At 38.0% G+C, this 65,052-nt stretch overlaps 6 protein-coding genes across 8 annotated transcripts; 3 read left to right on the forward strand and 3 right to left on the reverse strand.

Annotated features, from left to right (window-relative positions):
* The first annotated feature begins 7,981 nt into the window (after positions 1-7,981).
* LOC106649465 (zinc finger protein 28-like) lies at positions 7,982-10,264 on the forward strand. The gene is made up of 3 exons (XM_023457665.1): positions 7,982-8,148; positions 8,221-8,389; positions 8,454-10,264. Exons 1-3 carry the CDS (start codon positions 8,123-8,125, stop codon positions 10,239-10,241), a joined length of 1,983 nt encoding a protein of 660 aa, XP_023313433.1. The 5' UTR covers positions 7,982-8,122; the 3' UTR covers positions 10,242-10,264.
* A 556-nt stretch (positions 10,265-10,820) lies between these two features.
* LOC106649550 (elongation factor Tu, mitochondrial-like) lies at positions 10,821-13,282 on the forward strand. The gene is made up of 6 exons (XM_014366997.2): positions 10,821-11,007; positions 11,225-11,277; positions 11,424-11,589; positions 11,672-11,979; positions 12,056-12,717; positions 12,787-13,282. Exons 1-6 carry the CDS (start codon positions 10,971-10,973, stop codon positions 12,974-12,976), a joined length of 1,416 nt encoding a protein of 471 aa, XP_014222483.1. The 5' UTR covers positions 10,821-10,970; the 3' UTR covers positions 12,977-13,282.
* A 244-nt stretch (positions 13,283-13,526) lies between these two features.
* On the reverse strand, positions 13,527-16,133 carry LOC106649551 (GTP-binding nuclear protein Ran). Its single transcript, XM_023457666.1, has 3 exons — positions 15,914-16,133; positions 14,165-14,724; positions 13,527-13,954 (listed from the first exon to the last, which is right to left on the reverse strand). Exons 2-3 carry the CDS (start codon positions 14,594-14,596, stop codon positions 13,739-13,741), a joined length of 648 nt encoding a protein of 215 aa, XP_023313434.1. The 5' UTR covers positions 14,597-14,724; positions 15,914-16,133; the 3' UTR covers positions 13,527-13,738.
* A 4,181-nt stretch (positions 16,134-20,314) lies between these two features.
* On the forward strand, positions 20,315-55,153 carry LOC106649640 (syntaxin-1A). Of its 3 annotated transcripts, XM_014367138.2 has the most exons (9): positions 20,315-20,446; positions 25,576-25,665; positions 27,502-27,601; positions 36,351-36,608; positions 36,895-36,968; positions 37,198-37,335; positions 37,488-37,598; positions 47,547-47,641; positions 47,714-55,153. In XM_014367138.2, exons 1-8 carry the CDS (start codon positions 20,414-20,416, stop codon positions 47,625-47,627), a joined length of 885 nt encoding a protein of 294 aa, XP_014222624.1. In that variant the 5' UTR covers positions 20,315-20,413; the 3' UTR covers positions 47,628-47,641; positions 47,714-55,153. The 3 variants fall into 3 exon arrangements, with proteins under 3 accessions (XP_014222624.1, XP_014222626.1, XP_023313435.1); XM_014367140.2 differs by lacking the exons at positions 47,547-47,641; positions 47,714-55,153 and adding an exon at positions 43,711-45,991; XM_023457667.1 differs by lacking the exons at positions 47,547-47,641; positions 47,714-55,153 and adding an exon at positions 41,107-43,683.
* Positions 55,154-55,438: 285 nt separating this feature from the next.
* LOC106649614 lies at positions 55,439-57,281 on the reverse strand. The gene is made up of 7 exons (XM_014367088.1): positions 57,136-57,281; positions 56,682-57,022; positions 56,497-56,619; positions 56,364-56,419; positions 56,211-56,289; positions 56,017-56,145; positions 55,439-55,951 (listed from the first exon to the last, which is right to left on the reverse strand). The coding sequence occupies exons 1-7, from the start codon at positions 57,224-57,226 to the stop codon at positions 55,748-55,750; spliced, it is 1,023 nt and encodes a 340-aa protein (XP_014222574.1). The 5' UTR covers positions 57,227-57,281; the 3' UTR covers positions 55,439-55,747.
* Positions 57,282-57,507: 226 nt separating this feature from the next.
* Positions 57,508-60,670, reverse strand: LOC106649582 (coronin-1A). Its single transcript, XM_014367042.1, has 5 exons — positions 60,249-60,670; positions 59,494-59,975; positions 59,037-59,415; positions 58,714-58,950; positions 57,508-58,621 (listed from the first exon to the last, which is right to left on the reverse strand). The coding sequence occupies exons 1-5, from the start codon at positions 60,444-60,446 to the stop codon at positions 58,439-58,441; spliced, it is 1,479 nt and encodes a 492-aa protein (XP_014222528.1). The 5' UTR covers positions 60,447-60,670; the 3' UTR covers positions 57,508-58,438.
* Between the last annotated feature and the right edge of the window lie 4,382 nt (positions 60,671-65,052).

Consider the following 65,052-nt stretch of genomic DNA (forward strand, 5'->3'; position numbering starts at 1 on the left):
TTTAAAGGGGAAAAAAAGGAAAATGAAAAATGAAATAAAACGCAAGTATAAGAAGGAGGAAGGAATTATATAATATATATTATATATTATATAGCCGTATGAACCGCTGCTTCCCCCCCGTTGGTCTTGGTCGTTAATTTCTTTCTCTCTCTCTCTACTCCCACACACCCACGCAGCGGCAGCAGCGCACGTTAAAGTACAAAAAAAAAAAACAATCCAAGTTCCGACGAATTCTTCATTCTTCTTCTTACTTACTTTTGCCCCGTTCGGTATGTACGCGCCGGTATACGCAATTCAACTGTACATTTAATATATCAGACTCATGCATACGCGCGTCGATCGTTTATTATAAAAAGTATACGAAAATTCCAAATAGACGAAGCGATTTTTAAGCTCTCTCTCTCTCTCTTGGACGACGAAGTTGCGTGTCGCGGATCCGCGATATATCCTTTATCTTTAATCGCGGCTGCAATGCGAGTGTATAACGAGATGAGGATTCCTGAACACGTTTTTTTTGTTTTTTACGCGTAACAAATGAAAAATTCAACGCACGACGACGAGTAGGCGCGAACGTGTTCTCTACCTATTATACGCACACGCATGTACGTACGGTACGCGTAAGGACATTTGTTTTAGGTATGTGCCCTTATCGTCGACCCGCATCGTACTCCTCGCTGTATAACAACACATACACTTGCGGCGCAACGACAACGACGAGTCGACTGTCAATCGAGGGCGTAAAGAATCTCTCTGGTATACAGCTGCGCTCGGTCGCGCGAATGCAGTTCGCCTTTTCCGTCTCTCTCGGCTAGCCGATCTGCGACGATCTGCCGCCGCTGCTGCTGCGGCTGCAGTGCTAATAAACAACCTGAAAATTTATATCACTCGGTTTCTCTCTCGCGCGCTGCCGCTGTCGGAATAACTTATGGCTCTGTCGCTCTGGAACCGGCATCGCGCACCGCGGTGACCATGAGAGAGACTTTTCTTCTCTGCGTGCCCTACGATCATATACGTGTAAGCGTATGAAACAACCGGGTAAACAATGTTTTTTTTGTTTCTCGAGTACAGAGACACAATTGGTAACCGGTGCAAATTTCTTGCCGATCGCAAATAGCAAAGCTGTACGAAATGTACTACTCACAAGAATAACGAGCAGAAGAACCGGCCTCGGTATAGCCTGGACCCTCGAGGACATTTTTTCTCCTATCCCTGGTTGGGGCACACACACACACACAGCTTCTAATTCTTTTTCACCCGGGTACCGGTTTTACTTTTCTAATGTTCTATTAAAACTTCACACGGTCGAACTAGGAAAAATCTCGTATGCATTCAACGCATGATTGGTAGATCTCACGAAACTACTGCTACGAAGTTATATTTTATCTTTCGTCAGTCCATGATCATCGTCGCACCGAGTAAAAAGGCACTTTATATAATAAAAGTAACGAGAGATAAGAGCTCGCGCACAACAAAAACTAAGAGATTGCGCGCGGGACTCTTTTCTTGTATTCTCGCACACGCGCTTTCGCCGACACAACTGTGCTGCGCGGCGCCAAAGCACGACTTGTAAACTAACGCGCGCAGCGCGCCTCCTCCAAGGTATATACCTGGTAGATACGGCGTTCCGCAGGTATATTCTTAGACGAGCAGCGGTGAGCGAGCATGGGGCGGCCCGCACCGCATATATATATAGGTACGAGAAGTCCTTTATACGGTCCCGCGCGCGCGTGCAACATCATCGCGCACACACATAGAAACGCCAAAAGGAGCGGGGGGGAGATGGAAAAAGAGGTGGAGAGAGAGAGCAAAGATAAAAGAACGAAGAGTAGAAGTAGAAGAAGAAGAAGAAAAGTGAGAAGAAGGGAGATAGCGCAAAAGAAAGGAGAGAGAGACTAGCTTGGCGCGCGGGACTCGCATAGTGTAGCTTCTCACGTACATACGTGTATAACTCTTTCTGTGTGCGCCTATATATATGCGCGCATGATGTAACTCTTATTCGCCGCGATGTATCTCTCTCTCTGCGAGGGTCAGGTGCTACATATGCACTACTAGCTAAGGTTTCATTCTAATGCGTGCCGCGGACGATCTACGACGTCCTAATCCTGCTCGTCTATGCTGATATTTTTTTTTGTTTATGCGCTTGGGCGAACGACGCCCCATATTATACGAGGGAAGATGCTGCGAAAGTTTCGGATTTCGAGTCGCTTTGAATCTCCTCTGTATAATTAAAAGCTATAAACGTTATATTGCCTGCGTTTTGGGCGTTGGGGGAGAAGTCGCTGGCAACTTTTTCGCTTTGATTTAGGGCACTATTCGATCGTGGCAAAAGATTCTGTTAACGTTTGGGATACGTCGTTTCGAGCTTTTGATTCTTATAATCCGTCGTATCCCATTTCAATGAATAAATCGTCATAATTGTTGGCGCGAGCTGTCTTCGCCATAAAGCAAACTGCACCTGCCATAATTCAATATATAATTACGTGTAATGGATCTGTGCAACGCGCGAAGATGATGATGATGATGATGATGGTAATGGTGATGGTGATGCTGGGACGATTGGACAAATGAACTTGCAAGCGAACCTTATCGTCGAGCAAATTATCAGCAATTAGGCAAGCCCATCCGACTACTACCACTACTAGTAACTACTAGCACTACTAGTCGACGTTTTATCGTGTTAAAATTTACATCGCTCACTTGTGCGCGCGATATAGCTTCGAGCAACTCATCTACCTTATAGCTGCCTTCATCTCTCTCTCTCTCTCTCTCTCTCTGGATGAAACTCGCCCTACTTATTACACATTCTCTCCTTTATGAAAGTATGTATATAACAATAAAAAATCTCTTTCTCGTCTCTCTCTTTTTCGCTTGTAAATAAGTACACGTGTTGTATTAAAAAGCATCATCATCATCATCCACGCGACTACGATGACTCGTATCATGCCCCGTTTATAATATGTATATAGAAGTGAAACTTGCGACTCGATAGCAGCGCATCATCATCATCATCAAGTATAACATATAACCTGGAAAATATCATAAAAAAAAAAAAACTTCCGTCGTTCGTTCGACTTTGATGAGAAGAAAAGTGCCAGAGGAAAGTGACATTACATCTGACTCCAGCGTTGTGCAAATGGATCGCGAAAGATAAAATTTTCACACCTTTTCGATAAATCTGAAATTCCTCTGGTACGTATACATGCAGTAAGTGGATTACACGAAAAAAGTAAATAAATAAAGCCAGTCGAGCCGTTGCACACATAACGAGTTAATCGAAAGCTCTCCTCGCTCTCAGGTATAAGGGAGTTTTACGGGTGTATAAGTACATCGGAGCTGCCGCGGAGCTGAGCAATCGAGCGCGAGCCCATATATACACATGCGTACTTACATATTTTGATAAGTATAAGTGCCGTATATTATCATCCAGTGTGCGCGAGGCACGCATGCGTTGCGTATTTTCTCGAAATGTATATATATATGCGATAAAGCGCGTACATATATACGTGTATAGCAGTACCTCGCGATCCTCTGCACCCGTACGGGAATGCGCACGTTATAATACACACACGCGTCGTGCCTCGCGCGATTTCCACAGGGCACACACACACACATACGTAAGAGAGAGATAGATAGAAGAAATGCAAGACTGAGTGAGCACAGAAGACGTTGAAGCTAGCTATAGAAGCTAGACTATATGCGCGCGGAGGCCGTTTGCATTGCGGTCGTATTATGGTGCACACATACACACGCGTACTTGGGTATATACATGCATGTATATAGAGCAGATGGTGTATGTAAGTGCGTTAGTACTGTTAGACGCTGCTACTACTACTACCACTACTACATACTGTCTATCTACTACTGTGCCCGCCGCGAACTATACCTGCTGTGTACGTAGTAGTAGTAAGGATAGCCGCCGCGAGTCTGGCGGAAACAGTTTGATGTGCATACGGATACATAATATAGAGGTACGGTAGGCTCTATACACGCGTACTCATATTTCCTACATGAGTACGTGTGTGTGTAGGTATGTGCACACACACACATTTACACACATTTAATACGCGCGCAATTCCAGCATTACGTGTACTTTCTTCTTCTGGCGCTTCTTCTTCTCCTTCTTCTTTATATGCAGCCGAGGCTTTCGATTAACCGATTCCTGTCGCGCGTCGCGTCGAGCTAGAGAGATCGGCTTTGCGCCGTGTATATGACACACGATCTTGTACGTATATAAATGTTATGTAGCAAATACCTACGCGTAAAAAATACACAAGTCGTACTTGTAAGTCGTGTCTCGGATCGTAAAGGATTTTATACATCGTTGTAAGTATAGTAAGGATCTAGCAAGCGACCGATGAATTCTTTATGTATAATGTACATACAATTGAATTAGTCACTAATTGACATTCGTTCGAGTTCAATGTCGCCGAATGGGTGAAACGAAGCAAAAAAAAATGTTCGAAGATGTGTCTATTAAAGAAAACGATCTATCCACCATCGCCGACAACGGTGTGTGCAAACTTCGACCGAGCTCCCCCGTGAGCCCGCGCGAACCGACACTTGCCGTTTGAAATCGTGAGAAAATACAAAATGGAAGTGTGTGTGTGTGTGTGTATGTATACACGAATCTGCACTACATATACACATAACTATCCGACTTTTCTTTATACCATTGTGTCTTTGCCGTTATTTTCTGTTACATACATAATTCAGCGTGCCGCCGTCCATGCGGTAAACATCATCGTGTGTACGTACGTGTTTGGAGTGTACGTACGTACAGTGAAGGATGATGATTTTGATCTCGTTTTGATGTGTACGGGTGAGAGGCTATATCCCGAAAATCCGACAATTTTTTGCAGTCAAATTGCTGAAACGTTAATTTAAAAATCTGAAGGAGTTTTTAAGTGTTGATTGGCGATGACAAGCGTTTGACAACGTAATTACGCGCGAACAAATAGAAATAAGAAATATGATTTCAATTAGATGAGTCGTTTAAAATCGCGTCGATCAATCATCCGTAATTAGAAAAATTAACGTCCGAATTAAAACAAACATCGTTCAAAATTGTATCGGTAATAGCTGCTACCGATCAATCCTTAATTTTCAAGCACAAGACAATCTTCAAAGTTATATTTGCAAGAGCAAGAATAGAAAAAAATATTAGAGCTAACAAACGCTTTAAACCGAGGTGCGGTGCTCGGCAAAGGAAATATGTATATAATGCGTGAATCATCGTTCTTCTATATACCCGCGACGAAGCCTACAGCTTGCCGAGCACGTAACGAGGAGCTCGCGTTCGAAAAAGTTCTCGCGAAACTTAATTTACGCTTTTCACTCGTCGGCGGCACGGTGTACGGAAGAGGAAAAAAAAAAGAAGAAGAGGATGAGTAGAGGAAGAGGAGCCTGTTGTACGAACGAGCTTATAACAAATTGCGCGCGATCGTTAACATTTGCATATATTGCGAGAGACGAGCGCACGCGGTGAATTCTACGGCGAGACGATCCGAATTTCGAGGCGTGGATGTGAAAAGTATTTCATTGTAATAATGAAAAAATGTGAGCTTGAATGTTAACAATCAAACTGATAATTAAAGTATGAAAAAAAGTCTGCTTTGGTGTTAAAAGTTTGAGAGTGTAAAATCGCGTTTTTATGAAAATGAACTCTCTAAATTAATGTTAATTTAAATATTTCAAAGTTTTTGTGAATTTTAAAATATTTATAAAATTAAACGATAATTAATAAAACAATATAGTACCTAAAAAATAGTTAAGGATGTATGAAAATCCTTAATAAACTTTTGCGAACAATGCTTTAATATCACATCTGCATCGTTGTGTTATAACGTCGAACGCTAGGGGGCGAGAGTCGATGAAATTGTAAACACACGATCGAAATAGATCAGTTTAATGCATAAAAAAGATATATTGAGCGATGCAACGACATTCAATTGTATTTTCTGATCGTCACGTAGGTGTGTGTGTGTGTGCGCGCATCACGTGTAAAAGCAGATTTTTCATACCTACATATACATCTGCATAAGCGAAGCGCGAACGAAATAACGATTTAACGGTTCGGATATCCCGTTCGGGTGAATCGTTTTTCTTTCTGCTCGCGCCTCTCTGCGCAAAGTGATGCATGTGTGTGATGTGCTACTGCTGCTGCTGCTCAGTGGCGAGAAAAGTCGAGAAAGAAAGAGAGAGAGAGAGACAGGATGAATGAATAAAATCGCGAGCCCGCAGCACGAGATAGAGCAGCTAGAAAATCATTGCGCAGGATGAAAATCCGACACGCGCCTTTGCCTGCCTGCGTGCTATATACGCTTGGCACGCTCCCCCGCGCGCGTACATAGAAAAAAAAATATATCTTGAAAACTTTTGATTCGCTTATATCTTAATCGAACGTAATCAAGGCGCTCGCGCACCGTTTCTTATATTATACGCGTTTATTACGTTCATTTCGCTTCGGAGCTTCTGAACAAAAGGAAGCGCGCGTATATGTATATTATTATTACAAAGGAAATCGGTTTAGCCGATCGTCGAAGTCAATTATCGGCGCGCGGAGATTTTTCGATGCGAGGAAAATATTATATATACGATTGAGAAAAAAAAAGTTTGCGTATGGATACGAGTGTGTATACGGAGCGAAGTAAAAGGCGACGTAATTTTACGACTGCAATTTATATGCAACTGCGCACTACAGTGCCCGAGGATTTAATGGAAATCGGGAGCCCGTTAATCTTGTGCGTGCGCTGGTACACATTGCAAATACGCCGTAAATATATACGACTTATATAGTTACATCTAAAGTGATAATTTCAATTTGCCCAACAATTTATAGAGGTAAAACTAATCCGAGAGAGAGATGATGCGCCTCCGCAACGGTGCCGTGCGAAATTTCGAATTATATATATCCTACTGCGATCGACTGTGCGGTAGCGATTCAATTGCCACCTGCGGGCTCACGATATAGATACATGTATAATATTATTATATGTTATGTTCACGCACGAAACGATGCGTTCCTGTTTGTATATTTGCACGCGCAATTTTGTAAAACTATCTTCTCTCCCTCGCGTCTCTCGCAAAATTAGAAAACAATATGTGGAAGAAGTTCAGTAGGTTATTCTTTGGGATTCAGCCGCGAGGTTGTTTCCCAAAGAGCAGCGAGTGCGTGTGCGTGTGCGTGTGCTGCGTACCGTGATACTTTTGGTGAAAAGTAGATGTTCCAGTTTTTCTTTCTTTTATTTTTTTCATTGTCGAAACTTTGGATCTCTTTTTCATTATTGTTGAGATCGAGCTGAAAGCGTGGGCATAATCGATCTGGTTGGATTTAATATTCGTTACACGGCCTATTATCTATCTCTCGCTACTGCAAGAGAGATAATAATAATGTAGAAAAATGGAAATTTGTAAATTTATTTCATCCGATATTAGTCGATTGTTTTTTAAAAAGATTACCTAGTTTTGTTATGCTTCAAGTAGGCTTTATATTTTTCTATGGAACGTTCGTCTTGAAACAAATACTATAATTAGCAGGTAGAAATCGATAATAATTGATTTTTAAAAATTTATAAATATTTAATGGTATTTTTTGTCAACTCCTTCAATAATTGGAGTCCTTATAAATTGTGATTTTAAATTTTATATTCACGAGAACTATCATTGCTGATATATCTTTCGCGAAAAAAATGAATCGAAAATTCTGATGAAAAAGTTGATGCTAAAACGACTCGAGATTAATTTTCTTCTATTCATTCATTGTAGCAGCGATAGTCTTCGTAGTCATCAAACAATAGATTTGTGAGCAGAAAAAAAAGTCACAGTTTCTCACCGCAATATATTTTTGAGCTGTGATTTATATCATGTAAACAAATACAGTTCATATGCGTATGGCAAGTGGACGGTAGAGGGCCGAGAGTACGAAAGTATCGTCAAGGAGTTACTTATAACAAACCCGAGATCATCTCGCTAATGTGTACGAGTAGTGCGTTCACTCGCTAACGACAAGCTAAATTTCTCACTGAACAAAATAAACGGGTTAAAAACAACATTCATAAAAAAGTAAGTAGGTCTATAATAAAAGTCGAGGCGTTTAACCTCGATTATACTAAAAGTTCTGGTGATGGAAAACAGCGGGGACATAGTTAGGTATAACATTTTTGTGCAGTCCATGATATTTTCTCTTGAACGATCGCTTCATTAAACTTAATTATTTTCTAGAGTGAAGGAAGAATCGAGCGATAATTGGTCAGATGAAGACGACGATAAAAATTTCGATTCTAGGGTGAAGGAAGAGTCGAGCGATAGTTCGTCAGATGAAGAAGACGACAAAAATTTCCTTGCTGAGGTTTCTTGTAAAGCCGAAAGTTTCACGTTTTATGAATCATCGGTGAGTTCAATGATTCTAATGATGAAAAATTTTAATATCAGGCAAATCACATTGGGCTTTGCAGTTACAGGAAAGATTAATTAAACAATTTGTTCACGATTTTGTATGTGAGGATGTTAAACCAGATCTAAAATCCTTATTGGCAACCGAGCACCAAAGTTATCAACCCGCTGTGAAGGTGGTAAACAAAAGTCAGACCAATGAGATCGATGAAATAGGATTCATTGATTACGAGTGCAGAGATATTAAACCTGAACCAAAGTTTCTATCAAGAGACTTCTGTAAAATTGAATACCAAAATGATCAACCCATTGTGAAAATAGAAAACCAAAACCAAATCAATGAAATAAAGGAAAAAGTCTTCATCAATTTGGAGTGCGAAGATGTTGAAGCTGATCTGAACCCTTTATCAACAATTGAATGCAATATGGAGAATTCAATTGATCAATCGGTTGATTCATCCAGAATAGAAAACAAAAATCAGTCTAATTATTTGAATGATAAAATCGAGTGCGAAGATGTTGAAGCTGATCTGAACTCTTTATCAACAATTGTATGCAATATTGAGAATCCAATTGATGAATCGGTTGATTCATCCAGAATAGAAAACAAAAATCAGGCTAATTATTCGAATGATAAAAATCTGATAATATTGATAAAGAAACATTTTGATTATGACAATAACTGTCAATTTCAAACAAATTTCAAAATGAAGATTAAAACCCATAAGGATGCAAAAATACTTGAAAATGTTGAACCTGATCCAAAGCCTTTAACGACAATTGTCTGCAGTACTGAGAATCCAAGTCATCAATCCAGTGATTCATCCAAAATAGAAAACAAGAACCAGACTAATTATTTCAATGATAAAAATTTGATAATTTTGATAAAGAAACAATTTGATTACGACAATAACTGTCAATTTCAAGTAAATTCTCAAATGAAGATTGAAGAACATAACGATGCAGAAATACTAAGAAAAACATCTGAAACCAAATTATCTAACAAGGGTAAAAAAAAGAGAAAGTCTTTTAAAAGAAAATTCAGCCTTATAAGAGCTGCACAATTGGGCAAGAAACCATATGAATGTTACAAGTGTCACAAGTTTTTTTCACAAAAAGGGTATCTGAAAAGACACATAAATTTAGTAAATGATTGTACCCAACATTTGGATTGTCAAATTTGTTTCAAATCATTTTCACTTAGAGGTGATCTCAATAGACACGTAAATGCTGTACACTATAGTAAAAAATCCTACGAATGTGACATTTGTCACAATTTCTTTGCGCAGCGGTACAACCTGAAAAATCACATAATTGCTGTACATATGGGTAGAAGATCCTTCGAGTGTGCGACTTGTCTCAAATTATTCAAACTAAAAACTACCCTCGCAAGTCATATAAAAGCAGTACATAATCGGATCAAACCCTTCCAATGTAACATTTGTCACAGATCATTTGAATACCAACGTGATCTCGAAAAGCACACAAACACAGCACATGATCGTAGCAGACCCTACGAATGTAACGATTGTCACTGCACATTTACTCGTCCAGATCACCTCAGAACTCACATAAGAGCAATACATATTCGCAGCAAACCCTTCGAATGTACCATCTGTCACAAAGCATTTGGAAACAAAGATTACCTCAAAATTCACGCGGCGGTACATCGGGGCAAATCGTTCAAATGTGATATTTGTGGAAAATCATTCGCATACAAAAGTAGCATCAAAGATCACATGAACGAAGTACACAATGACATCAAACCCTATGAGTGCGAGGTTTGTCACAAATCCTTTGGATACCAATATAAATTCCGACGGCACGTGAATACAGCGCATCCGCAGTGACTTATACCACAAATTATTTAAAATACCAGAATAATTTCATGTCCTGTGTAAATTTGACGAAGAAAAATAAAATGTTTCAAAATGTTGTTACTTAATTTTGTCGAGACTGTAAAAAAACCTTAATGCATACAATAAAATATCAAAAAGTTTTCTACTTCGATTCGTTCTTGTAACTCTGTCAAACCAGTTTTTTAACGTGACATTCGGAAAAATCAAAGAGAAAAGCTTCTCAGACATCTCAGATACTACTCTCCTATAGATGATTTGCATCTTAGAAGGCAGTAACAAAAAATATAAAATTAAAATTTTCGAACGTAACTTAAATTATAAAAATTAATTAAAATTAAAATCAATCAAAGTATTTTACTAAATAAAAAATTATCACTATACATCAATCTGGATTATATTCATTCGACAGCAGCAAAAAACACGAAAAATAACTTTTAGCAAAATATTGCGCTAAATCGAGCAATTTTGCATTGAAAAACGCGCTCGCGACGTGCTGCCATCAATGGTGTCTCGCGCGAACTCGTTTTCAGACTCCGCGAATGGTGATAATTCCGCCTCGTATACGTTTTTACGCACACATCGACATAACCGCGCACGCAAAACTCTTAAAGAAGCCGCAGCACTACTCGTTGTACGTTTCTGCTCCATTACAACTCGGCGAAAAAAAGAGTCACTCGAGATCTCGTCAGCTTTTGTCAGGGAATAAAGTCATCGTCGACAATGGCATTGAATGCATCGAGAATCGTTCTGTACCCCGGTAAGATTGACCCCTCGTGCTTTCCCCGATTGCACTCGCGAGAATGCGACCAAAGACAAATGCCGCGAATCGATGCTCTCTTGCTCCGTAATTTCACGTGTGTTCTTTTTTGTCGTGTCTCGTCGAATGTTACATAGCAGTCGGATATCGTGGATGGAGTATCTGATGCTAACTTTGAAGTAATGTTTACTAATCAAAATTGTTTAACAATTTTTAGCTCTGCGTCAGGGTGCCAGGCAACTCAACTTTGTCAGACAAATTACCAAATATGTAAGCATATCATACTTTTGCTAAATGATCTTTTTTTCCAAACTCTTTCTAAAAGTATTATTCAAGTAAATATAGTAATGTCATTGTTACATTATTTTGAATTAATACATTCAATGTGAGTAATCAATTGATCAATTTGAATCTAGCATCGAAGAAACCAAACATGCTCCAGGCTCTACTTACCTCAAGTAACAGCTCAAAGATTCTATGCTGAAAAAGTTGTCTACAGCAGAGACAAGCCCCATGTGAACATTGGAACAATTGGCCATGTTGATCATGGTAAAACTACTTTGACAGCCGCTATAACTAAAGGTAATGTTACATCATGTGAAGAAATTGACTGCAATGGCACAAGAGTCAAAATTTAATTTCATGGTAACATATCTCATTGCAGTACTGGCAGAGAAAGAATTGGCTAAGGCAAAGAACTACAATGAAATTGATAATGCTCCAGAAGAAAAAGCTCGTGGTATTACAATCAACGTTGCCCATATAGAGTACCAAACTGCCAACAGACATTATGGACATACTGACTGTCCAGGCCATGCTGATTACATCAAAAACATGATCACTGGTACAGCTCAAATGGATGGTGCTATTTTGGTTGTTGCTGCAACTGATGGTGTTATGCCACAAACTAAAGAGCATTTAATTCTTGCTAAACAAATTGGTATTGAGCATATTGTTATTTTTGTTAACAAGGTAATATAAATAATTATACTGCATTTTAATTTAATTTTTACAATTTTCTTGAACTAAATAAATTTCTTATAACTAGGTGGATGCTGCTGATGCTGAAATGGTGGAGCTTGTAGAAATGGAAATTAGAGAGCTTTTGACAGAAATGGGTTGGGATGGCGAAAATGTACCAATTGTCAAAGGCAGTGCTCTCAGTGCTTTGGAAGGCAAAAGTCCAGAAATTGGCAGCGATGCTATCATGCAATTATTGGATGCAGTAGACAAACATGTGCCTGTTCCAGAAAGAGATTTGGACAAGCCATTCCTATTACCAGTTGAAGGTACTTACTCTATTGCTGGCAGAGGTACAGTAGTCTCTGGTAGATTAGAGCGAGGAAAATTGAAGAAGGGCCAAGAAGTTGAGTTTATTGGATACAATAAACAAATGAAAAGTATGATCAACGGTATCGAAATGTTCCACAAAATCTTGGACACTGCAGAAGCTGGAGATCAATTGGGTGCTCTTGTAAAAGGAGTCAAGAGGGAAGATATCAGAAGAGGCATGGTTATGTGCAAACCTGGTTCAATCAAAGCTCACGATCATGTGGAAGCTCAGGTATACGTTTTAACACCTGAGGAAGGTGGCAGAAAAAAACCAATTCCAGACTACGTCCAATTGGTAATGTTCAGTAAAACATGGGATTGCCCAGCCCAAATTATGGTACCTGGCAAAAATATGGCCATGCCTGGTGAAGATGCCAAGTGAGTTTATTATCAAACAAATTTTAATACTAATTTCGATGTCTATTTCATTTTATGAATATTTTCAAGGTTTGAACTGAAGCTCTTCAAAAATATGGTGTGTGAAAAGGGACAGCGTTTCACTTTGAGAGATGGTAATACAACTGTTGGCACTGGCGTCATTACAAATATTTTGAAACCCTTGACTGAACAAGATAAAGTTGTTGTCCTTGAAGGCAAGAAGGGTTTGAAGAAATTGGAGAGAAAACAAAAAGCATAAGTTGGAGCTATGCGATACATTATCGACATCTATGTTAGAACCTGTATTATAGTTAACTTACTTTTAATTAAACAAAATCTTTGGTTAATAAAATTTTTAGCCAGGCTAGTTGATAATTATCTGAATAAGTCTGCATTAGCAGTGAGTTCACAACTTTGCTACCTTGTTTTTGTGAAAGTTTTGTAATATTTTAACTTTTTCATTTTGTTACATTAAATAGAATGTGGACCTAGTAGCAAACATAAATATCTTTGTTTCATTGTTATAAATCAAAAATTGAAAAAATAAAAAAATTTTACAAGCTGATACCATTTATTTGATTCAGACAAATATTACAATTAATACAGAGTATTCTTTTAAACGAATTCATGCTATTTCATAAGACACACTTCAATCACTTCAAACTTACATTCATTAAATTAAAATTTTTATCAACACATTACATAGAAAATTTAAATTCTCACATATACTCGTGTCATGATTCTTTACTTTCAAAGCTTATTATTCTGAAACTACTTGCATTGTAAATTTACTCTTTAAGAAAAAAGACTGAGTTGTACAAAAACCTTTTATTTTCATAATTTAAAGTGTTCAAATTTACATTTATTTTAAGCTTACTCTCAATTTGAATCAGAGTTGCAGTATATGAACAAGTTAATTGTAAATCCAAACAATAATAATAAAAAAATAAAGATGTCCTAGGTGGCTAGGCGAAACGCAAGTTTGTGTGTATTTGAGCACTCATACTTGTACATAAAGTAACTACAAATCTTCATCGTCTTCGGGTAAAGCTGTTTCTTGAGCTTCTTTGAGATCTTTTTCGATCTGTTGCTGCCATTGTGGGTCCATTGTGACTTCTGGGGGAAGGAGAGCAGGCATAGCAACAAACTCCAGATTGGGATCACCGATAAGTTTTCGTGCAAGCCACAGGAAGGGCTTCTCGAAATTGTAATTACTCTTTGCACTGATGTCGTAATACTGAAATAATAAAAATGATTCATGAATATAGATGAGCGAGAGAAGGCATGCGGATTGATCATAAAATGAATAATTTAAATAAATTCAGATTAGAGGGACAGTTGTTTGTCATCATAACACATAAGTACTCTGAATCATCATGATAAAATGCAGTCTGCGCTGACTCCGAGTAGAAAAAAAAAGAAAAACACGATAAAAAGCAATATGTACCTGAAGATTCTTCTTTCTGTGGAAAACGATGCTCTTGGCCTTGACCTTCCTGTCCTTAATGTCGACTTTGTTGCCGCAGAGCACAATGGGGATGTTCTCGCACACCCTCACGAGATCCCTGTGCCAGTTGGGCACGTTCTTGTACGTCACTCTGGACGTAACGTCGAACATGATGATGGCGCACTGGCCCTGAATGTAGTAGCCGTCGCGCAGCCCGCCGAACTTCTCCTGGCCGGCGGTGTCCCAGACGTTGAATCTGATGGCGCCTCTGTTGGTGTGGAAGACGAGGGGGTGCACCTCGACGCCGAGGGTGGCCACGTACTTCTTCTCGAACTCGCCGGTCAAGTGGCGCTTGACGAAGGTCGTCTTGCCGGTACCGCCGTCGCCGACCAGCACGCACTTGAATGTTGGCACATCGTTCTCTTGTGACATGATGACTGTCTTTGTTTATGTAAAGAAATTAAATGTCTCTTCTCTCCGGATGGTTGACACAAGACTTGCGTTCTTGTCTCTCTTCTCTCTCTCTCTTTCTCTCGCTCGCTCTCGAGGGTCTCTCTCACCTGCGTAGAACAAACACACAAGAGCAAAGGTAAGTATACGATGAAGGAAGAAAAAAAAAGCGGACGAAATGAGGTTATACGGCGCGCGTGTGTTGGCTGCGTGGTTGCGTTAAAAATTCCACGGCTCGCTAATGACGCGTGCACACGTACACGGCCAAGAGATATATGTATTCTCGAAGATTCGACTATGCTCGGCGGCACGGGCCTGGTGATGACTCGGCACTGAAGCACGAGGCAACAACAGTAGCAGCAGCAGAAAATTATTACCAAGTTAAAAAAAAAATTATGGAAAAACTCGTGGTCGAGGGCGCAAAGACGATGTAAAAAATTCCCGAAATTCGTAGGCGTTCTCCGTGTTTTACCTGCTCGATGTATCTCTCGGTCTGTCGGTTCACGAGGTTGTGCTCCGATGTCTCTCTTCTCACTCACTCACTCTTTATACTCTCTCTCACTCTCTCGATTAACCGAAACGCTTGGCGTTGTAGCACGACGCGGTGAATATATGCAACACGAGGCAAAAGTAATAAAAAAAGAAAAAAAAACTTACACGAACTCAAAACGACGACGACGACGCTGGAAGAGGAGCTGCTTGCTCTGCTGCTAGCCTACAATTATTATACTGTACCAGAGTCGAACGAACGAGCGACTTAATGTAGCCGACACTAATGCCGTCGTGTTGTAACGATGATCATCAGCATATAGTACGAATACGTGTGTAACGGAATGCGCGCGCGCGTATGGCGGTTGCGCGGCGCGGCGAGTAAGTCCCGGAGAGCCCGCGTTCGGTTAAAAAGCCATATACGGGCCTTTGTAACACACGAGTGTTACATGTCTATTGTGGGGTAAAATAATAATGATAATGTATAGGTTTCAACCGCGCGGGGTTGAAACAACGGAGATCCTACACGGGGTGTGTGGTTAAAGTAGAAGTAGTCGTCGTCGTCGTCGTCGTCTTGGACACCGGCTGAACGTCGCCGATAACCACCCTGATCTCTTTTAATAATAACAATCGAAATTGTCTACATGAGCGAGCGAACATAACCGCTCACAAAAGCCGGCTTGTGTGCCGCTGCTGCTGCTGCTACCGCCGCCGACGCGCGATATAATTTTATCACATACATGTACTCTACTTTTTTCTTCTCTCTCTCTTGCACATTCGCACGCTAAACGAGATTCATGATAAACTTACGTGTGATAACGACAGGTCCAGTTGGTCAATTAAAAAAAAACACACAACAAGCGAGAGCGCAGTTTTTTTTTTCTCGAGATGTATTATACGCGCGCACAAGCTATGATACGGAGAGTTGGTTACGGACTCCGCTTCGAGGGACGTTTCACGATTCGCTGTGCGTGCGGTGCTGCTGCTGCAGGGCGGCTCGGCAGTCGTTTCTAATATGTCTATCTCTCTCTCTTTCTCTCGCTCGCAGTCTCGATGCAAAATTTCGCGGGAATTCAGCGGCAGCACGTGAACATGGACGTGTGTTGTGTGAGTGCGAGAGAGGCGCTGCGCGCGCAGACAGCGCCACCGGCCGTTGGCGAATTATTCTCTGGCTGGACACTGCTGCTGCGACAGAATTTGAATTCGCAAAGTTCTTCCAGCGAACCATGGTGAGCAAAAGTCAGAGTGCAGATCTGTTGCATACGACGAAAAGAGTTTTCTGTGAATTTTTACAGTCGTCATAAATTTCATTTTGTAGTCGAGAGATTCTTTCGAAGTGAGTACTATAAATTCCGTTGCGAATTCGTTGGCGCGACTCTTGGCGCCATTCGCGAGTAGGCGGCGAGCTCCAAACTCGTGCGATCGTCGGTATACAGGTAATCTTTTTACAGTTTACTATTTGATCCGTATGTTTCTCCTTGAATTATTTGTGGGAAAATTCAACAACGTTGATACATTTTTATAATTCTGCATAGAATACGCGCCTCGTCAAGGACATAATCAGGCATCGAGTGTTTCAAATTCCACGGGGGAGGCTTCGTAACGGTTTTTTCATTTCTTGAAAAGGACACGCGTACGAAAGCTTCTCGAGCTTTGTAAAATGGAAGTAAAGAAAAAGCTTCAAAACGAGCCATCGGGTAAGTAAAAATAACTGCGCTTGCGCTCGCATCCAAACTTCGTTACTGTACAAAATTGAATTTGGATTTTAGGAGCCGAGGCGCCGCGCCGACTTTTAATTAGCTGCTGCTGCTGCGGAGGCGGGCTCGTTCTCGTGCATTGTAATGCGGAGGATAAACAACGCACGGACACGACTACTATATTAACGTCGCTCGTTTTATATAAATAGCAGCAGCGGCATTCGGCAAAAAGCTCCGAAAGATTTGTTGATACGACGTCGTCGTATCCATTATAATGTGATATACCTTATATTTATAGGTGAGTTACGCTGCCGTTGTTGAGTCACCGGATCCGCGGGAAACGGGCTTTACCCACGACACACGCACTCCTCGACTCTTTAATGTTATATCGCATGGATGCGAAGAAGGAAAGAGAAAAGAAAGGGAGTCTCGAAGGGAAGAAACGCGAAGTCGTCCAAGTTACAACAACGGGGTGGAAGGTTGGAGGAGAACCCGCCCGCCTTTATCAAGTATCACATAAGACGCAGACTGCACAGCTCGTCTATATATCTCTCTGCTATTATATTATAATAAGACGTCTATATCAATGCTTCTATAACTACCTGCAGGTATATCGTTATCATCCGTTTGGAGCATACAGGGAGAGACACACACACGTGACACACAGCAGCAGCGCATATAAAGGCCAAAAAGGAGTTTACTCGCTGCCTATAATAACGAGGCGGTTTTGCGAATCAGCAGCAGCAGCAGCAGCAGCTTGAGGCAAATCCGCAGTATATACAGTAATAGCGTTTCAACGTTATACCTAACATGAAGCATGGCGCTGTATGTTCACTCTCTTCTCTCTCTCTCTCTCTCTCTCTCTCTCTCTCTCTCTCTCTGTCGGGTATCGATTTTACGATCCCGACGACGACGACGACGCGGAGTAGAGAGAGAGAGAGCCTCTGAACGTGTGTAGCGTATAAGGTACTATACCACTGCTATATAGTACTACAACACTGGCAGAGTGGCGAGTGTCACGCGCGAGAGCCGAGAGCCGTACCGAGAGCCACCGTCGTCGTCGTCGTCGTCGTCGACGGTTGCCTCATATATATTTTGTATCGCGCGCACACACACACACATACACATGCACACACAGCTGTGTGTACCTATACATATATGCGTTAGTCGCGCTAATCATCGCGTGCTGAAGAGAGACAGCTGCGGGACACGAGCTGCCCGCACACACACACACCCTCTCGTTTATAATACACAGTGCTCCGGAGAGACTGTACATGTACTCATTTATGCCGTAAGGGTCGTCGTGTGAGTGAATGCGCGATTGTGTGTGACTCAGAGGAGGAGTACGGGGGCTGACCGTCAACGCGCGCGCGCTCCGAAATATTATATATAAGACAGCCCTCTCTATCCACTGTATTGTGTACCTATATCTGTATGCAACCTTAGAGAGAGAGAGAGAAAAGTCGGTTTTCGCGCGCGCGCATCCATCCAGCAGAACACAGAACGGAACACGTATATCAGCAGGCCAGTAGTAGCAGTAGCAACTGGCAACTGTATACATGCATATAAAGAAACCACACACACACACACACGCACGTGCTATAACGTATTATAATATAATACACATGCCAAAAGCAGCAGCAGCAGCAGTCGGTCGTCGGTGGTGCTAAAAAATCTGCTCAGTCAGCAGCGGAGGAGCATCTGCCGCACCGTTGTTAAAATCAACTCGTCGACACGCCGCGCTGCGCCGACGTCGTCGTCGAGTCCACACACACACACACACACACACACAGACACGCGCCCGTGACGTGTGCTCGGGACCCCCGAAGGAAATTTGGCGCTCGTTGACCGTAACATAGCATTACACACACACACGCACGCATACCTACATATATATAGATAGCAGTACAGCTGCCCGTATAGTCTGCAAGAGAGCGTCTGCAGACGGCACAGCAGCAGCGAGGCCAGGCGCGCGCGCGCGACTCGACTCCGACTCCGACTCCTATTTGGGACTCTCCGCTGTATAATACGCAACCGTACATACACGTACACAGACACTGACAGACCAGAGTGTCAGAACGTAAAGTTGTATACATATACATATATACCCGTGATTGTTTGTGTGTGTGTGTGCGTGCATACATCATCGGTTTATATACACATAATAGTGGTGTCCGTAGTCGTTGTTGTATATGCCTGCCTTCGTCTCGGTGCCCGTGTGTCAGTGTGCGGTGTGCGTGTGTGCACCGTTGGCCCACCAGTCACCAGTCAGCAGCAGCAGCAGCAGCAGCAGCACGCTGCCACCGCCCGATATCGGAAACGGACTACGGTCGTCTCAGCAGCAGCAGCAGCGCAACGATTCTCGTCGCTATTAGCGAGAGAGAGTCGAGCGAGTGAGTAGTCGCCGTCGCGCGAGCAAAGCGTAAACAACAACCCGCAGAAAGTGCCCAGCACTCGGAGCAGCAGCGCAGCGCAGCACACGCACCTTTATATTATATATATATAAACGTAACATTTATATATATAAAAATACTGGCGCCTGTGTGTGTGTGTGTGTACAAGATTCGGTACTACTACTACGCTACGTCTCTACCTGCGCCCAGTGTCTGTGTGTGTGTTAATTTATCGTCGAGCGACATGAGACTTACAACGGACTCGGCGAGTGAAAAAAGCAGCTAGTGCGTGTGTGTCTGCTGTGCGTGTGTTTGTGTGTCAGTGTAGTACGCGCGCCCGTTTTCAGTCCGTTTGCCTGTCTGTGTGTGCGTGTGTCTAGTGTGCTGCATATGTGCAACCTATGCAACGACAACGACGACGACGATCGCCGATGTGTGACAGCAGAAGCAGCAGAAGCACCAGAAGCTGAAAGTAGAACGAAAAACAGCAGCAGCAGCAGCAGCAGCAACGTCGACGACGACGACGTCAAGCTGTTCTTCGTTACTACTACAACTCGTTGTCGTTGTTGAAGCTAGTGTATACAACGCAGCGGCGGAGAACCCCCTCGCGCGCGCGAGTCTCTCGTCATCGTTGCCGAATGATAATACAATAATAATTTTGTTATTACTCAGGCAAAAGACAAGGAGATACACAGTACAAAAATAAATCGACTACAGAGAGAGAGAGACTCTAGCAGCACTGTGAAGAGTTCTTTGAATCAGTCCTCGCGTCAGCTCCTCGTTGTTGTTATTGTTGAGATATTAGTATATACCCAGCAGCAGCAACAATCGTTGCTGAATTGTTATTATTGTTGTTGTTTCTTCTGTCAGTGTACCAGTGAGTGTGTTTCTCCTCCTCTTGGATCTCTACATGAGGTTGTGCGTGTTGGCCTGGTGTTGGCGATATCATCATATAGCACAGTGATCAGGTGCATCATTTCATCCGTGTGCACAGTGTCGCGGTGCAACCGTGCTGCGAGCGAGTGATAGAAGAAGAAAAAAGAAACAAGGAGTGCGTGCGTGTGTGTCGTCAGTAATAATACCGGCTTCTTCGTCGTCGTCGTCGCTCATCGGAGCAAGCAGCAGCAAAGCTTAGCTCGCGAGTCGAGCGAAGGAGAGGAGAGAGAGGCTGATTCGTTCGACTTTTTTTTTGTAGTTGAAGAGGAATACAAAACATCACCATGACGAAGGACAGATTAGCAGCGCTCGTCGCCGTAAGTTTTTCTCTGTTTCATTGTTATCGTGTGCATTTTCATACGTCGCCTATACGAGCTTAGGGTTTCGTTGAAGTTTGACTTTTACTTTTGACGTATAATGACACAGGTGCATCGTCGTTGTGTACCTGATCTTTCAACTCTATCTCCGCTGCCCTCCGGTCTTTCTCGTTCGCCTTAAAGCCGATAAAATTACATAATATTTTTCTCATCTTTCTGCATACGCACGCTTGATTTGTGCACCTTCGTAGATAATAATGAGAGAAGAGAGAAAGAGCCACGCGAGACAGCAGCACACCGGGCAATGCTACTGGCTACATATACACACATGCAACATTGATGGCTCATATAGCAGTGTTATACACACACGTTTATATACCGACACACATACACACCGACATTCAACCTCTGACGCGAGCATGTGCACGTATACACAATCTAAAATGTTTGCACGTATAGGTGTGTGTGTGTAGGTGCGCGCGCGCCAACTATGTGTGCAAAAAGCGAGAGAGAGAGAGCGAAAGATCGAGCGCGTGCGCGTGTATGTATTGTATACATGTAGTTAGGTCACAAAAGTAGCAGCAGCAGCAGCAGTGTGGCGCGCGTTCGATAAGCGAGGAAGCCTCCTTTATTTGGTGGTTCATCCTCGGCGCCGTCACCGCCACAGCTGCACTACTAGCCTCTCTAGCAGAGCCGCGCGATACATTACATACGTATAACTCGTGTCATTGATATTATTATTACTCTTTCTTTTCTTCTGCTGATTTCTGATTCATCCTGCCGATAACAGCCCCACGTCGGGTTGTATTGTATTGTATACCGCGCGTGATCACGTCGCCGTCGTTACTCGCATTATATTATACGATTGCAACCCCCTCGTGCTGCTACACACGCACACAATAGTCGACGTTGTGTTTTGTGCAGCACAGCGATCGCTACCGCCCCAAACGTGGTGGTGCTATGTGCACTTTTTTACATACAGGCACACTTACACACAGCCATCGACAGACACGGCACATGCGCGCCGATTATCGCGCGGGGGCGGGGAGGGAGTTTTATACGCGCCAAACCAATTTATCTATATATATGTACGGAGTACGAATACGATTCGCGCATGCAGAGAGCTAGCAGCAGCACACAGTGCACGATTAACGCCAGATACATGTACAGGAGCGCGCACGTCTATGTGTGTGTATACGATGCGTTCACGGCCTTTAACGCGCCGAATGATGACATTTTTCTCGCCGTTTATTATTGTGTATAGATATATGGACACATTGCCGATGGCGATATGATGCAAGTGCAACGCGCGATATATACAAGCGCGTTTGCCTATGTAATAACACACATGACTCAAGACCTCTGCGCTGACGCACGTTGTGGCTATGCTTATTTTTTCTTCTTCTTCTTCTTCTTGCCCATGAACGACGAGTCGACGTCGCCTTTCGATCCGTTTGTCTGCGCGACTGCCATTGCGATCTGTCTGCGTTCGACGACGACGACGACGACGCTCTAACAATGACACAATTGGCTCTTTACTCGCGAGATTTTCTCGTGCATGTGTGTCTGTGTACGCGACATGCAGCAGCCTCGTTGCGATTCGAGAAAAAAATTTTCTTCCATCATTTTCTTTTCAGATATTAATTCTTCGGCTCTATTTTTTTTTTTTTACCATGACATTCGCCAAACTCGCTGCGCGAGTTCTTTGTTGTATACCGTCGCATACACACAAGCACATTACCGGAGCTCTCTCTCTGTCTCTCTCTCTGCATACCGGCAAAACCTAATAACGAAACCCTTTTTTCGCTCTCGGCGCACGAGTGCATCTCTTAAAAAAATTTTTTTTTTTTTTATACCCCCGTCGTCGTGCTTTTGTGTCGACCGAGCGCGCGCGCGTTCGTTCTCATTCTTCTCGATTTATGAATCACGTATACATACCGTAATTACAATTTTTACGTCATTTTGTTGAACCCGTCACGATGTTGTCGAGATAAATAAAAGGAATTAATGAAACGTCCATTCATCGCGCTTTTCCTTTATTATTTGTAAAAAGTTATATAGTAATCACGCGATGTCTTGCGACAACGCGCTGTAATTGGCAAATTGGTTGAAAAATGAATTGAGTTTTAATGCCGACGGGATTTGTGCGGTAATTATTAGTCGTTAGCTTCAACTGTTATAATAAAATGTGACGCGATATTAAAGATGAATTTTAGAACGAATGCTTAGGAAGATTGAAAAACTCATTGTAAGATTGAAATTTTATTGACAGATATCATCATTAAGTACAATATTTTTTGAAAGAAATGTATTAACATTTCAAAAAAAGTTGATTCGATAATTTTGCACGAAGCAGAAAATATTTATTTTCCTTCGATATTTTTACCGTCGACATCATTATCCGTATATTTATCCTACTGATATTGTGAAGCATGTAAATTACCTTAATCCTCAACAATCGGAAATGTTGTCGCTGTAATCGAGAAAATTATTCTCGTGAAAAATAAAGTAAATGAGATCAGAACTCGATTTTAGTCGTGCGTGATACATTCGAAAATAATAAGTTTACCCGTCATTATTTCCATATAAATAAGCCATTGTTATATTTTCGAATATTACCTTCATCAAAATTTACGAAAAAAAAACCCGTAGATTCAACAATAACCAAAATGACCTACATAAATAGTTGGTCGTTCGATTTAGCGAGAGATAAAAAAACGAGATACGCCTATATCCTGCATGACAACATGAACGACCGATGTTGTCGGTCGGTCGGTCGGTCGGCATAGTGTGTGTGCGAGCGACGGGCAGAGAGCGAGTCTGACTCATAACACACGTTATATACCTTATATAAAGATAGCATTGATTCTGCTCTGTTCTGTACTTGTTATGTAAATAATGTAATTGCATACGTGATAAAAAAAAAGTAGAAGAGGCGCTCTTTTCTCATGAGTTTCCATACACGAGTTACGTGGAAATGCCTGGCCTTTTATATTTTATTTCTTGTCATTTACGTAAAAATTAACGACAGCACGTAAATACAATGAAATAATTCATTAAGAGTGACCCCGAAATACCAACACGTTTTAAATAGTAAATCGTCGCGAAACTGTCACTTTTTATTCGTACTCGCGACGAAAATAGCACACATTTCATGATACATACCTCTTGTGTTATCTTCTCCATCGGCAATATTGAACTTAACTCGTAAGCCTTATCTTGAGCTTTTTTTTATTTACCTACAACTTCAATTTGTTTGACGAAAAAATTTGGATCTCGTTCTCAGCATTGTAATTATTGTGTGTCTTATGTCTTGCTCAAAAAGCTTATTTGCATATTTTGTACTTTTCCTCGCAAGAAACTAAAAATAGACTTACTTGCTATTTTAGACTGGGTTGCAAAAAAAAAGTAAAGGTTGTTCACTTAAAACGAAACGCTTCTTTTAATGACAAAAGACAGTTTTTATTCCCGTGTAAACCAACCAAGCAACTACCACGTTTACACTTTACTAATCAGAGTTAAAAAAACAACACTGCAGAAATAACAGCTCGTTTTAATTTCGAAATTTAAAGGGGTTTATCATCCTTTTACCTCCATACATATAAATCAAAAAGAGTGCTTTGACTAATTTTATCTCTTCTAAGAGTTTCTCGTTTGAAGAAAAATTTCGAAAAGATTGATTCATGCACAATAATCTTTTTTCAAATATTTTTTTTCTGTAACCTCTGATTCATTCGTTATTTGTAATGAGTAACTAGGCTGATTTGCGTTTGGCTTTTGAGAAGATTCATTCACACTTGTAATCAATGATTTTTACTCTGCTGATATCTTACTTGAATGATCATTCATTAAAATATACATATAAAGATCCTTATGTCATTTTCATTATAAAAAAGGTTTCCAGACATACAATGACAAATCTAGATAATTATTAAATCCAATAAACTATTGATTTATCGAATAAATGCCTGAGATAATATGTAATAAAAACATTAATTGATTTCACAATGTAACTACTATAACTGCGTTTTATTGAATAATTAATGCTCAATTAAAAAACACGAAAGCATTTGAAATCGACTGAGCTGTTATTTAAGTTTACGGTACATGTTTACTGTTATTTGTCGACTATCTTATTTCGTCATTTTTTTGCAATTTTATATGATTATTTTCTAAAAAATGAAGTAATGTCCTCATCGATATCAATTACACAGAATGATCAGTTTTTGTTTTGTAATGCATTGCTCTAAAAGTAGAAATTTTATAAGCAAAAATATTGCGTAGATTCAATTGCGTAGATGGTCAGAGCAGTTTGATTAATCAATATCATAAAAGAGTAGTTTTGAAAGTTCAAGTTCAAGTTATATCAGATATATTCTGAAATGTATATTGAAATTGTATTCTGTATTCTAAATACAAAATTCATTTAAAGAAAACTCGAGATATCAAAGCACAAGATTTTTTTTTACACGAACGCAAATTGAAGTAAAAATTCAAGTTTCTGCAGTTTATTGCAATATTCAAATGCGTTTTAAACTTTTTGAAAGTAATCAAAAAGCACTAACTAGGTCTTGAGGTGTTTGCGTGAAATATGTGAGACTTATAACGCAACTCGATCCATTTTTTAACTACCTATCAGCACCACCTTTCAATAAAATGGTGAATTTCTTATTTTCCATGACGCCATCCAACATATCGGGTATGTTTTGATACCTACTTGGCTGTTGTATATATACCGCTGTACGACTTCTTCTGCTCCTGATGCTTGCTCTTTCTCGCCAGCATAATGCTCTATAATCGCGTTATTGCGCTAGATCTTGACCTGATAAATTAAACTATCTTCACCTAGCAAGAGCGAACTTATTGCTTTATTCTATTGTTGATAGTAAAAATAATCATTTTTATTTTGTGTGTAGATTGAGTCAAAGAATATTTATTAAATACAATTATTCATATTAATTGGTTTAATTGAAGTAATAAGTTTTGTTTAAATAATCCATAAAATGTTGTTATTCATAAATTAAAAACTTGACATTTTAAACCATTTTTATCGTTTCGCACTCTTGAACCATTATAGTATTAATAATGTTGACAAAAAAATTAATATATGCTTCTACTTTGAATTTCAGGCACAGTCGGACGACGACGATGTGGCGGATGAAGTTTCAGTCAATATGGGAGGCCAGGATTCGGACTTCATGACAGAATTTTTTGCAGAGGTACGGATATGATATCAAAATTCATAATTTACCTTTGTCCTTAATTGTCCTCTAGGCTTTTTCCAATTCATTATGCAATCTATATTTAGTTAATATAAACCTTGAGAAATAAGAACTGTGACCCGAATAAAATTGCCACTTTCTACTAAAAGATTCAGAAAAGATCGTATATCCATCTTGATAAAGTAAAAGAATAATCAAGATCACGTGTTCGTTTGCCTTCGCTTCGCCGCAAGTTCACATTCGACACGTGATCTTAAACGTTCTTTATTTTCGCATTACTGTATGTGTAAATTCCTATCGCTTTTGAACGTGTCGTTTTTCATTCAATTTTTATCTATTGGTACAACATGAAACCCAAGAGAACTTGATACTCAGCCCCAAAACTACTTTAAAAAAAAAATCCTTGCCAACTTTTACTCGTAGATTTTTGTTTAAGTGCCCTCACTTTTGTTCATATATTTCTATTGTCATTGCGATGAAAAAGATCTGCATCTCCTGGTCGTAGTTAAGCTTTATTTTCATACGAGCGAAAGAAAACGAAATAATTACTTTATAATAAAGTGGTCACAGCAACGATTAGAAACATTTTTGCATCAAAATTTAATAAGTTTTAATTAATGAAATGATGCAAACGATATTTTGTACATAATTCAAAATAGTAGAAATAATGTAGGGCGTTATTTTTGAAGCTCGTGGGCGCATTAATTAATACTATAAATCAAAAGCTTCAGATTCACGAGTACCATTTAGCTCAGTAAGCACGCCCAATTTTGTTGCTTAAGTGATTAAATCACATTAATAGATTCGCTAATTATGAAAAACTTTCATTGTTGTAAATGACATTGAACACATTTCGCGTATTCTCTGAAAGGTCGGGGGTATTATTTGAATAATGACAGGGTGAAAAAAATCAAATTCATCTCACGGCATGTTGTACTATAGATATTAGGCAGTCGTGTATAAAGCACTTACTTATTTTTTCTTCTTCTATTCATCGGGATTCATTAGAACGATCGGGGTTAACGAGCGACACAAGCTCGCGCGCGCACCCACACACGTACGTGTGAGAGCATAAGTGCTGGCTCAGACACATACAGTAATCAAAAAATAGGTAAAGAGAAAATAAAATTCGCTCGACCTGGATCTTCGCGAAGCTAGTGAACTTACGAATAAACGCTCGAGCTAATAGATTATTACGTTCAGAAATGTCAGATGACTTATGATTTTTAGATAAATTGAAAAAATATCGTAATGAGGAAAAACATTCGGATGTGCATAGGCAGAGACTGTGGACTTTTCGTTCTTTAAAGTAAAAACTCAATTACGAGATTCCCGGTCACTTTTCATACATTTTTTTTAACATCAAAGCATAGATAAACCGTTACTTACTGCTCAATTCAGAGTATACATAGTTAGTGGAGGGATTTAAATAGCATGCCGCATTATAAAACGAGAAGTTCAAGTATTTACGTAGATAAAGATTATAATTTTCAAGAACAGTATAATTAGCCGTTCAAATTAATGATATTACTTAAAATACACACAGATTTAATAAAGAAATTTTACTGATTTATTTAGATTGTTTATTTGTTAAATAGTTTTTATTTATCCTATTGTAAACAATTATTAATACTCTTTACTAAAAACTTTTAAGAGATTGCAAAACGATTAGTTTGTGCTAGTTAGTACCTTAAAATGCAACCATCCATCTACTCCCTCCTTAGTCTTTGCAATTTAAAAATTTTGTTATAAAGTTTTATCATTTATTCATATATTTAAGAACACCTTTTCAAACGTGAAATATCTTTTTATATGATGGTTTATTTTTTATAGGTGGAGGAGATACGAGAAATGATAGACAAAATACAAACAAATGTAGAAGAAGTGAAGAAAAAGCACAGTGCCATTTTGTCTGCGCCACAGACAGATGAAAGTAAGTTATTTTTCCTCGTTATTTTCTTACCTGTTTGATTTGCAATTCAAACAAATTAATGAAAATATCAATTTCCAACTCTCCATAATTTAAAAAAAAGTCTTGATAAAGTTATTTTTATTCTAATTCTCTAACGGGAATCTAAAATGTAACATTCAAACGTCACATTTTAGAATTTTACGCAAAATTCTGTTCAAAAAATGTCGAACATGCAGGTATACGGTCCATTACATTAAGTCTATTCAATGATTTTTATCGTGCCCGTTCATGTATACTTTTTGCGTGAGAACTTCCTTTCAATAACGTGCTGAAAAAAATTACTCGAAAAAATCGATGTTACGTTCGTTATCGTAACTCTGTACTCTTATCTTTCTGAGTTCCATATGATCGTATTTTTATCAATATTTATAATTTTTTTTCTCCCAAATGTTGCTTCATTTTTCGAAAACGAAAATGAAAATAAATCAAACTTACATTAACGATGCCGACTAAATATACTTTTATTTTTATAAATAAATTATCAAAAATTATTGAACGCAGACAGACACGCGCGTACGAGTTATGTCTTACCTTTATATACTCGATGTACCTTCACAAAAGGGAGGTACGAGCACTTATATGTGTTTGCGTGGGTTTGTAAATGCTATTATTAAGCTCGGGTCACTTGTTTCTCTACTATTCTTAGCTGAACAAGTGGGAAGGAAAAGTAGACACGTAAGAGAGGGAGAAAAAAAAGAGTTAGAGGAAGTGCAAAGGGATAAAAGTAAAAGCGCATGTAATAATGCGTTGCAAATTGTTACCAGTTAGTTGTCACTTGTTGTTTCACCGCAATTTGTTTGAAAAAAAAAAAAGAAAAATACATCACTTCCCGAAGTAATATAAAAGTTTGAAAGGGCGACGGAGCACGATGAAAAACGTGTACCAATACCGCGCGCGCGCGACGCGATTGAAATAAATGCCCCCTCGCGCTCCTTTCGAAAATGACTTACGAACTTAACGGCTATACACGGTCAATACCGCGCGATATAAGATGCCACGTTATCCGCGAGGGGGAGACGAGAGAGAAGAAAAAAATTAAGGTTAAATCTATAAATCGCGCGGACTATTCGATTCACTAACTTTTTACACGTTATATCCCAAAGCGTGTAGAGCAGCAGTGGTAGAATTGCGCGCGCGCGCGTGAGCACACATGACACGCACACAGCGATAAACGATTAAATCTCGCACCTTTTAGTGGGTGGTTTTCGCTCCGACCTTGGCTCTCGCTCTCTCCTCTCTGTCTCTCTCGCGCGCGCGGCATACTCCGCTATACGTAGTGCACATATATACGAGCAAAAGGTGCTCTGGCACTGCTCTCAAACGTATAATACCGAGAGTCCGTGTATTCGCGCTGTGCTGCTCTCCCTTTTCTCTCTCTCTCTCACTCGCTCCCTCTCTTTGCTGACGTTATTGATCCTTTCTGGACCGCGGGTATACGAAATAAATTTTTTTTCTTTTCGTTTTGTCCATTTAATTTTATCGCGCGTTCTCTCTCTCGCCTCTCTGTTACGTGTGTACGTGTACGCGTGCGTTATAGAGCGACGCTGCCATAAATTCGCGTTTGTTGATGTATACGCGCGTGGATGGTGGTGGTCGTTGATATAAATTACGCGCTCAAAATTGAGGGGCGTGAACACGCGCACACACACACACACACACACACATACGCGGGCTGCTGCTGCGCGTGCTAAAGTAGAGCGACATTTCGGACTGTATTTTCAAACTCGCGTTTTTAATAAAGTAACAGAGAGAGACGACGAAATTTGCACCTTGTAAAAAGGACGAGATGAACTAGTTTTTTTTTTTTTTTTTTTAATTTTGGTTAATTAATTATTCAAAAGCCATCCGAGTGAGCATTCCGACGGAATTTTTAGAATTTTTCTCGTTGAGAATACTCGCTAAAAAATATTTTATATAAAAATTATAGTATTTCAGATTGTGTAATTATCAATGCATACTTTAATTGGGATCTTTAATTACATTTTTAAACGGATGAATAGGTGAACCGTTATTGAATCAAGTGAATAATTGAAGACATCCTCGTTGCACATTGTTTGATGACTAAATTCTATATCAGTTAATTTCAAACTTTTCTTGTTTTACATTAATGAACGGATTTCACGTAAAATCAACTATAGAATTTGTGTGAATTATAGACTTGTCATGCTTGCATATGTTATACGTTGCGTCGTCGTAAAAGTTACCGTGTTGTAAATCATGACGTTACGAAGAATAATCTATAACATAAGTTAGTACTAGGGAGATACCACTTGTTGCAAATTAGTCACTCGAGAATTTAACGTCGAAATTCGTGCCAAGAGTATTTCCTGTTTCTTTTGCGTACGCCAAAAATAAGGGATGCATAGATCAAATATGAAATTTTGTGAACTTTCGAATTCTACAGCTGTAAATTTTACAGACTTTTTCACTATTTTAAGTGATAACTTTGAAAACGAATATTATTACCTCCTAAAGTAGAGTATTTTACGTGGCAAATGATTTGTAATAATTTACGTCGAGATGATAAGTTTACATTACTAAAGACCTTTAAATATTTGCTCGGAAGATGCAGTTAGAGAGCATTATTAATTCAATATTTGCGATAAGAGGAAAAATCATTTTATCCTGATTCATGTTAGCTGCGCTATCAGAAAATCGTAAACTAAGATTATATCAGTGTCTCGGCTGGCTCATTTCTTTGACGTATAATCTGATATGCTTGTTAAAAAATGAACGGGGAATGATACGATTGCAGGGAAATCCGTTAATAATATACCACGCGCGAGCGACACGGTAGTAAAGCGACAGGAATCTTAACACAAGCCAGGGGGATGAGTATTATAACAAGTTTCACCGAAAAATCTTGCTCGTGAAAATTTTTTACAACGTTGTTACATAGCACTACGGGCCTCAAATTGGTGGCATTGTGGTAACTTTTTTAGATTAGTTTTTTGGGAAGCACGTATTCTCTCTATCTTGAATAAAATACACTAATACACACATATTATGCTACCAAGATAAAATTACAATAAACGTTACATTTTCGGGGGTAAAGAATGCGGACGTATCGCCGCAAAAGATTTTAAATATCAAACTGCGAAACAAAACAAAAGAAATCAGGTTGATGTGTTATTTGCAGAAAGTTTAGACTAGTTCGTTCAAAAGATCTAAAAAGAAAAAACTATGCTATCTCTGCTGCACTAGCTCTAAGGCACGTACTGCTATTTGGAGTATTTTTCTCTGAACATATTTTCAGCATTCAATAAAAATCTTTTTTCTCTCTCTCTCTTTCTTTCTTTATAATTTAAGTTACTGTTGCTTTCACTATAGACTCTCTCCGCAGCCCTGTTGATAGCTTGTAGGTAGCTGCTGTGGTATCGTAATAATACATCATAATCCCAGCAACCGTAAAAGAGAACGTGGTATTATGTTTCGCAAGTTATCTCTACTGCCGAAGCGCGCAGGATCATCCAGTTCTGTCGAAAAAAGTGTAATTTTGAGATGTTATCTTTTACCGTCTAGAAACGCGATTTTTGACCTATCAAAAGCAAATGATCTTCTTATTGTATATAAACAAGATCAAAATCATTGTCAATTGTCGAAATAATATGTTTGATGGGGTGAAATTTATCCAAATTACGATATTGTTATCTTATTGAAAAATGTAGTAGTTAGTTGCAAAATTGGTGCAGTTTTTTTTTTATCGCAAAATAAAAGAGAATAATTTTCTATAGCTTTGAAATTTTGTGTATCATTGAGTTATAAATTTGTCACTCCGACGAACACTTTTTTTGGAATTTTTCTTCTGATTACGAATGCAGAGAACATTTTATTGCTCTATTACGTCCGTCGCGCTGATGGTGTCAAGTGCCCAACTTTAGCAAATGAATATGCATGTAAACCGGTACAGTAACTTCAATAAATATCACTCTTAATGAAACGCTAGCCGCAAGTTGCACTTGGATTAAATTACTTTCGAAATTTTTCGAGCGTTCTAATAAATGAGTTTAATAACGCGCTAAAAATTAATACCCCCTTCACACAACGTAACGTTTGATAAAAAAAAAAATAAATAAATAAATAAACACTCTTGATGATTATATCGCTCGAGTCTGTACGTTGCTTTTTTTGTAGCTGCTGTATTAGAACCTGAAAAAAAGCGTTATAGTCTCCTAAATGTGTCGCGAAGTCAAGAAAAAGACAAATAGAAATAAAGGATGAGTACATGTCTGACCACACACGAATAATACTACTAAAAGTGCTCGATTTCTCTTTGAGTCGCGACGAGGGAAGAATACAATATGTGTGCGCGCGCGCGTTTATATAGAAGCAAAGTACGCGTTAGAAACGTGAAATAAAAAAAAAAAAGAAAGAGAGAAAAAAATAGCGGAGGGTCGTAGAAATCAATTGAGATTTACGCCTTGACTTTTCTGCTGCTTCTTCTATCTTCTTTTTCTTATTTTTTTTTTGCGAGTGAACATTTCAACTGAATTCAAAAGTCGAAATATAATCGCGTAGAGAATACGGTTTTAAAATAAGACTTGAATTTTAAATTATTCGAATATTTAAATTCCCCTATTATTTAAAAATCGATCGATGAAATCGTAGCACGCGTCGTCGTCGTCGTCGTGCACGTATATATATAAGAAAAAAAAATGGGGAGAAAGATAAAATCCGGTAGCAACCTATATTTTTTCCATCCTTTTTTCCCACCAGCTATTAAATTGATTTTTAGCGATCCTGTACTTAACGCCGCGAGAGAGATTCCAGCAAACTCATGCTCTTCATCAACAATCGCTATTACTCATCGGGGGTAGTAGTAAGACACGGACTTTTCTCCTACTAGAAAAGTGCAAAAGAGGTAGCATCATTGTCAGTAGCAGCAGCAACGTTAGGAGTATATTACAGTGGCAGCGGCAGCAGCAGCAACGCGACAGCTTTGTAGTGTCTCCATGCACTCGCACTCACCTCGCTCGCTCGGGAGGGTGTTAAGCAGACATTTTCGTATAACAGCTAACCTAATACGGCTGCTCGTGCTCTCTCTCTCTCTCTATCTCGTAGTAGTAGTAGTAGTAGTAGTAGTAGTAGTAGTAGTAGTAGTAGTAGCAGGAAAAAAGCGAGGTAGAGTCAGCTACCGCTGCAGCTGCAGCTACTGCTGCTGCTGCTGTTACGGCCGCCGACGCTGCTGCTGCTGCTGCTGCTGTGCTCGAGTGCAATAAGCCGAGAGGTGCGCTATTGCCTACTACTGCTGCTGCTGCTAGTGTTGCTGGCTGCTTTTGACCTAGTTCACGAGCTCGTTCACCCTTACCACTACCAGCGACTATATACTCGTGTAATTCCTTGGGTCGATGTGTGGGTGTGTGCTTAATAGTAAACACGAAGCAGTTCGCGCGCACTCGCTCGCCGTGCATACTGTATATACATATTATACCGTATGGAAAATATCAAGAATGTGCAGTTCTTTTGAAAAGAAAACTTACACCCCCTGTGTATATGTATATATATGCATGCGCGCGTGTAGTGTAGATGCACACGCGGGCTATGCACTCGCTGCTGCTGCTTTCTCTAGCTTTTTTCCGCACGCCGTCTGAAATAGGTCGATGTTTAAGCGAATGCGAGGGAAAGAGAGAAGGAGAGAGAAAAGAGAGAGAGAGAGAGAGAGAGAGAGAGAGAGAGAGAGAGAGAGAGAGAGAGAAAGAGAGGTGAGAGAATACTACCCGCCTAACTTGAAATAATCAAGAGAATTTGCCGCTGCGCGCGTATAGAGGCGTGTGTTTGACTGGAGTTTCGTAAAATTACCATTCGATTTCTACGCGGTATATATATACGCAAAAACCAAAGCATCTTTGGCCCTTCGGCCGACCTGTATGTATGCTTTATAAGCGAAGATTTTCATTACGATTCGCTTTCGTCGATGAAAAAAAAAAAAAAAAACAGTTTTCAATGTAAACTGTAATGAGTATGTACTCGATGAATTAACTCGCAGAGGTTTATCAAGAAGGTGGTCGATAAATTTTGATCTCGCTGATCAGAGATTCATGATGAACGGAGTGCGTGCGGTCAATTTTTATCAGACTCTCCAATAATACCCGCGTCGAGGGTGGTAATATTGCATCGCAATTAGAATCGCAGTCGAGAATGAAAGAAATGAAAATGCGAGTTTAACAGACGCGCGTACATTGCACTGATTAATAACCGAGACGTAAAGTTTTTTAAGTTGCTCGTTTTACCGAAGAGGAAAAAATTAAATTATTTGCTTAGGTCATGAAAACTAATGGGCGAGCGAAGCTTTCAATTCTTTTTTTTTCAACAAACAACCCATAAGTAATCATTCGTTGCAGTATATACTATAGCGCGTTTTCTAAAAACCCTTGGCCTTCCAATAAATCGATCAGTCAGCGATGTATATCTGCAGACGCTTTTGTATGTAAACTCGCTCTCTCTCTCTTCTCGCATAACGACGCGAGGTAGACATAAAGTTTAACCTCAATCTTTTTGCGTTATTTCATCTTTTTTCCAATTACTCGACGTATAGATATCGTGTGTAACGCGACGTAAAACGTATTCGAAATCCTGGCCTACAGCCTTTTTCGAGATGTAAAAATATTTCTTTCACGTTCGCGCGCGCGCGCGGGGGGGAGCGAAATCAAATTAAACGCGAGGAAAATAATAAAGCTTAAAAATTAAAAGTCCGTGGCCTGCTGCAAATTGAAAAGATATAAGCTCGTCCGTGCGGTGATCGCATTGATTTGTTGATAGATATCGTCGCGGGCGCGCGCGATATTAAAAATCGTTTTCGTTACACGTGTATAGAGGACGGGCGGGGGGGCAAACCCGAACCTACTCCAAAAGCTGCTTATCTACATTGATATGCAATAGCGCCTCGATTAGAAATGGTTTACCGCAATAAAACGTTTTTGGCAACGTAGCCAAACTTAGGGGCAAACTTGCGCTTATAATCTGGGTATATTTATGAGGGACATTAGTATTTTTTTTCTCTACCCCCAAAGTTAATAGGATTAAAATAGTCCCGAAATTGCGATCGTTTCATCGGTTATACTTGAATGTTCGAGTTGCAATTACCCTGGCACAGGTGAAATTTTTAAAAGAAATAAAGCCGTGTGTGTCGGATCGTGCAAAAAAGCTCACGCTCAATTTACTGAAATTTACATTTCGACTGTAAAGCCTTTGCCATTAAAGACAAATTAATACCAATATAGCGAAATGTAGATTAATGTTTTGAGTAAAGATTTACGACTTGCTCTTCGTTTTTCCGAACACTGCTTGGATGAAGAAAAAAAAAATTTCAATCCGCTCGAAAATCCGAATACTCGTGCGAGCATTACGATTTAATACTGTAGCCGAGCATGGACTTATCCACATCGATTTTATACCATTATGTGTTATATTCGAAATATTTTTATTCATAAGAAACGTTTTTTTTTGCGCCTAAAAGTCATAAGCTCCGGGATGCACGAGAATATGTATACGAAATGGGTTAAAATGAGTCACAGCAGATGTCGGCCTGCTTCCTAAGAGCTGCATTAAACTGTTGATGTCAACGTTTTTTTTTTTGATCGCGTAAGCTAAATTATTAGCTTTAGCTACATTTTATTTCATGAGTTTTTTTTTCCAAATAAGATGGGAAAATATCAAGATATTATCGTAGTTTCGGTCATCTTAACAATTGATGAATCTGGAACGCGTAACAAAAATATAATCGCCAAACTATTACACAATAATCCACAAATCTTGTTACAAAGGAAAATTCAAGTAGTTCGGGTCAAGATTTCGTCAGACCGCGCTCATTGATAAAAGTTGATTACTCGTAAATTCGGGCTCGTACCATATCTGGAGAAACTCAAGTACTCGCGAGTGTCACGCGAGCTCCAAAGTGCGGAAAGTTTCCACGCTACATTCCTATGCGAAGATTATTTTTCAGCAGGCTTAGCGAAAAAGAAAGTTGAACTTTATAGCTTTGACACTGGAACCTGTTTTTTTTTTATACTCGTGTATACGCGTCTAAAAGCGAGGGAAAAAAATAACAGCTTGAAATTTATACCCGTGACAACAGCAATGATGTTTCGCGTTTAACGTGTTTCCGTCATTTTAGTAGATACTTTTTAGTTCCGGCTGTCACTCTTATATCTGGAAACACGGAACACTTGAAAAACTACTAGTCGTATCCAGGATAAAACTCAAAAACTACTCGGATTTTCGAAATATAATGCATTCGAGTCACTTCTTAAGAATTACGGAAGAAACTTTTCAGTAGTTTATAAAGAAATAACTCAAATTCGCGCGTCAAATTGTCTCGATTCTATTTATTCTTTATTTTTCATCCAAGGCTGTAAAAGATTAACCAACTTTTACAATTTTGCAGTATAACTGTAATACGTTGTAACACGATAACTTTAATAGCATCGGGAAAGGCGAACACCTATAAACAATCAATTATTCGGCGACAGACAATTCAGAGTTCAAGCGGGGCTATATAAGGCTTCTTTTCTTTTTTTCTTTGTTATGGGTACACGCCTATATACTGCTATACGATCAATTTAAAAGTAGCCAAGCTCGAAACTCGTGTAAGACAGTTTGACATGATTTTTTCTTCGCTACGAAAAAAAAGAATAATAAACAACTCGATCTTTGTGTGGATTCATCGTAAAACAATCACTGATGAAAAAATTGTTGCTTTTTATCATTGCAGAAGTCAAAAACGAACTCGAGGATCTGATGGCTGACATCAAGAAAACCGCTAATAGAGTCAGAGCCAAATTAAAAGTCATAGAGCAAAATATCGAGCAGGAGGAGCACACAAATAAATCATCGGCCGATCTGAGGATACGCAAAACTCAGCACTCGACGTTATCAAGAAAATTCGTCGAGGTCATGACAGAATACAACCGAACGCAGACTGATTACAGGGAGCGATGTAAAGGAAGAATACAGAGACAGTTAGAAATCAGTAAGTGCGACGATTTTGTATTTTTCTCAACCCTCGTGCTCTTGTGGAGATATATAACAATTGTTTGAATTTTTGTTCGTACATACTTGCGAGCAATCTTGCTACTTGAGAAAACTTCCTACCTACTTGTACGATATATATATGCCGCAATTAATTTTAATGATACACGAGATCTTGAGATCCTTGATGATAATCATAAGTGGTTGTAGCGCGCGGAGCAATATTAAATTTTTCTCGCGAATAAAATACCGCCCGCGAGACTAAATTGATTAATTAATTTTTTTAGCGGGTAGAACGACAACTAACGAAGAACTCGAAGAAATGTTGGAACAGGGTAATCCTGCAGTCTTCACGCAAGGAGTGAGTATTTATTTTTGTTACCAACTTGGAGTTAACTTCTAACTCAATGTTTCCGCGTGTTTGTAAATATCTCAATTGCACTGATTATTATTTTCATCACGGCCAGTGTTAATATTGTATTACCGTAAATGGATTCGATATAAAATATAAGATATTGTGTGTATGAACTTAGTGTTTTAAGTGTATGTAAAGCGCATCCGCCCGTGATACTAATTTTATATTGACGCAGATTATTATGGAAACGCAACAAGCCAAACAGACTTTAGCGGATATCGAAGCGCGCCACGCTGACATCATAAAATTAGAAAATTCCATCAGGGAACTGCACGACATGTTCATGGATATGGCCATGCTGGTCGAGAGTCAGGTAGGGCACACCGAGCATTTATTATTACTTATTATTATTATATTTCGTCCGCCCGAGAAGGGGGTGGCGGTTATAATACGCTTTTACCGAGAGAATTTATTCTTTAATAATATTATCATTGATTTCGTTCTTCTTTCAAAACCTCGAAACAGGGAGAAATGATAGATCGTATAGAATATCACGTGGAGCATGCAGTCGATTACGTGCAAACGGCCACGCAGGACACCAAAAAAGCACTCAAGTATCAAAGCAAAGCCCGACGGGTAAGTTCGAGTTTTTTTATCGGCCATAAGATAAAATTCAATTTGTACTTAATTATAAGCTCCCGTGGCGATTTGGTGTCTGCGGTTTATTAACCACCATTTTACTTCATACTAATCATCATCTTATATCTACGTTCATAACGAAAGCAGTAACGACGATATATTTTAACACCTTTGACAACCCTTTCGATTCATTTTTTCAGTGTTTGTTTTTTTCGCTAATCAACTGTTATCGAAATTTCATTTTTGGTTAAATAATGGTTTTTTTTCAATTCACTGTTAAATTTTCATTTCAATACTGTCAATTAGTGTTCACGAAATAACTATTGTGTTCGATGTAAAAATGTTAGAACTAGTTAATTAGTTTCTTGCGTTGCGCGTTATTTTTTGAACACTAATCCGTAGCTAGCAAAAACCATGCACTCATAAAATTAATAAAAAATGTTATTACTATAAGTGTGAAAATTGTGTCTCTGTCCACTGCTGCTCTACCCATTGAATAAATTTAGTATAAAAACATCATATATACTAACTACTAACTAACAACTAATATCATGATGGAGTTGACTAATCCGAGCAACTAATAGGTTGTGACGTGCTTGATTATTATGCGTTTTACAAGTCTAAAACGTCGATGAACACCATCCTGTCTGAGACGAATTAGTGTATTATTTTTCATGTGTATTGTGTGTATTTTGGTTGTGATTTTCAATATTCGTTCGGAACCATCGTTAGCAATTGTCATAGCACTCCGTGTGCACACGTGAAGATTTCAGTTTTTTTTTTTCGTTTTTTTTTTTGTTATAAGAAACCAAGACCTATTCTTGCAAAATTTTCCACTCACGTTATGAATTCCTGCAGCATACAATATAATACAATTATAACGCGAAACTAGCTACGTATGCAATAATCGTTTTCAGATTCATCTCAATACGTTTACGCGCGAAAGTTTGTTCGCGATCGTAACTGCTGATAATATTATGTGCGTCGACAATTAAAGACGAAAATTAGCGTACGAATAATTCTTTACTTTATGTATACGAGACGAATCTGCAAACTTTTCTACAAAAGGGAACTGTTAAGCCAACTCATATACACTCGCACACACAAACACACACACACAGAAAACTTCTCGAATTAACACTAACGTTAAATTAGTCTCGAAATGATAGCTTTAAAGTTCTTTCATTCTTGTGGGAAAAAAGAAACATTCGGTAGAACAAAACTTGTATAGGTAAACTCGGACGAGAAAAAAAAAATAAAGTAAAATAATAAAACAAACTGATGCTGCGGATCTCGACGGTCACTTACTGTGTACAGTATATATACAGCCTGCTTGAGGCCAACACTTCGAGTGTAACACTATCGAATTACCCATCGATTAATGTTTGCATGGCTGTCGATAACGAACCAATGTATCTTCTTACTCGACCATTCATATCCGAGCGAATGAACCTGTTAGGTACATTGCAATTCATATCGTTTTGAATCCTTAGAACTTTACACCGAGTTAAGAGAGAGAATTACAATAACAACTGATCGATGCTATCGTGTAATTTTCATCAGTTCGATTAAACATTTTTTAATTGTTATTTTTTGGAAAATTTTCTGCATGAGTTTTGTTGTAATTGATTATTTTTCACTTGGCATGCATTGATACGTAAAAAATGAATGACGAACCTTAGATTTTTTCTTAATATTTATTACGAAAACGTAGAAACTAGTTTTTATACGGTCTTTCGTCGTTCTAAAGTTTCTCCATAAATCTGCAAAATTATCAACATGAAATTCGCGTTGCTTACAGCGCGACGCGAGTAACGAGCGCGTTAAGCTAAATGAGAATATTAGGAATAGAAAACGCGCGAGTATATATGCAAACATTATAACGTACGTAACGAAGGAGGAAGAGGCAGAGGCGAGCTTCTTTCGTAATTGTGCATAGCACAGTTTTATCTGATGACGATAATCGCGCAGAGTCGCCCCCGCGATGGGTTCGTCGATGCCACGCGCGAGATAGCGCGGCGTGACGCGTGCAGCAACAGATACGTGTATAGCAGTATAGAGGCTATAGTAGTAGTGGCGCACAAGGGCTCTGCAAAGCTGCAAAAGCGCCGTTTTCTGTTTGTTTTTAATTGTCACTGCGTTCTCGGCTCTGCCTTTAATATTTTAGAAGATTTTTCGTTTCTGGTTTTTTTTTTGTTGTTGATAACCCGGAGGCAGCCAGAGGACGTCGAAAGAGTATCTCCTTTTCGACCTTCTTTTCATTTCTTTTCTTTTTCCTTTTTTTTTTGGTAACGCATTCGTTAAGATAGTTATTAGAATAAAAATTATTTTAATGTTTATATCATACGATGAAGTTCGATAAGAAAAAAAAATATGTCTTCCACCCACATCTGTTGCATTTAACAAAAATAGATTTTGTCTTTCTATTTCGCTCGCTCTTTTGAACTATCTCTCTCTCGCTTTTCCAATCGATACGGCAAAAACAGCACTCGATGTTCGGATTGTTTAACTGGCGCCGACGGAGCGAGCCGTAGAATCTCGGCGAGATATGCGCACTCGCAGGACGAATATAGATTCACGTAAACGAAAAAGTAAGGAATTTTTAAACACACATTCTCGCAATTTGTTCCGTAAATTTCGATGCAGTATGTATCAGTACTTCGTTATAGTATGTAACGCGCGTATCATCGTAATATGTGCTAAATTAGTATTCCAATGCTCGATCAAAGCTTATTATAGAATGTTCGATTCGCGACTGACCAATTTCAACGATTCCGTACTTTACATTGTAAAGCTGTGTATAAGCTACTGAGCAAAAAAAAGGCTTCGCGAGAATTACAATATTTTCGGATTTGTCCTACACTGTAGACTTCTGTTTTATTTTCCCCGTAGTCTCGTAGTTGAGTAAATTGAGTAAGTTTTATATTGCTGTATTATACGCTCGATTTAGTTTTTGCATATTTTGTAGTAGTTTTTTGAAATTTATCTTAGTTTATTCAATTAACTCTCGTATTATTGTGAACATTGAAAGTATGAATTTCATGTCATATCCATCTTTAATTGCTCGAGATAAGAAGACTTAAAGTTTCATGATACTTGGAAAGTCTTATACTGGAAATTTTAATTATTCACTTAGCTAGTTTTATTTCCATACATTTGTCAGAATTTCTAATGTATTATGTTACCAACGTCAATGTTGTCGTTAAAGATGAAAAATTTGTTTTTTATTTATTAACAATTTGCTCTAGTTTTTCTTAGTTTTTGAATGTTCATCCCTACTAAGGTTATTTTTCAAATTTGATCAAAGGTACAGAATTATTTTAGTTAATCAGTAACCGCGTGGGAAAAAAGTCACGTATTTTTTATCATAAATTTCACAAATCACCTTATCCCGAGTATACAATGACTTTGTTTTCGGAATTATCCGTAAGAGGAAAATGAACGACCCCGAAAAATCAGCATCATCAATCAACCATCCCTTTTTTCATCTTCTTTTTGTCCACAGAAAATGATCTTTATTATGATCTGCGTCGCCATATCGCTCGTCATATTAATCTCCATACTTGGAGCGTTCCTTCCGATATTTTAAACGTCAGTAGTGCATACCAGAGAAATTAAAAAGGATCTCTGACAAGTAGTAGATGAAAGCTGATAGATAGTAATAAAAATGTGTTTCAAAAAAAAAATAAAACAAACTTTATCGGATAGGCTAAAAAAGTTCACATTCGAAGATAATAAATGTCAAGTCGTGTTGAGAGGACAAAAAAGTGTGCGCGTGTATGTGTGAGTGTGTATGCAAAGGACGCGTTAAGGTGATACAACATTGCTTAAACCAAATAATAAATTCAATTAAACTTAACTGCATTATGTAAAAATTAATAATAATATTAATGATAATTTACCTCTCGTATAACGTATGGCAATCGTGTCTGTGTCGCGGCGATTGCGACAGTAATAGTACTCGAGCATAACCAAATACGAGATGCGCATTTTAAATGGAGTTATATCAATCTCATCGGTATATAAACGATTGTACATTACTGCTTCATGATCATGAAAAGCGAACGAAGTGCGATGAAAAAAAATAAAATGAAATAAAATAAAAAATAAAAAGTAAAGAAGTAGCAGCACACGAACTATTCCATTAAGCAAACAGAAATTTAATACTAATCGACGAATGGACAATAAAAAGGCTAGTCTGACCCGAGCCCAAAACCGACAGAATGAGAGTAACGAAAGTGTTCGTCGACACGAACGATGTAACGAACCGGAGCGACGTGGAATAATGTGTTACATATACATAGATATATACATATATACGTTCGTTCAATATTAATTGTATCGTCTGGGGGGTGAAAAAATAAGTAACCCTTTTTCAAATTCGATTCGAATAGAAAAAATATATATATTATACAGATTTGTAAATACGATAAATGACGTTTTCAGACTGCGATATAGAGAACAACACACGATTGAAACACACATACACGAACAAATTTTAATAATTTTTGACGCGCGAAAATTCCTAAAACCACAAGTTTATCGCATTTTGAGTTTTTTTTTCCCCGAGATTGAGTATTACGGCTGGTTAAGCAAGGAGGTACGCTCGATCCTCTTTCGTGAAAGAGAGAGCGAGACAGCACACGTTGCGCATAAAACATGATTTTTTCAAATATACATCTTTGTAGTAGTGGGTTGATAAAAAAAAAAAAAAATCTAGCAGCTGGCACGATGCATTATGCATCGGCATCGATTAAATGTTGTAGAATTGTAAAAAACCAAACGACACACACAAACACAAGTAGATCGTTCGGCCGAGATCATATCGGAATGTGCCTTCGAGACGACCGTTTCTTTAATTTTGAATCAACGTGGCTTTTCGATCGTACTTTTATCTGCAAATCTAATAAAGACAAATGAAGAGGGGAAAATAAAAAAAAAAGTAATCGTGGGTTCTCGATCTATTTTTAGCTTTTTACCGTCTTTCTCTATCCTCGAGCTTTCTCTCTCTCTCTCTCGTCATTCGCGGAATGTTTGCTCTGTAAAAATGTGTTTTATGCGTCAATGTGGCCTCGAAAATTCGTTCCTCACTAAAAGATACAACACACAGTTCAGTTGAATCCGTGCATATACACTGATTGAAGCGTTTGAAAAGAAAAAAAAACACAATCTTGACATTATTTTACTATTCACGAGCTCTTTAATGAATTTTCATTGAAACCATAGTACACTCACACAACGAATTTGTTACACTATACTTAAATGGCTTATTTCTATGATACATAATATAATACGTGCGTCTGTGTGTGGCGGAAAAAAGCTTGCGTACGAATGCAAGTTTTTATGTGTGCAAAATATCATTGCGATAAATTTTTCCAAAAATTCAACTTTTACGTGTGGCTACTACATCTCGATGTTGTCTGTGTGTGTGCACTTGTCAATTGCGCGCGCGCGCGTGTGTGACTGACAAAAAAAAAAAAAAAAAAGAAAGAAAGGAAGCAAAAGAAGAAAAAAAAGAGAGAGAGAATCGTTTACGCTTATATACAATCCGCTCCGAGTGTTGACTTGTTTATTTTCGCGAAATTAATGGGAAAAGTGTTTCAGCGCGCGTGAAAAATTGAGCGACCTATGCACGAGAGTCGCACAATTATTCATTCGTGTCCTGGCGCTGCCAAACAACTAACAAGCATGTGTGTGTGTGTATGTGTGTGTGTGTGCAAAGTTAACACCGGAAAAGTGAGCGACGAAAGTATAATTATATATCTATAATCATTTCATCATCGTTCATTATATGTGTTTGCTATACGATGTTTCACTGGAAAACTAATCAATTCCGCTGCTGCTGGTGCTGGGGCTGGCCGAACTGCCGCCGACTAACAAAATTGTCATGTAAAAATTAATGCTTCATCTTGTGCTCTTTAATCAAATAATCAATAATCTCTCTCTCGAACGTCATTGGGAGGCGCACGAGAATGACGGCTTCTTTAACCCGCGGCTGTATGTGATTAATTACATTATTATTTTGGTGTCTTTTATCATACTGCAAAATAAAATAAAAAAAAATAGCGCGTTTTTTACTACAAATTATCTTATGTTTTTGTTTTTACAGAAAATGATTTTCATCATAATCTGCGTTACGATTTTAGTCATCATTTTAATTGCCGTACTGGCATCGACTCTGACATAAAAGACACACGCACGCAATCGAGCGAGAGAAAACTTTCGTGAGCGTTGAAGGAGAGAGAGACCACTTTGTCTTACGCTTCTAATTTTAATTCGTTCGTTTTTAATTGTAATACGTATGGATAAGTACGAAAAGTTTATTATGTATAAAATATGAACCAATTTGTAACTATGTAAACTATATAAAAGAGCGTCGATCAAGTTCGCGCGCGCGAAATTCGTACAAGTTCGAGGCGCAATTGTGTGTGCATTTTTTTACCGAATTTCCTCAATGTCTTTTCAATGTCGCGCGCGCGCGCCTCTCGCCTTCGAACTTGTCGCTCGTTCTATAATCTCTTGAACTCTCTGTGTCTCTCTTAAAATAACATTACATATTTCTAATTGTCAAAAGTCATTCGTACTATTCGCGCGCAATAAATACTATTAAGTTTCTAATTGTTATAACGCGCCCTCTCGTCGTGCTCTTAAAAGTGAACCATTAATTTTGCGCGTTTTTAGTTTTATCGCTCGCTCGTAATATATAATTCGTACCCTTTAAGTTTATTATTCGTTGTGTAAGGCAATGTGTAAGCAAGTTGAACGATTGCATATAATCCATCTGCGTATAGATATATATATATGTAGTTGTAATTTACACAGTATAGACTATATTCCCACTTGAGCGATCACGTGTACTCTCGTAAACTCTCGCGGATCTCTCTCTCTCTCTGCGAAGATGAGGCGATAATTTGTGCTTCGAAATAGTTAGTAAATTACACAATATATCCGAGCTAAGAATCGTGATATATATATTATTATATACAGATATAAACTAAAGAGTACGTCGACACTGCCTTCCGCTCACTTTTGTCTGTATATCAATGCGTATATTACGGCGTTTATAATCGATTAAGATAGCACGATAAATTCTTGCGAAAATTTTCAATGTATTATTAAAATTATTGTAAATCGTGCTAGTTTTACTCGATAACAAATTTTTGAAAAAAACGACGCATATATAAAGCATACTTGTTATCGGCGCATCCTTGTTCAAACTTTGTAATATTCAGATTTATTTTAATTCTTTAACGAATGGATGTATGATATTATTGAGAAAAAAAAGAAGAAAAGTTTTGTTTATATGTAATCTTTGTACAAAGATTTAGATGCGAAATATAAGAGAGAGAGTGAGACGACGATTTTTGCGCGCGCTGCTACATCACAGAATGAAATGAAACAAAAAATAAAAAACAAAAGTGCGACAAGACGGAGCTTCGGAAAAAGCTTTCGGTCGTTGCAGGCTTGTTTCGCCTTAAATACGAGCCGTCGCCGCCGCCACCAACCAAGTAACCCACCTACACACATACTCTCATTTTCATTTGTTCGGGAGCGTATGGTATTTCAAGCTATACAGTGCGACGAATGAAATCGAATAAATATATATATAGCTAGGCAAAAAAAGTATTTGGAGAGGACTCGTTTCGTTCGCAAGATTCATTGAGTGCGTGTCTCGACAACGTCGGGGAAGAAAGAACAGAAAAGAAAGAAAGTTGTATGCGCACGTGTATGTAACATTCTTCGGAGTTATCATCATCTTAAAGAGCCTCGTCATGTCATTTCGAATCAGCTGCAAAGTAAGTAATTGAGAGCAATTGCGTGACTTGATGTAAATGGCTCGTGTGTTACTCATCGATGTTAATTATTATACCATATACCTACTAATATTATGTATAATATGTATCTAGCTCTCGTTGTTGCATTTCACTGCAAAATACAAAAACCACACATTTTTATTATATGTAATCTATACATAAAAAAACACTTCTCCGGCGTACTACTACTATTACTACTACTACTATTACTACTACTACTGATGTATTATTTTCTCTTAACTGTTGTTCATATAGCGTGTGAATGGTAACGTGTACTGATTTTGTTTATATGTACGTATAAATGTTTTTACCTTCCTGAGCATAAGTAGAGACTAAACTTTAGACACTGTGCTAGGAGGAATATATTATATATAATTTGATATCAATTTCCAAAGGCGTTGCATTGATGTGACTTTAAAGCTTCGCTTGAATGACCGACACCCAGATATTATATATTTACAAAAAATGCATGTAACAACGAACAAACAATTTTCTCTTACCCCGGTATCAAACAAAAAAAAAATTACTTTGATATAAGCCTCTGATTTAAGTTTCTTTTTTGTTATTTAATGCCAAGATACTGACGAATAAATCTTTTTTTCATTTGTAAATTGTATTATAATTTTGTATTATTTTCGAAGCTTTACACATAGGACATGATTTCACTTTTTTTTCTCCTTCACTTATTGTACCGAGCATATATATACCTTATACCACTATTAGATTGATTACTACTTTTCAAATCATTTGAAATCTCGCTCGGCAAATTCTTATTGACGTCTTGTCACTAAAAATTTAGGAACCTGTCGAGCTCCACACGGACCGAGAGTGAATTTCCTTTCGCCTTCTTTTACGGTCTATCTATAGATAGATTTTTTCTTTTTGATCAGTGACAAGACGTGGAAGGAAATCCGAGCAGGTTTTAAATTATTTTCTTACAACGTTATCTTGTGAATCTCATCATTGTGCATGATATTTTAATAATGATGGATACAAAATGTACATATTTGAAGTTTCATTGTTCAGTTAGAAACTTGACTTTATATTGAACTTTACATACACAATGCTTTTCTCTGTGCAAATTTTGACATTAAAATAACTAGACGAGATACCTTCAATGTAATACCGTCATAAGTATACATATCACATACACCATAGTAGTGCTAAAAAAGAAACCGACTGCATACATTAGCTATAGAATTTGCAATTGAATGTAACGCATAAAGAACGTCGTTATAAAAGTTCAAAATTAGATTATTTACCTCAAATTATCGATACAATCAGTCATTTTATGTGCGACATGAATGGTACTGTCGAGGGGTGGTAAAATCCACATGGAGCTGAATGTGGCATTCAATTCGTCAATCCAATTAAGTACCTCATTCAACTATATATCTCGTATATGATTTTTGCATCGTATACACGCATACAAATATTTTACGGTTGTCATGTAAAGCCAAATGTAGATCGATCAGCGGCGCATCGAGGGCATTTTTAGTAGTTAAAGAACAAAAGTCGCAATGCGTGTTGTGTACACATCATCAGAATTCGAGGCAGGTATCTTTTTTTTTTTCAGTGTATCTTTTACACACACACAAAAGCATCATCGTCGCACAATAGAGAGTGAGTCGACGCACACGTTGAGAACGCAAAAATCTCGTCGATTACCGGATTATCGATTAGGGTACATAAACGACGAGAATTTCGCTAGCAGTACTGGACAGAAAATTTGCAGAATTATTTTCATATATATATGAATGTATAGGATATACATAGGTTCGCTCTGTAATCACAAGAGGAAAACGATACGACACTGATCCCCGCACCGCCCGAATCGATAATTGCGATATATGTATAGGTGGGAGCGAGTAAATAAACCAAACGTATATTAAACATGTACATACCATTATACCCAACATAAATGTTAAATGTCTACCTCATACAAACGTATATTATATTTATATACATAAATGTGCACATGCGTTATTGGATGCATAGTGTATTATGTTCATACATATGCGTGGGAATTGATCAATTATTCCATGCCGTTGTTGCTCGTGTTTACTAATGATTGTTTTTCTGATGTTTCGCATTGCCTACCTCATGGAAAACTCGTCGTTGCGGAGTATAGAAGAAAATCATGATCATGATCTGCTTGGCCATTCTCGCCATTATCCTTGCGACTACTATTGGTAGCTACTTCGGCCTGTGAATCACTCGGTACAGGTAATCATTTATAAATATGTAAATTTTTTTTTAGAGAGAAAAAAAAATTAAAACGACTTGATTGAATTACAGAAAAGTTCAACGACGTTATCGAGGTAGATCGAGCTCGCTTTTTCTCATCGAAGACCCAGTCTGGAGTGTCATCCCGTGCATTTACATTCAACCTTGGAGGAGAGCAGCCCCAAAAAAAAAAGAAACTTTAACGCATATCGCCTTGAGCCCTAACGAATGACAGGCACACACACACACCGCGGAAGAGAGAAAAAACCCCGCAGAATAAATATACGACTCGTGGGGAAAAAAAGGGTCGTCTCCTCCTCCTCTACTCTCTCCCCAAGGGTCGATCAATTCCACGGAGACGCTGTAATTTCCGAGAAGTTTTGGACGACGTAGAAAAAAGGCAAACTCAAGGCACCCACACACACGCGCGCGCGCGCCCGTTCGTCACCGCTGACGAGGCTACTTGTATAACTACTAGTGCTTTCACATTATAGTTTACAACTGTCTATACGATAAATACGAGAAAGTGCGAGAAAAAACCTCGATAAAATTGATAATTTGACTTTGTACGCCACCAGCGCTGCTCATCTCAGATTTAAAGAAAAAAAAAATAACAACTCGTAGCAATTGTACACACCATATAAAAACTCTTTGAAATCTCTTTGAAATTCACGAAAAAAAAAAAAGCAAAAAATAAGAAGAAGAGGAAGAAATGACGAAACACGTACACGCGCCGATGCGCGTAATATACAAAAAAAAACACCACGACACACAAACGCACATATACACACGAGAACAAAATAAAAAAATATATATATAAAGTAAAAAACATGAACACGTTCGAGTCAGCAAAAATCTTCTTATATCAAATATATCGATTGAAAATGTTTTATCGAACGCGTCGTTATGCCTGTAGCGTGTAATAATACATAGCTTATATGTAATGCAATTATACATATTACATTAGACAATGGTCCGTGCAATTGAAATTATATTATACTCGGTGATCGGTCGAGGAAAACGAAGAAGCGATATAGAAAGCGTTTCTGCCGCAGCAATAAGTAATGATTAACTCGTAACGGAGTTTTAGGAAAAATAAACAAAAAAAAAAAAAATTATATCCCTTCGTCGTAAATTCATAATAGGTGTGAGCGAACGAGGAAGCGAACGAAATGAATCAATCACGTTTTTTGGACATACTAACGTATTACATATGAAAAAAAAAACAAAAAGAAGCATTGATAAATGAACGCAATGATGCAACAATTCAGTCTTTAAAATATTAAACATTTTAGGGAATCGTTCGCATGTTATATAATATATTACATGCATACCTTCACACACATACACACAAGTCGGACGATCGAGCCCGAGAGAGTTATATTCATGAATTATAAATATTATATGTATAATATATTGAATGAAAATTTTATTGCTCATTAATTGCTATTAAAAAAAATATATAAATATATATCAATACGATTAATTGCGAGTTATACGGAAATCGTTGCTTGAACTTCCGCAAAATGTGGGAAACGATTGAACGGTTCCGAAAAAAAAACGATTTTTATCTATGATATATCATTATAATAGATCGAGATGCAAATATAGTAAACGTTAATTGCGACAAAATGTTATAAAAAAGCAAAGAGGCTTTTTGTTGGAAATTTTATTATAAATACTAATGTACATGTATAACTACGTTGTCGAGGTTTGTACTTATGATTCTAGCTGTTCTCACAGAAATTTAAAGAAAAAATCAATGAATTATAAATTAGAAGAGCAAAGTAGGGCACGAATTGTAATAACTCGCTCATTCATATCAATCGATCGGAGCGATGATTGTGCGAATTTGATGCCCCAAAAATTGTACAAAAAATGTAACTTTAATTCTAGCTAGCTATACTAATTATCATCGACATTATGATCATTATAATTTTTACCATAAAATATCATTATCGTTCGTTATTGTAACCGACAGAAATAATTAAATGCATAACAGTATTGTATCACGAATAATTAAAAATTTTTAAATAAAATACGAAGTATCCGGATATCATGACTCGTAATGATATTTGAAATAACAGTATAACATGGAAGTAATGAACAAAGATATGAAAAATGTGAACGAAGGCACGGGATTTCGTGCCATCTTCCAACTTGGCAAAAGAGATAAAAATAAAAATTCTTCGTCAAAATTGTTTTATCTAAAATGAAAAATATTAATCAAGTGGTCATGTAAATTATTTTACATATGTTTCCATAGCAGGCTTACATTATTGTGATTAACAGTTTCAATTGTTCATTTATTGTCAATTTGAAATAGACACACTTTCATGTACTTTTATACATGAGGAAATCCATGACTTTTTAACAATATATATATTTTTTACGTAGTTCTTACTGTATTTCATTCCTGTAGCTATATAACTATAGCTTTAAAATTGTAATATTACTTTTGAAGTTCGAAGCATGTGAAAATAAGTAATTCAGACTTTTTCAATCTCGTCCATTCGATTTAGGCGAATTTAAGCGTGCGTAAACGATGAGTAAGAATATAAATATATTCTCGAACAGATTAACCGAAAAATTGACAAAGTATTGATTTTACCTGCTATCATAATTTTCACAGTAGTTCAAAGATTTCATTTTAGATATCAATGACTTATGATCTTTAGTCGTTTAAGTGTAAAAATATATATTTATAATGATAAATCAGTTACATCATTGTACTATGAAGTTTTTTTAAAAGTGTAAATTTTAGAAATTGTAATTTACAGCTATCGCTAATGAGTTTTCAATAGAATATCTATAGTTATTACTGTCATTAAAATTTATTATCATTGATATATTTTATAAGTCAGAGCTATAAATATTTAACTAAATGTTTTAATGAAAAAATGTATGTAAAGTCTTTAATTGGATTGATAATAAGATAGATCTCATCGTGACTCTGAATAGTTGAAAGTTTTTTGGATTTACTTATGTATATAAACATAATTAGTGAATGCTAAACGTAATCTGCCATTTAATCAAAAAACTCGACGCAAAATTTTCATTAATCGTAATGATAGTGTCATAAGAATATCGCGTACTTAATAATTGCAACGACAATTTGAAAAAAGAAGGAAGATATGGTTTTGCAACTCGTATAAAAAAATATTGATTGCATGTCGAAGCGTATTATTGCCGAAGCTTTTCAATATTAAAAATTTTTACAAACCCGTGTCTTCGATACATTAGACTTACACCATTCGCCAACCACTGCATAAGTATTAAAAAGGTCACATTTAATTATTAGCACTGTTATCTACAAACGACACTAACAGATAATACAAAGGTATAAAAAGAAATACTCGAGTGATAATTGCTGATTTTTAAGGAATTAAAGAAAAAAAAAGTTTTTTCCAAGTCTATGCATTAAATGTGATTGAAGTTGAAAAAAAAAATCATTCGAAGAAAAAAGTTAAATTTGAATTGTTACGTTTAAACATTTCGCGAGATTCACCGCGAGATTCTAGTCCATAATGTAAGTAATTAATATTAGAAAATAAACGCTGGAGAAAACGTACAGTCAATAAAAAAAAAATGGTCGCTCGATTGATAATTAATATTGACGGTACAGAAAAATTACGAGTAATAAATGAGAGAAAAAAAGTTGAGCGAAAAAGCGAAAAAAATAAACGCCCCTTACTTCGTGATGTACGAGTGTATTCTCGCAAAGGTATCTTTCGATAGATACGCTCAGCTCACGACGATTAATACGACTAATATTACTACGGTTAATATTAATAATGAATAATAATAATTGCCGAGTAAATAACGGGCGTTATATAGTTAACAGAGAAAAAAAAACTTAAAAATAAAACTTTTAAGGAACTGTGATCGACTTGCTTGTGGCGCGCCTGAAATGTATTATAAATCAAGATTTACCGTTTAATAATACTAACATATTACACCGTACATTGATATATTTGCATTAGCTAGTTCGCAGTATATTAAAAAAAAATAAGTACGAATTTCTATTATTCGATCGTACATTTTCAAAGAATTTTTTCAAATTCAAGCCACACTTCGCGCACACAAGAACCCATTATAAGATAAATATTTATAATTCATCGCTAATAAAACTAAAGAAAATTGCGACTTGACGTTGATACCCCGACGTCGACCGGAAAACAAAAGCGAAGCACGATATACTCGAGTTACGAGTTTGTGCATGTTTCATTTCGAGATCTTACGTACTGTAAAATTGGACTCGAGACACACACACTGCACTGAATTTCGAAAAACAAACGTTTGAATGAAAGGTACCTAAATAATAAATAAACCATACTCTCTCGGACGAATATTCAGTGAGACGTTTCGAAAGGAAAGAAGCGGGCGAACGGACAAAGAATGGTTTATTTAAGTAAAAAAAAAAAAAAGAAAATAATCCGAAACAAACAAATCAATAAGACGAAATACAAAACGACTAAAAAAACCAAGCAAATAAAGAGAGAGAAAGAAAGAACTCAATCTAGTTTATAAATACACGATTATTAAAAAAAAAAAATATATCTCTCTGTCCACGAGTTTGTACAAATTTTGAACGTGTCCTATTATTAAAACGCCTCTTTAAACAGCTAAAGATTTAAATGCCGATATCGCATAGTGCATATAATTACCGACTAAAACAAACGTGTTTCAAAGTAATTAATTACGGCAATTAATTATTGTTACGTAAACAGTAACGCATAGGCGATCTTATAGTGATCCTTGTTACTTAGGAATTGAGCGCGCGTGACAGGATTAAGAGTAAATGTATTGTGTATACATGAGAGGGGGCGGCTGGTTGTATATTGAAAATAAGACAATTTCTTAAATTGATTAGGATAGCAATTAATTAAGAAGTGAACTACGGCAACAAAAAATTTTAAGAAACCATTATTAGCCATTATACATTGTCTTATATTTTAGATGAGAGGGTGGGAAAAATTTTTCAAATCTTTGTGTTAATTAGTGGTAATTACGATGAAAAAAAAAATCCAGAGAATAATTCAATAATATTGATATTAATGCTAACAAAAATCGGAGCACAATCGACTTGTATCAGCAAGAGTTTGGCCTAAAAAAACACGATAAATAACAGATGGAACAACAGCGACTATTAATATTTAATAAGCTAATTATAGTGACGACAACAACAACAACAACAACAAAAGTTGATTGATTATAAACAAACAAAAAAAAATCGAGGTAGGGAATAGCTTTTTATGAAATTTAATCACGCGCACCTGCCCTGACTTATAAACACTGCATAATAAACGTCTAATGTAGTATATATAATTAAAAAATAAAAAAACACATTTTTTTCATCGATTCAAAGTTTTAAGGCCATTTTAAGAAATAAGGAGTGTAATGCGTAAATTTATCAAAGTATGAACTATTGTTATAAAAAAAATAATAAAACCTCAGCATGATCTCAAAATGCGCGAGTGACGAGCTCGATAATGATTAAATACATTTATAGCGTAATAAGGCGTAAATAAGCAACTGCGATGCTCAGCGAGTGCTGCGATCGAAAATTTCGGCATTGTTCTCTTTATTTCTCTATCTTTCTCTCTCTCTATCTCTCTCTTTTCCCGTTTACAACCGATATAAAATTCCATTCGGAAATGTTTGTGAATAATAATGGTCTCTTCGGCGTTTTCTGTCTTCCTACCCAAAATATAAATCAGTTGCGTTTGTGCTGTTATCGCGCGCGCGTAATTATTTTTTTTTTTTAAAGGAGAAAACAAATTTCATACAATCACTGAAAGTTAATTATCAAAACCGAGAATTTCATGAGTTATCACGTGCAAGTATAAAAAAAATGACATCTATAATAGGTAACGAATGGCGAAAAAGTATAACGTTTATTTACATTTCAACGGACTAGATTAGCTTTCACAGTGGTTAATATTAAAAGCAAAGTATTATTATCAATGTAAATGTATTTGAGAATATAGTTGCAAGAGTTTAGAAAAAAAAGGAAACATTTTTTGCGTATTCGATAAAACCGAATGATTTGTATAACGTATGGATCTATGCTTGCAAAAGCGCAAGGATTTCTTCTCGATTCTTTAATGCCAAAGACTTAAAAAAAAACATTAGTGCGCGTAGAGTTCGAACCTCGGCACAAAAAAAAAACAAAACCAAGCAAATTTTTCACACCGATAATTAAAACTAGAAAAAAAAAAGAAAAAAGAAAACAAAAGAGATCATGAACATTTAATATAAATGTTGCCTCACACACTGTGTGCACTCGAGCGAGCACGCGACTAATAAACTTCTATTGTTATGTCCATCTACTTGGATAGTAATTGCTTCGATAAAAAAAAAATAAACAAACAAAAACAAAAGCTGAACTCATCTGCATTTTTGTAGATAATAATATACGAACTCGATATATGAAAATTCACGGACCGCTCGTAAATGCAGGGAGGGATATTATGAAACGAAAAATACACAAAAAAAAATAAAATGAAATGGAAATAAATCGAGATAGAAAAAAATTCCAATAATGTATGTGTACGCTGTATCCACTGGTTACTTTGTCGATATTTTATTTTGAACTTGACATTTGTATGTGCATTGAAGCTGCATTTCACTGTTGATTGTTCACCTAATTTAATGTTGTAATATACTTTCCTTGAAAAAAAGTTTAATTTAATGAATCTGAATGACTCTTACTGAAGGCTTAAAAAGTTAAATGTTTCATTTCCGAATGTTTCTGTGAATACTTTTTTTACGAGTTTTTGTATGCTGACTTGACTTATCAAAACGCGTCCGTTTAGTTCGAATGATAGCCGAATAATCTTATCACAATTATACGATTTTACCAAATGTCTGTTGAAAAAAAAATTGTATACATTGCTTAACATACTGAAATGTCAAAAATAAAAAAAAAAAATAAAAAATATGTATGGGTCGGTGTGACACGAATGCAATGAGACGAGCTACTTTAATAATACCTTATGTGTGTCAATTCCACTTTCAGCTAAATCATAAGATTGAAAAAAAGTGTTTAGAGATAAATAATGAAAAAAATTTGAAAAAAAAACAATTGACGAGGCAAAAAGTGAAAAAAAAATTTTAACTAATACAAAAATTTTATGAAAAAAAAAGTAAAAAAAAAATAAGAAAGCCCACACAAGTGAATTTCATGCGACAAAGTGAGATTATATTTAATGAGCTATATAATTATTAATTAAATCACTAAAGCAAGAGAACAAGCGTATAATATTATTAAAAAAAAAAAAACAGTGCGTACCGTAAATAGAAAAGTGAAAAAATTTACGAATACTTTTTATTGTAGGTATTTCATAGAGACAAAAAATAGCAAACAAGTTCATAAGATAATTATAAGAATTCTGTATTTAATGATGAACTTATCTAAATAAATCAACGGTGTTTTCTGCCTATGAATATTAATATCTCGTACTCTCGTCGGGTGACTAATGTACATTTTCTCTCGAATAAAATGAAAAATATGATGAAATTAAATTTCATTATTTTCTTCAATTACCTCGAATTGTTGACTAAAGTTGTTATTTTATTTTGAGTTTGTCAAATTTTGCAATTTAATTCTCTTTACGTAAATATTTCCTTTCTATCTACTCTAGGATATAGAATAACAAAGATCAGTATAGATTTTCTGAATAAACTGCTTTTATTTTTCAATCTAATATTTTTATTTTAAACTATATTGCACTTTTAAATCATTTGAACAATAATTATTCATATTATAAATAAAAAGTAGAAAAAATGAGATACTTCATCTTCAGATCAATTATTAGTAAATCTAATATTTTTTTCAATGCACACTTTCTTATTAATATCAAGGTAATTTGCCTTATTAATAATTTGCTATGTACATCATTGCAACATTCTCTTCTTTGTCTTAAAGCATAACATATGTTAATATTAGAAAAAGTAAATGGATAGTTTACAATTTCTTAAATAGAATTAGATTTGGTATAAAATAACAATCACAGTTTGATAACATGAATAAATATATACAAGCATAGATATGTTTAAGTACTGATAGTGAGTATCAAGGCTATCATGGCTGTGTCAATAGTATTACATCAAATTAGCGCATATTTGTGTATCTTCCTGAGTTGATATCACTTTAGCTTTTTCCAGTAATTGGTCTTCAAATTCACCATCTTCATACACTTGATTTTCAGGAGCATGTAGAGCTCTTTCTCTTATAAATTGTGTTACTATATTTTTATTTACGTGTGACATGGTTAATCTACATCCCCAACTCAATAATGCTAAGGGCTGAATAAAAAAAATTCATGTATAAATGGCATTGAAAATTGGAAAAAAATATTTATACAACTTACTCTGTCATCATCCAGTAAATTGTATGGTGTTATTATATGTCTACGAAGACAGCCTTTCACAATTTTTTTCAATTTTTCTACTTCCATTTTATTAGCACATGGGTGATACAACATAACTATTGCTCCATGCTAAAAATAAATTGCAAATCGTTAACAAAATACATCAAATTATTTCAAATTTTTAGATTATTTACCTCTAAGCTATGGAGCCATCTTTGCACAGGTAAGTACTTGTATTCTCCATAAACAGGCCATATAGGACGATGAGTTCCACTGCAGCAATTATATTTATATAAATATTTTCAATTATCTATTGAAATTGAAAAATAGAAAAGAACAATACTTACTAAAGTGGAATGTCATCTACATATTCAATTCTTTCTGTCATACATTTATGAGCTGCCTTTAAACAAAATTTTTATAATTTAGGATTGTTCAATACAAAAAATAAATTTATGCAAGGATAATGCAATTATTTACCATATAAAATTTAGGAATTGTTTCACAATACCAATTGGGTTTTACTTTAAAATCAGGTACTGTTTTTTGTCCATAACATGTATGACTTGTCGAAGAGTGATCCCAGTCAACAGTTAAATTTGTCTAAAAGTACATCATAAAAGTTATTGAATAATAAAGAAAGACTTAAACAATCAAAGTATTACCTTTCCATCATCGCACATATGATTTTTCACACCCATGGGGACATATGTATTATCAGAAGTTTCATCTACTTTAGAAGTTTTATTGGAAAACACTTTGGGTGGTGCTTGATATTCACCAGGTTTACTAGGTAACCATTTACCATCCCAGTTCTCACTGCTCTTTTCAGGCTTTTCAGATTTATGAAACACTTTGGGAGGTGGTGTGTACTCTCCTGGCCTTTGAGGCATCCAACGTCCTGTCCAATCATCATCAGAGTTAGATGAACTAAACTGCTTTCCATGATTTTCATTGAGATTTTTCAATACATCCATCAGATCAATTTTCATATTTGTATTTTCATCTAAAAAATTAAAATTATCTGATATGTGAAGATATTCAACAAAAAATTTTTTATTTTCAAAAAAGTTTAATAAATATAAAAATAATACGAAGTATTTAAATTTTTTCTCATACCTTTAACTTCGTACTTATCAGGATAACCATTGACATTTGAATAAATGGCTCCAAGTCCCACGATAAGGACGAAAATGTTAAAACCGAACATTTTTGTTGATGACAGCTGCTACAGGTGACGTATGTAGCACAAACATATCAGCCGCTCGGCGCTAGATCTCACCTCACACTTGTGCCCACTCGCATCGGTACAGGAGCAGCGGAGCAGGCAAAACCGCAGGTTTGTCGTCTGTGCGTATACTGTACAGTGTAACAAGCAATCGAATTCTTGACTGTCACATTACTTATTTTTTTGGCTTAAAATATGGTAGAAATTTCAATGCGTATATTTCACAGAGATGATGATTTGGGCTCGTAATAAAAGAATCAAAATCGTTGTTCGTTGTTATTTTTTATTCGCTTTATTATTTTTTTTTTTGTAACCATTTGTTTCTAACGAAAGACAAAAGGAAGAAAATTTTTGATGCATCATGAATTGTTATATTAAAACATATTGAATATGCATATATTTCAACCAGTTGAATCAAAAAGACTCGTTATTAATTTTTAATCAAGAAAACGCATTTAAAACTTACAATTTGACAATCTTAAATTTATTTTATTTATAATTTAAAAATATTATATGACAATTCACAACAGTTAATTTTTTTTTTTTTATTAATAACAGGCTTGTAAAGTCAAGTTATATAAATCAGTATAGAGAACAACCACTTGTTAGATTTGTTATTTTACAAAAGATTTTTTCTGTACAATTTCTTATAAGGCACTTCAGTTTCTGTTCTTATGCAAAAAGTTCATGTGAACCTCGGAAATTTTGAGGCAGTTATAGCACACTCATGTACATGAAAATCTCAAAAAATAACATTGTAACACTAATATGAATTAACATGAACGTAAATATCCTATTAACAGGTAACGATGAGTGATTCGATTTATTATTATTTATGGTAAATTCATGTATAAGATTACAAAAATGTGAATATGCAGTAGATGAGAAAGGACAAATCGGATAAAAGAATTTGAAATAAACGACAAAAATAAAAAACAGAAGAAAATTAAGAGGACGATCAAAAAAAAAATAGACGCGCACAATGTACACAGGTATTAATTATAAGACACTAAATGAAAATGATTTTGAAGCACGCTCCTATACGCTAAGTTACCTAGTATATACACAACTATCGATTTATCAAAATATAGTACGGACGTTCTACTTTTATGTATTTAACATTTTAATTGTTTTGCCGTGGTGTAAAGAGGATATAAAAATATAACCGCCTATTACAATATTTACTTGATAAGATCAGACTTCATCGGAAGCTAGTGAATCTTTAGTATCGACAGGCGAGGAAGACTTCTCGTTTCTGTCTTGCTCTTTCATTTGTAAGGCTACGGCAGACTCTAAAACTCGGATGCGACCCTCGTGCTTCACGATCATGGCTTTAAGTTTTCTGATTTCTTCAGCAAACTCTTTAATTACGTCATCCTGCAAATGAAATATTGAAATAAGTTATCTAATATTTTACAAATCAAATTGTTTCGCGATTTACGCGAAAATTGACGATAAATGACACTTACAGGAGGACCTGATGCTGCTTGACCTGCACTCGTTGAATTAGCACCAACTTTTGCTTTACTTAAAATATTTGTCTTCTTTTGAACTTTAAGATCGTTTTTGGAAGAAGTGGGCTGATATCCATCTCTCAATGAAATAAAAATAGGCTCTGCGTCCTGACCGGCTTCCCATTCTTCCGCTGTGATTGCTGCTGTGTCTCCTGGAGTATCAGGATACAAATCTTCTTGGAAAAGTTCAGACTGCAAAAAAGTATTTGTGAATATTTAATTTATGTTTCTAATGAAATTTAGAAATGAATGGTCTTTTATAAAATTTTATACAATACCTTTCTTGGCACAGTCATTGAAACTACTTGACAAAAACCAGAATTATTCAGTCGATAAAATCTTGAGATTTCGCAACTATTAACATCACATCCTCGTTTAGGCATCATACCAATTCCTCTTTGAGGATCAGGTGTTTGGAAAGTATTAATATAATGAACAAATGGAGGTTCAGGAGTTATTTCAAAATAGCGAATAACTGAGTCTCCTTTTCCGCAGAGATAAACTAAGTTTGTGTCAGGATCATACAGAGGAAACATGACTCCATTACTGGTGTCAAGCTCCAACATGGTTATAGGTTCTGCAAGCATATCTGGTGCTCGCAAAGAATACTGTCGCTCTGACATTTTGCTGAATCCTGTTGTAAAGATGAGACCACCCCTAAATAAATTAAATACACAAAAATTAAAGTTATTTCACAACATTAAGAACATTTTTTGATATTGAATTGTGTCATACCTCAAAAATATAGCTCTCGTAGCTTTGCTTCCCTCGTGAGCAACAGCTTCTTCCAAAACGTTTCCTGTCCTAGGTTCAATAATTCTGATTTTTTTGTCTTTGCACGTGGTGACTAGTCTGGAACCATCCCAGTTCCAGCATGCCGAGTAAACAACATCAGGATGGCAGTCTATTTTTATCATGGCATCCGCAGTACCCACGTTCCATATAATAACTAGATTGTCCGAGCCGGCTGTGAGCAGAACATTGAGCGCCGTTGGATGCCACAGCACCAGGCCCACCCTGCGCTGGTGGAGCTGCAGATCCACCACAGACTCTGTGAGTGTTCTGGATATTCCTCCATCGGGTATTTGCCAAACTTTCACCACGCAGTCTTCGGAGCCCGAGGCAATGACATTGTCGTTGTGGGGACACCATGCTATATCGAGCACCGGTCCCTTGTGGCCACCCACCAGAGGATGATCAGCTGGTATTCGACCAACCTGAGACGATCAAGCAAAGAAGAAGAGTTTTTAAATTCCAAAAATAGATGGCAGAGAACCAGACAGAAAAGAAAGTAAGTCAAGCTTGGGCAATGAGTCATGAAAATTAAAATAAAAGCTTTTGTTACCAATTAAAGAGTTCAATGCAGATTCGTTATTGACCTCTAAGAGGGATGAAGGGGGTTAGCACGAGGGGGATGAGATGAAAACAAAATAAAGTGAAAAAAGCTAAGCCCAAAAAAAAGAAAAAAAGCGCGCGCCTCTCTCGCTCACCTTATTGTGTGGTAATACTATGAAGGCACCGCCTCCGGCCGACTCGACGATTATGGCAAGGAACTTGGGGTTAACCGCGCAGAAAGTCGAGTCCCAGGAGGACTTGGACACTCTGATGTTGTCGTAGCACTGCTCGCGCTTGAGCGGCGTGCCGTAGACGTGGCGGAACTTGCTGCTTCTGACCACGCGAAACGACATTGCGAATTTTTAATTTAAAATAAATATAAAAATTTTATCTATATCCGTGCACTCTCTGCCTCGTCGTCGTCGTCGTAGTCGTCGTCTTCGCTCCTCCGATGTTGGGATATATATATGATAAAAAACGTCTGCAGTGCCTGCCCGCTGTGTTTACGTTATATATATATCCGTAGCTTTTTTTTATAATTATATTATAAAAAGTAAAATGCGGAGCCGATGCGTTGCTGTCGTTGTTGTTGTTGTTGTTCCTCGAGTGTCGGCGGCTGCTGCTGCTGCTCCACTGCTGCTGCTGCACACACGCACACAGTAACACAGACACAGACACAGATCAACCCCGTAGTCGTCGTCGTTGCCGTAGTTGTTGTCGTTTCAGCTGTGGGCCCTGCGACTACTGCTGCTGCTGCTGCTGCTGCTGCTGCTGCTCACTGCCGATAAAAAGATATACTGTGTTGTATACTGCTGGCTTTTGCGGTTTTGGCCTAGTTCTGCCGTCGCGTATTTAGGCGTCGCGCGCGCGAGTGTGTATAGAGAAAGAGACAGAGATAGGAGAGACTTTGGCGAGAGTAGCAGTAGTAGTAGTAGTAGAGATAGTACGAAGATCTGCGCGCTCCTCTCTTGGTATATAAGAGAAAGCACGGATAGTCGCCGCCGCCGCTGTTCTCTTATATATGTACTCTAGGCCGATGCCTATGCGTGTGTGCTCCTCTATGTAGCTCTCTCGGGCAGCACTCAGCACAGCACCCTGGCTGGATATAGTCTGCCCAGCGCGGCAAGAGGAGGCATGCGACGTTATGGTATATATATATATATCGTATATAGCAGAGCTGTAGCGAGCAGCAAGAAGAAGACGACGGAGGAAGAAGAAGAAGAAGAAGAAGTAGAGAGAAGAGAAGCGGAGCCCACCTCTCTTCTTCGCGCGCAGAAACAGCGGAGAGTGAGAGAGAGATCTCTTTCTCTCTTTCTCTCTCTTTCTCTCTCTTTCGCCGCCGCCGCGCTAAGACTTCTTCTTCTTCTTGTGTTTTTAGCTTTCATATGTACTGTATATATGTAAGAGCGTCGCTGGCTGCCGTATATATATACCACACCGCGCGCAGATATATCGAGAGAGAGAGAGAGAGAGAGAGAGCCCAACACATACACATACACTACTGCCGAGAGTGCGTGTATTATATATAGAGAGAGAGAGAGAGAGCAGAGAGGCTTCGCGTTTTCGCGCTGGTGTACGAACGACGACGTCTCTCGTACAACCTAAAAAGGCGATAAATCCATGATAATGTATATAATGAAAGTCGACACGAGGCCTCGCGACAACGCAAACGACGACGATCATTATTATTATTATGTGTTGTATCGTAAGAGAGATATGCGTGTCTCTTCGGTGCGTGATGTTGATGACGGATTGCCGCGCGACGACGTTGTATTACGAAAAATGAACAAAAAAAAATACCGATTACGGCCGTGGCTTCGATCATGACTTATCGATTTTTCGGCTGGCACGCATTCCTGGGTCACACGCATTGTTCGATTTTTATGCACTCGTTCAAATGAAGGGGATTACGTGTACCGATCGCGAGGAGGCATCGACCGATTTCTCTCGATGCCGAAAAACTCGCGTATCGTCGCGCGGCGCTTCCTCGCTCTCGGTTAATAATATCGAGTCTCGATCGCGAAGAGCTTTTGTTACCACTATTCGTTTTTTTGTTTCTATACTGTTTGTCCGTTATTACCGTTTTTGTTCTTATTTAGTTTTAGTTAGTAAACATGTTTTTTTTCTGGGCTTCGGATTTACGTCTATATAATCCACGTGCGCGAGATACAATTTTCGGAGCTTTTCGTAAAGTACTTCGTGAGTATGACGAACATCCAAATTCGTCGCACGCAGCTAATCGATCTCATTACGCGCAAGAAGAAAAACAACATCTTCAAATTATCGAGATAAAGATGTGTCAATCCGCGCGCTAATCATCGAGGTGATCGCACTTAATTGCAAATCGATAAAAGGCATGTCTGTGCTGTCTGTGTGTGTGTGTGGCGAGCGGAATCGTCGCGTCGAATGACTAATCGATCTCGAATTCCGATTACATAGCAACTAAGCGAGCGGGGAGCGTGCTCGTGTCGAGTACTCGGTGTGCAGTGAATATAGCAGTGTGCGGGTGAATCACAGAGTCCCACGAGAGCGTGTCGATAATCTCTCGCGCTGCTGCTGCTGCAACTGCTTTTCATTGCCCCTTCGTGCGGTTCGATTTCGAATCTGTACGTTTTATAGCACGTGCAAACTATCCTCTATACGTACTTGCAAGTTTTGGAAGGAAAGCTCTCCGTGTGGTATGCCGCATCGATTGTTCGAAATGAGTATAGGGTATCGATACCGATATGATTCTTTTTGTACGGTTACTCGCAGCGTGACGCCGCGCGATTATCGCTTAGCTCTCGGTATAGAGTACATAATCAGCTGTAAATATACATCTCTCTCTCGCGCTCCTTTTCACGAGTACTTTTTGGGTGTGTGTGTGTGTGTGTTTAAGCAGCAGTGAATTCGAGCTCTACTGCTACCACTGCGATCGGCGCGGCTCTGCCGACTTTTTTCCTCGGTGCTTTATTTATAGAAAACCCCGTGGGCTTGTGCGTGACTTTCGCACAGAGAGAGAAAGAACGACATATATAGTACTAAGCGCGTTGAAATACGTGCAGCAGCAGCAGTAGCACTAGTAGTAGCTCTTCACGACGCTATAGCGTAGCGAGAGAAAACGAGCGAGCGAGAAAGAGAGCAGCGGCAGCGGAGAATGGAGAGTGTGGGATATGGATACAGGGCCGCGTGTAACTTGCGACGAGCTTCGCGCGCTGGGAGAGATCATAGTCGTCGTCTTATATACGATGTCGAGAGCGCGCGCGGAGCAATTATCGTTCGGTGCGTCGAGTGCGAAAAATCACACACGCTATAAACGATGCGCGCGCGATTCGATGGGACGATCGGTTTGTTAGCTACAATCGACTCGCAATTGTAACGCGATCGAAAGTTCGGAGCTTGCGACGGATGAAAATTCCTACTGATTTATGCGTATCACGGGATGAATCGTCCATTCGGGGCTCGATCAATCGTCTAATTTCTCAAAGCATATCCTTGAACTGAGATTTGATCGAGCGGATCGCTCCGTGAGTCGCGCAAGCTCACCGCATTTACGTCGATACACCACTACGACTCTCTCGATAGCCGCAGCGATCGAATCTTATCTCCCCGCGCGTATTATTTATCGACGAGCAAATAATCCATCGTACATCACGAATTATGAAACCGAATCGCAAACGCGGTTATATCATATTGCGCCTTGCGCGTCGTTCTATATAATAACTCGACGACGATGAGAGAACGAGAGATGATCGATTTATTTCAATCGTCCATAAAGAATATTTCCAAGAAAACGAGATTACCAGGCAAATAAGTGCTGGTCGTGTGTGTGTTTGTGCGAAAAGTAGTCGTCCAACCTCGAGACTAACGCCGCGTGCATAAATATGCGCGAGTAGTATGCGTGACACATATATTATAGTTACATTTCGTTTCGCCGCGGATCTCGGCGACCGATTTCATAATTTCGAATCGGCGTGCCCCGTTTAACGTAAAGAAAAGCTCTGCAGTTGTCGTTATGGATGAAAAAAATCAGTCCCCCTGTGTCATAACGATCGACACGCGTTATATTCAAAAAGTCGCGTTTTTTTGTGTATATCTTATGCGAGCTTTTGCGGCCATCCGCGCAGATTCGTCATCTCTCAGCAACGTCGGTGACCGAGCATATCGCCGTGAGCGTGTCTTTTTTTGAACATTCGCCTTCGAAATCGCGCCGCGAACTAATTGCGTCTCCCGCGCTTCGGGGGCGGCTCGTATCTTCCTCGCGAGATGTGTCGAAAAATCTTATATTATCTAGATGTAAACGCGCGCGCGAGGCGAGCGCATATTTGTGGCCTTACGTCTCGCGAGCGCGATCGATCCGTTATTTTTCTCCCCTCTGTTACGAAGTATAATACACACGAGAAGCTCCAGTCCAGAGTTTGATTTTGGGCTATTTTGTACATAAAAATCGTATTTATCGATCGTGTCGCGTCGTCCGTTAGCTTATAGCTCGAATTTCGTAACCCGATCGACGCTCGAGCTTTCGCGAGCTTTTCTGCCGCTGCTGCTGCTCTCATAGCAAAACAACCGATATAGCAGTAGTATATACGCTCTATAATAACTGAAAATGAAGCTGTCGCTCGCAGCAGCAGCAGCAGCCGGTGCTTACTTAGCCTCGGTCTCTCTCGAGCTCGCGGAGCTTTGGAGGATAGTCAAAATTTTCGGAACGAAACGCGTCACTGCTGCCGCTGCTTCCTTACCTCGAACTTGAACCAGTTTAACTCTTTCCGTCGCGCGCGACGCGTAGTCCGCCCGCATTTTCCATCCACCACCTCGTCTCATCATCATCATCATCCTCCTCCTCCTCCTCCTCCTCCTCCCACTCCTCCTCCCCCATATGGCAGCAACGGTAGCTCGACTATACGCGTCTACATAGCGTTATGCGTACCTCGCGCTGTATGTATAATATACAGAACTCGAAAGCGCGCAAAAAGCACAAAT

This window comes from Trichogramma pretiosum, unplaced genomic scaffold (assembly GCF_000599845.2).
Source record: "Trichogramma pretiosum strain Unisexual culture from Peru unplaced genomic scaffold, Tpre_2.0 scaffold132, whole genome shotgun sequence".
Taxonomy (NCBI): Eukaryota; Metazoa; Arthropoda; class Insecta; order Hymenoptera; family Trichogrammatidae; genus Trichogramma; species Trichogramma pretiosum.

Excerpts from the sequence above, each read along its gene's own strand:
- LOC106649640 (XM_023457667.1), top strand. The coding sequence starts at position 20,414 with ATGACGAAGGACAGATTAGCAGCGCTCGTCGCC. Across the intron at positions 20,447-25,575 it reads GATTAGCAGCGCTCGTCGCC|GCACAGTCGGACGACGACGA; the intron begins GTAAGTTTTTCT and ends TTTGAATTTCAG. Across the intron at positions 36,609-36,894 it reads ACAGAGACAGTTAGAAATCA|CGGGTAGAACGACAACTAAC; the intron begins GTAAGTGCGACG and ends TAATTTTTTTAG.
- LOC106649614 (XM_014367088.1), bottom strand. The coding sequence starts at position 57,226 with ATGTTCGGTTTTAACATTTTCGTCCTTATCGTGGGACTTGGAGCCATT. Across the intron at positions 57,023-57,135 it reads TGATAAGTACGAAGTTAAAG|ATGAAAATACAAATATGAAA; the intron begins GTATGAGAAAAA and ends TTAATTTTTTAG. Across the intron at positions 55,952-56,016 it reads ATTTACTGGATGATGACAGA|CCCTTAGCATTATTGAGTTG; the intron begins GTAAGTTGTATA and ends TTTTTTATTCAG.
- LOC106649582 (XM_014367042.1), bottom strand. The coding sequence starts at position 60,446 with ATGTCGTTTCGCGTGGTCAGAAGCAGCAAGTTCCGCCACGTCTACGGC. Across the intron at positions 59,976-60,248 it reads TAGTATTACCACACAATAAG|GTTGGTCGAATACCAGCTGA; the intron begins GTGAGCGAGAGA and ends TGATCGTCTCAG. Across the intron at positions 59,416-59,493 it reads ACGAGAGCTATATTTTTGAG|GGGTGGTCTCATCTTTACAA; the intron begins GTATGACACAAT and ends TAATTTATTTAG.
- LOC106649550 (XM_014366997.2), top strand. The coding sequence starts at position 10,971 with ATGGCATTGAATGCATCGAGAATCGTTCTGTACCCCG. Across the intron at positions 11,590-11,671 it reads GACAGCCGCTATAACTAAAG|TACTGGCAGAGAAAGAATTG; the intron begins GTAATGTTACAT and ends ATCTCATTGCAG. Across the intron at positions 11,980-12,055 it reads TTGTTATTTTTGTTAACAAG|GTGGATGCTGCTGATGCTGA; the intron begins GTAATATAAATA and ends TCTTATAACTAG.
- LOC106649551 (XM_023457666.1), bottom strand. The coding sequence starts at position 14,596 with ATGTCACAAGAGAACGATGTGCCAACATTCAAGTGCGTGCTGGTCGGC. Across the intron at positions 13,955-14,164 it reads ACAGAAAGAAGAATCTTCAG|TATTACGACATCAGTGCAAA; the intron begins GTACATATTGCT and ends TTATTATTTCAG.
- LOC106649465 (XM_023457665.1), top strand. The coding sequence starts at position 8,123 with ATGGAAAACAGCGGGGACATAGTTAG. Across the intron at positions 8,149-8,220 it reads AACAGCGGGGACATAGTTAG|AGTGAAGGAAGAATCGAGCG; the intron begins GTATAACATTTT and ends ATTATTTTCTAG. Across the intron at positions 8,390-8,453 it reads TCACGTTTTATGAATCATCG|TTACAGGAAAGATTAATTAA; the intron begins GTGAGTTCAATG and ends TGGGCTTTGCAG.